We start from the raw sequence: 60,948 nt of genomic DNA, 5'->3' as shown, positions 1-60,948 counted from the left end.
GTGTGTGGATAATTGAATGTATTTGTGTGGGTGCGGATGGATGTGTGTGAGTTTTACAAATCGCCATATGTATGTATGTAAGTATGTATTTATTATGTATTTTGTTTACAAATAAACTTATTGTTACACTTAGCATAGTTAACAAAAGTTTTATACAAATTGCATAACGCGTTTTATAAACTAAAAAACTTTCGCAAAGTTGTGAGGCTACATGTAGGTTCTCGATTTTAATTTTGTATTTTTTGTGTTTCTAAAAATTAATAAATTAATTAACAAATTTACCCGCAGCTTTTTTTTTAAATCTAAATATACACTGTTAAGAGTAGAAATTTAAAATTAACGGCTTAAAAGCAAAATTACGTAAGCTAATTATAGTCGCCTATTGAACAATTCTTTGAATTTGTTTTTGTTTTTTTTTCTTTTCTTTTGTATTTGCACGGTTAAATTAAATTAGAAAAAGTTCTTCTTTGTTCAGCAGTTAAAACAAATTAATTCATTCATTCATTTGCTCTTTTGAATTAGTGTCATAAACAAATGCTTAAAATTGATAATGTTGCTAACAACTAGGTAAGATTTTTTTTTTGTTTTTATTCGTTTTATTTTTTTATATGTATATATATGTGGTCAAGGGTTTGGTCTGCGCAGCGTGTTGAAGTTGAAGGTTTAGACTTAGTCAGTCTGTTAGTCTGTCTGTCGAATGTCAAGACATTGCACGAAAAGCGAGTGAAAATAAAGAAAGTGGCTAGTATTGAGTCGTGTAGCCTAGAAGTAATGCGAAGCAGTCAACAAAAATAGGAAACTTAGAAACTAGAATTCGAGTCTAGAGAAAATAGAATATCAATATTCATTTAAATTAACAACAAAGGCAACTTCAACACTCGCACATAATTAACATGAAAGAATGGTAATTAAGATGTTGATGTTAAAACTTGAAACACAAGGCATTGAAACCGCTTTTCACAAATAGCTTCAGCGTTGCGTGGTTGCAGATGCAGTCGCAGTTGCCACCGTTGCCGCCACCGCGGTCGTCGACGATGCATTTAGATCGTCTCCCTGCAGATCCACGTTGGCGGCACTGGCGTACTGCTAAAACCATGATTGCCTATTGATATCGTACGGCTTCGGCATGCCCAATGCCGACGGTCGATAGGCACTGGGTGGTGGTGGGGGCTGACCATAGCCCGCCGCCGGACCACCGAGCAGACTTTGATTCAGAATCATGCGCGTGTGAAAATCATCGCGACGCAGGTACTGCTGATATAGCTGCGAATTGGCATCGAGCTGTGAGGCTGCAAAGGGATAGGCGGCCCGTGTTGAAGGATGCGCTGCCGCCAAAAACGGATACGAACCAGCCGCAGTGCTCAGCGCATTTTGCGTCTTATCTGCGGCATTGCCAGACACATTCGCTGCCGCGCCACTGTGCGCCGGTGCCGGTGGCATATAATACGGGTTCGGTGCATCACGGAACTGATCGAGATAGCTGCTAGCGGCAGCTGTTTGGTCCCCATAGAGTCCCAGCGCACCGGGTGCTGCGGCAAAGTTGAAGGCGCTGCCCGGCACCATGCCCGTTGAGGTCTTCAGCGATATGGCAGCAGCATCTGCGGCCGCTGTAGAACTATGATTAGCACTGGTTGTGCCCTCCGCGGGCGAGGCTGCCGTGCCGACTAGTCCAGTGCTTGCTGAACCCGCACCCGCGAGTGGCGATGAGACACCGGTAGATTTAAGACCGGCATAAAGCTGGAAGCCCTGATGCAATGCTACGGCATTACTCTGATGGGCACTGGCCATTTGTGGCATATTGTATTGCGTGTGCATGGGCGGTTGTTGTTGCTGTTGTTGTTGCTGCTGCTGCTGTTGCTGCGCTTGTTGTGCGGCTGCTTGTTGCTGCTGTTGTTGTTGCTGCTGCTGTTGCTGCGCTTGTTTGGCAGCCACAGCTGCCGCCTCAGCCGCTATGGTTGATGCCTTCTTTTTGCGTCCACGTTTCGCCGGCGCCTTCACTTCGGCTACTGTAACAGGCGGCGTTGCTGTTGTTGCTGCCACTGTTGCAGCTGCTGCTGCAAGGGGCGCATGATGCGTTGTTTGTTGGGTTTGCGTGTTGCTACCGGCTCCTGATAGTGCTGTAGGCACATAATTGCCCGGCAGCTGAGCTGCTGGATTTCCATAGGCTGCGGCACTGGAGGCACTATACATGTGAGCAGCGGGTGGCATCGCCTTGTCGAAGTAGTTCGCGGGATAGCCGAGCATGCTCTCGGCGAGGGGGTGCATCAGCGGATTATTGTAGGTCTGGGGTGGTGGAGGTGTGGCTTTGTTGTAGGCAGCCAAATGGTGTGTCTGCGAAAGATGGTGTTGATGTGCTGTTGAGGGCATGTGCAACATGTTGCTGCCACTTGCATCGCTAGTTGCGGGGGCATGTGTTGCCACTGCTGGTTTGTCAGCCGCTGCTTGTTGCTGTGTCTGTTGCGTTTGCTGCGGTGCTGGTGCATAGTTGTGATTAAGTTGTGGCTGCTGCTGTTGTTGGTATGTATTGTGGGACTGTTGGTGCTGCTGTTGTTGTTGCTGCTGTTGCAGCGGCAATTTCTGCTGTTGCTGCTGCTGATAGTTTTGATTATGTGGCGTTTGTAGCTGCGTCAAATGCGTCGGGGCTTGTGCCTGTTGCGTCGGTATAGACGATTGTGGCTGCTGTGTCGCTATCGAAGATTGTGGCTGCACCTGATTTGCAGACTGAACTTGGTTTGACTGTTGCTTAGTTGCCGTTGGTGTCTGCTGTTGTTGCTGTTGTTGCAACTGGCAGCTGTTATCCTTGACAAAGTCCTTGGGAAAACCGGTAGCTGCAGCCCTATTGTACATCTCGAAAGCTTTATCCGGACAAATGTTACCGAGCGGCTTTCCAAAGGCCATCGAGCCCAAAAAGCTGTTAAACATTTGCTGTTGCTTGTTTAACAGCGATGCCTGCGCTTGCGCCTGAGATTGTTGCTGCTGTTGTTGAGCTGTCAAATTATCATCCAATTTCTGCAACTTAGTGGCACCACTATAATCCATGCCCAATTCCTCGCCAGGTCTCTTCAGCGGATTAATCAGCGTGTCCGTTTTCAACGTTGATGGCAATTGTTGCATTTGATGTTGCATGAAGCTGGCCATGTCACTCGCATAACTGGGCGGTGTAATCTTTTGCTGTTGCTGCTGTTGTTGCTGATCTGTGCCGTCTGCAACATTGGCAGCCGCTGCCGCACTGGCTGCTGCATTTGTAGACTGATATTGCGCATAAGTGGGGTATTTGGGTTTGGCGGCCTGTGCAAGTGATTGAGATTGGGTCTGAGCCTGTGGTTGTTGTTGGCTACTAATTAGTTGCTGCTGCTGCTGTTGTTGCTGCTGCTGCTGCTGCTGCTGTTGTTGTTGTACCTGCTGTTGCTGTACCTGCTGTTGCTGTACCTGCTGTTGCTGTACCTGCTGTTGTTGTTGTTGCTGCGCTTGTCCGGCAATATTTGTTGGCAGCAGACTACGATTTAAGCTCCACTCGTTATTTGTTGTCTGCTTGGCAACAGCTGTGGGTGCTGTCACAGCTTGCAACGGATTTATAAGCGTTGCTGGGTTATACAAAGATCGTAGCTGGTCTTGTTGTTGCTTATGTTGTTGCTGTTGTTGCTGGTAAGTGTCATGAGTGGGTGCTGATGCATAGCCACTATTAGTTGCCATAGCTGAAAGTATTAAGTGAAATGGTAATTTCTTCATAAATCATTTGCAAAAAAAAAAAAACTAAAGGTTTTGACTCGTCTCTGTATCACATGAATCACATGATTGATATTTTTTTTTTTGAATTCCGAAAAACGATTTTAAAAGCTTACTAAGAACAGCTGCGTATCTAATTTGTATTTATAACATAACGTACCTGTTGTAGGCGCAACCGATCCTGGTTGGGTAACGGCTGCTGGCACCACCACCGGTGGTTGTTGCTGGTAGGGCGACAGCACTGGTTGCTGATACGGCGAATGTTGCTGCTCTGCCGGTGACTGGGCCAGCGGAGTGGGTGGTTGGGTGGCCGCTGAGGAGGCCGGCGAATCTACACTGCTTTGCATGGGGCTGTGCGCCTGTTGATGCGCCGCCGGACTGTGTGACGGTTGCTGTTGTTGTTGCGATGGTTGCTGCTGTTGGTGGTACGGCGAATGTTGTTGCTGATGGTAAGGCGATTGGGCGTGGTAAGGCGACTGATGTGTGGACTGAGGTGTCGTGTATGGCGAACTCTGTGGTTGCTGGTACGGCGAATGCGGATTGGGTGTGCTGGGACTCATCGACGAGTTATAGTCTGATTCCTGTGAGCGCGGTTGCTTGTACTGATCATAGCAAATGGGAAGCGGAGAAGTGGAAGAGTAGCCAGGCGTTTTCGAAGCTTCGGAACCCGAGGGATTGTAGCTATTACCACCGCCATAAGGCGAAGTGCCACTCAGCTCCGGTGTGGAAACATTCGGTGATGAGGCCGAGGAGTAAATGTGCTGCGAGTACTGTGGATACGGTGAGGTAATTTCACGAGGACTGCAGCTCTTGTCCGGGCTGCTCTTCGTAGTAGTGTCCTGATAAAATCCCACCTTAATGGCCCCATTGAGTGGATATGGAGATGTGGGTGGTTTGTTCATGTCATCGTTTGGCTTGGGCGAGACCATGATGGGTGAAGCTCCAATTGGTGAGGCGCCGATTGGGGATGTGTATGCACCAGATGCATACGAACCATAACGCTCATCGATGGCAATGCGCGGCGAATCAGGATCTTGACTGAACGACGATCGCTCCGAAGTAGTGCTGCCTGTGCTCGGCTTTCGCTGTCGCAAAACCGTTGGCAGCGAAAAGTTGTCGCCAGCAGGTGAGTGCGCCGGTGGTGCAACATGACCATCACTGGACTTGCTAGCCGGATCGCCCGATATATCCTGTTGATGCGACTGTTGTTGGTGCAGCTGTTTATCATCCTCGTCCGTTTTCTTGCTGACCTTGGGCCCGCCAAAAGCCTTCAGCCAAGCGCTCAAATTCGGTTTCTCTTTGTTTGCTTCGCTTTTGGACGCCTCGCTCGATTTGCTTGCTTTGCTTAGCTCAAGCAGTGCTTCAAATGGTTTTGGTGGTTCCTTGGTCTTTATCGCCGTTTCACAGTCATCATCGGATTTGCTGCCATTGTCCTCGCCAGCACTACCATCGCCATCCCGCGATTGCTTCTCCACGCCCTTGCCCGCCAGCTCGTCCAGGGTCTTACCCAAGGCAAAGTCCTGCGTTTTAATAACTGTGCCGAGGCTAAGCTTGGGCGCACCATCGCTGGCCTCTGTGATAAGTGCGTTCTTAAGCTCCTTTGTCTTGGAGGCCACGGTGGAAAGCGTCGATGCGGTTGCCCCAAGTGGAGTGGTCTCTGCATCCGGTTTATTCACGTTCTGTATGAGATTTCCCTTAGCCTTTCCCGGTTGCAGGCGATCAATGGTGCGCATTACATTGCCTTTTGCCTTCTGCTGTTGCGCATGTGCCGTCGCCGCAAGCTTTTCCTTGAGGGACTTACGCTTGGCCTCTTTGGCCATTTGCTGCTTGATATGCGGTGGTGGTGGCGGATTCAGCAGTAACTGTGTGGTGCTCGGCTCCTTGGGCTTCGTATGCACGTGCACAGGGGGCGGTACAGCGGGAGGCGTCACCGCAGGCGGCTGAATAACCAACGTGGGCTGATTGGCCGATGTGAGCGAGGAACTCGAAGGTGCGTTCACCGTCGAGTTATTCGATGAGGCTGCCGTGGCCGATGTGCTGCCTATGGAGTTAACCGAATTGGTCGAATGTGGCGGTGTGCCGCAACTGCTGCTAACACTGCTAGCGGTGCCACCGACAGTGGTTGCAGCACCACCAGTTCCACTAACAGACGCTGTTTCTGAATCGCCCTTCTTGGCTTCATCGCTGACGAGCTCGTTGAGCGCTTCAGCTAGTTTGGTTGGCACGAGTTCCACTTTTGGCGCTGCCAGCGCTACCGGACGTCGAAAGTCGGCCGCGTCCAGTTTACTGCCAATGCCTGAGTCAAAATCATCTAGGAGATTGTATCGCGAGGGAGAATTGCTAGCTGAGCTGAACTCGGAGAAGCGTGGAGTGTGCTCCAACCAACGATTGATGTCCTTTAGAGTCTGTTCCGTCTCCACATCCAGCGCTTCGAGATTGGTGTTGCTATTGTTCGTTGTTATTTGACTTTTTTGTGATGCGCCACCTAATTTTCCCGCACCACCAGCTTTCTTTCCAGCTGTCTTTTTCGCTGTTGTTGCTTTCTCTGTGGGCTTATCGGCAGGCTTCGGCGGAGGCGGCATTTGCTTATCGACGCGCTTCTTGGTAGTTGCCTTAGGTGTCTCCTTGGTCTTACCGCTGGCACTGTTGGCCTTGCTGTTGCTATTGTTGCTACTATTGCTAATGTCCTTGGTGGCTTCTGTTTTAGCTACTGGTGCAGGTATAGGTGGCGGATCCGGTGCCTTATCTACGTTTTTTGGAGTCGCTGCCTTGGAGGGTGCGGGGTTATGTTTCTCCTCGATTTTGATAGCCTTGTCTGGCTTCTCTGCGCTGCTCGACTCTTTCGTACGCCTCGCTTCTTTGGATTTGCGCCCGCGCTTTGTTTCTGTTGTGCCCTTTACTGGCGAACCTGGTTGTTCAGGCGTTTTATCACGCTTCTCACGCCCCTTCTTTGATGTCCTCTCGCTATCCTTACTACTTTTTGTACTAGTCGATTTGGCCTCCTCGGGTGGCGTTACCGAATTGTTGGCACTGGAACCACTGCTCGGCTGTTGGGCACGACTCCGCCGATATTTGATGACATCGTATTTATCCATAAATGGCAGCAGCATCTCGAGTTCGGCCTGCTCGGCAGCAGCCGCTGCGGCAGCATCCGTCTCTGTGGAGTTCTTCTTGTGCTTGGCACAACGTGTCTTATTTTTCTCATGACTAAGCTTCTTCTCCTGATCTTTATCCTTCTCCTTTTCCTTTTCCTTCCCCTTTTCCTTCTCCTTTTTGGCGCTTGACTCTGATTTCTTTCCCCGCTTTATTGGTGATGATTTCCGCTCCTTAGAAGAGTGACGACTAGAGGACAAGGATTTAAAATCATCTTCATCATCATCATCGTCGTCATCATCATCTCTATTATCTTCGTGCCTCGCACTCAGCTTAGTTGTCTCGGCATTAGGCACCTTCTTGACCGTTGTCAGCAGCTCAGAAAGATCATCATTAAGTGCACTTTTTGAGTATTTCTTGTGGAGATCAACTTTGAACGGGGACATACTGCGTGACCGCGAATCATCGTCTCTATCATCATCATCCTCCTCGAGTTCAGCAGCAGATTCAGCCAATGCTGCTGCAGCTGTGGGTGGCAACAGCCGCCTATTGTTGACTTCCAAATCGGATAGCTCGCTCTGTTCATCTTCATTTATTGCCTTTACCGCACGTCCGCCTGCCTTGTTGGTCCTTGTCTTTTGCTGTTTTTTTATAGGCGTCGGCTGTTTAACTTTTGACTCCGCTGGCACGGACTTTTTCTTTTGCGCCGCTATTGTTCGTGTCGATGGTTTGGTTATGGTTTTGGTCCTCGCCACGATCACTTGCTCGTCCTCACTTTCGGGACTGTTGGCGTCCAAATCACTCGAGTCCGTATTTATGGGCTCGTCCTGATTTGACTTCTTTCCACTATTTTTGGTCTTTTGCTGTGTTTTGCTCGGTCTCCCCGCTAACGTCGATTTTTCACTTTTAACTTTGCGTCCACGCTTTTGAGCCGCTTGCGTTTCCCTTGGCTCCTTTTCCTTGGACACTTTGCTCGACTTACTCTTTTTGATTGCTGGTGTCGGGGCAGGCGACGGCACTGAATCCAATACCTCTTCATCTGTATCTAACTGCTCGTCATTGTTGTGCGCCTTGCTTTTTATTTTCTTCTTTCGCCGTTTATCCTTCTCCTTGCGCTTGCGTTTCTGTCCGCGTTGAGAGTTTTCCGTTGGCGTATCCTGCTCATCCAGATCGCTCTGCTCTTCTTCGTCACTCGTATTATTACTATCATGACGTTTGCTACTTGAGCCTGCGAGCGTCGCCAGCACGCTCTCCTTCTCCTCTTCCTTCGCCTTTTTGTTGAAGTACTTCTCACGAAATACGTTCATTTTGGAGTCAGCGGCAGGATAGCTTAAATTGGGATCATCGTCTTCGTCATCGGATAGATTATCAAAATATTTTTTGGTTGCCTTTTCGAAAGCATCCTGTAGGTTATTCACCATCTCTGTGTATTCTGAAAAAATAGTTTCATTTAAAATGTGACTGCTTTTTTAAATAAGGATAATTCACTAACCATTATTGTGCCCATTGTACAGTCTACAGTTGTTCACAATCAATCGAAAATCATTCCGAAATTCGCTAAATTTGTGATACTCTCCACTGTCCAGTTTATCCTCCATTTTCAGAAGATCCATGGGTCTGAAAAACATTTATAATACTTATAAACTCCTAGAATGTATTAAAATTATAACACACCTTCTGATAATAGAGTAATATCGAGGCGCTATATCCTCCTCCACGGGATCCATAAAGGGCCAAGCGTCGCGATGATTTTTCACATAAACGAGCACCTTATGCATTCCAATTTGTAGCACTTCCTCCGTTTCAGTGAAGCTAAGAATATTCGCATGATTGGAGTTGTACGTTGAATTGCTTGTTTTTGTTGTTGTATTATGTATGTTGGTGGTTGTTGTTGTTGTTGTTTTTAATGTCGTGTGATGTATTAGGGGATTAAATTGATTTGGGTTATGGTGCAGGAATTTAGATTTGCTTTTGTTACTGTTATGGCTATGATTAGTAGTAGTGTGTGGGTACGTGTGTTGTTGGTGGGCATGTGGTGCATGGGTATGGTGATGATGATGATGGTGGTGTTGCTGATCGTGTGTGGTTCCGTGCGACGCTGTTATTGTTGGCGTTGTTACCGCATCCCTTTTGCCATGCGCATTTGAGTGGTTGTTATTGTGGTGATGCGACGAGTGCTTATGGCTATGGTTGTTGTTGTTAAGGCTGCTGTTGTTGTTGGTGGTGGTTGTGGTGGTGGTGGTGGTGCTACGTTTGCTACTATTTACATGGCTACATATACATTCGATTGATTGGTTTGTTGGTTGGTTGATATGGTTGAAAGGTTGATGAACAGTCAAAATGTTGTTGGTTGTTGGTTGTTTTTTGTTGGTTACAATATACAATAATAACAATAATGAACAAATACGTTATTCATCTGATATTTACAATTCTATGCTTTCTCAAATGGAATATGTAAGAATGTTAGACATGCACTGACAGCTCAAAGCCCAAATAAAAACACAAATAGTGGGGGTTATAGAATTAAATCAACATTTTAGTAGGACAACAACACAGACACAAAAATGAACAATTAATGGGATAAGGAAAAAGTATACACAGACAGGTTGAAGTACTAGTAATTAGGATTATTTAAAATGAAACCAAATGTAAGATATTTAACTTGATTTCATCAAAACATTGAATGTTCAAGTTAATTGTTAGTAAAAGGCTTATATTAATATTTATTTAACATTAAAATATCTTTCAAATTGAGAATGTCCTTTATCGATGGAAAATGTTAAGGCAGACTTGAAACTGCCTTGTCCTATTCTCCTATCTATTCAAAACCATTTATGCTTTGGTTTTAACACAAACATATATTTAAAGTGACCACGAGTAGGTAAGAACTTTAATAAATTTACATTATTTGAAAGATATTTGAATGCTTGTGAAGCTGAATTTTCACTGTCTTTAAAACATATTCGTAAAAAACGCAGTCAAATGATTTATGACAATGTTGATAGTTGCACTATTAAAGAAAATAACAATCTTTATTATCGAGTCTACCATTTGTTTCGAAGACAGTACAAAGTCAACTCAAGTGTTAACATTTGCAAATAAAATATATTTTTTATGTTCTCTTGAAATTCGGCTTTTATTGTCCACTTACTCGTCCGCACTTTTGTCCGAATAGGCGCCACTATTGCGCTCTCGATCCGCTTTACTGGACGATGAGGAAGATGCGCTCGATGATGCATTATTGTTGCCAGCATTTGATGTGGTTGATGATGATTTTTTACTTTTCCCTCCACTGGTGCTGCTCCGATCCGCTTTAACTGTCGACAGAGTTGACTTCTGCTTTTTATTACCTGTCCGTGCTGTCGTCATGTTGCCCGATCCAGCATTGCCAGTATTTGTCTGTTGTTGTTGCTGCTGCTGTTGCTGCTGCGCACCACTCGGTATAAAAATGTTGCCAGTTAGCGAGCTGAGCGAATTGTTTGTTTGCCTGCCGGGCAATTTTACATTGGCCGCCGGCGCCATCTGCTGTTGTTGCTCCACACGCTTGACTGCTGGCTGTGTTGGTTGTTGGTGTGGTTGCGTTCCCTCTGCCTGCTGCTGTTGCACTTCGCTCTCATCAGCCGCTGGAGATGGTAAACTCAAGTCAGCTATGCTCGTGGCAACCGCAATGGCCGCCGAATTGGTATCCAACAGTTGCAGTTGACGACAAAAATTCTCCTTATCCTCGGGACTCAATGAAGTGTCGTGGCGTGTTGCAACCTCGTGTGACTCTGGCTCCTGTTGTTGGTGGCGACTGTGGCGACGCTTGTGGTTGCTGCTCCCGTTGTTGTTGTCGTTATTGCTGCTGGGTGCGTCGTCTGTCTCAGATGCATGCTTGTGGCGCCGCCGATGATGATGGTGATGATGGTGGCTGTGCTCACGATGCTCACGCGAACGTTTCTTTTGCTTCTTACCCGATTTCTTCTTTTTGTGGTGATGATGATGGCTCTTTGTTTTGAATTCTGCAGGCGTTTGCGATATCTCAACAGGTGGCTGAGGCGAACGAAATTTGCTGTCGTTTTCGATTTGAGGAGTTTCCGTTTCTACTTCATATATAGTTGTTTCTGTTGTTGTTGTTGTTGTTGATGCTAATGTTGCTACTACTGCTGGCGAAGCTACGAATTGGTGTGTGGCTTGTTGTTGTGTCACTGCCTGCTCCTCGTCGTTCTCGTGGCTATGATTGTTGTTGTTATCGCCTTCGCCTTCGTCCTCTTCGTCGTCGTCGTCTTCTGGTGACAGACAAAAGGTTTCCCTGTGGCACAGAAATTCGCTCGAATTAGTTGTTGTTGTACGTCTTAGGGAGCTTGCATATGTGGAAATACCGCTTGCTGTCGATGTAGATTGCGAGCTGTGTGAAGAAAAGAATTATATTAACAAGAAGATTAGAATAATCATTCATTCTGCTCACATACATAAATATTAATTTTTCTGTGTAATCTAAATTTGAATGATTTGTGTTTATTCGGATTTAATTAGAGTTGTTAATTACACCAATATTTAAAATTAGAATGGCTTTACTGGACTATCAATAATTCTAATGAAGCTTTTAAATTCTTTTAAAAAACACAATTTCGAGAAGTCACATAATAATTTCCGATATGTCTTAAAATTAGTCTAAATTGCATTTTAAATTCGAAACGAATACTTAATGAGTGGTCAATTGGTATTGTAAAACAATGATGATCAATAATACAGTTATGCTTTTATTTTATTAACCTTTCAATATTGCTGTTAGCAACTCTAGTCAATTTTTGATATTAATTTGTAATGAATGGTTCGTTAATGAGCTACAAAACTCAAGAGTTGTTCAGACAGAAATGATAAGCAATAATAACAAATTTCGAATGGAATTAAAGGTACATACATAGACATACATATAAAAAAGCATGCTTACATAATTGCTCTGATTTGTAAAACGAAATCCAATCAATTTCCACACAAAATTAAATTATGGGCAAAACTGAAATAAAGTGCAACTGCTGCCGAATCGTTGCAATTGGTCGTCGGGTCGTCGATATGCTGGGCTGGGATTTGGGGCTGGTTTGTTGGTTGCTTGGTTTCTGGACTGCTTAACTCCTTGATTAATTGTGGTGCCTGCTCCGCTGCTCCGTAAAGATGAATCTCGATGTGGAAAAGAAAGATGCAACTTGATGGTTTTGTGATTTATGACGCGACCAAGACGACACACGAATTGCAAGCAAATTTTGGCAAGAAATTAATTTGAAAATAATTTCTATAGAAACAAAAGTAGAAAACCAAAAGATGCGCTGCAAGTGCTAGTGTGTGTGTTTGTTTATGTGTATGATAAATTTGTTGTGTTGATTGGTTGAGTTCAGTATGGTAGTTGTGAATGGAGCAAAGAATGAGCGACGATTGGAGCGCGTGGCTGCTTATACTAAGTCACGTGCTAACCGTCTGCGTGAACGTGAGCGGCTCTGTTTCAGTGCCCGATCGCGATGTTGTTTCGACGAGGCTGCCCAGTGCGAATATTGACGCTCGCGATTCAAACTTTGACGCTCGCGTTCTCGTTGCTGACGCTCCTCCTCCTGGCGCGCCTTTTTCAACTCGACAATGTTGCGTATGCGACTGGAGTTGCGCACCTGCAACAATCTGAAAATAATTGAGAACATTTGATATTAGATTTTTACTTAGTTGGGCTTTGGTTTGATTTGATAAATAAGATCCGCGAGTTATGAAATGTTTTTGATAATTATAGTAACTGTGAAAGTTGAAGGCCCTTGCTTCTACCTAATCGGAAAGCTCTTATCCTATTCGAGACACTAAGAGTCATACAGTCGAATGAACAGACAGACTTCATAGCCATAGACACCTACAACGCCTATCTGAACATGGTGCAAGATCTTAAATCAAATAAACAATATACATATATAATTCCCACTTACTTTCTCCTTCTCAGACGCTCACGCTCGCGAAACAATTGAGGCAATTTAGGCAAAAAGTTTTCATCGAGTATTTGATAGAGTTCACGCTCCTTGGCGTTCGTCGATGTCTTGAATTTGGCAGCCAAGTTCTGCCAGTCTTCTTCGGTGAAACAAATTACTTGCCAGATTGTGCCGTTACTGCCAATATATGTAGTACCAGCGGCTGCTGGCGCTGCAGCTCCAGCTCTGCTTCCACCACTACTGCCAGCACCGGCACTTGTATGCGAGCCACTAGCTTTATCCTCGCGATAAAGACGCGTGCCGTAGAAATACCAATAGCCAGAGTTCTTGGCGTCGTATCCGAGTGGTTCGACACGAAGGCTATCGGCCTCTAGATTACTAAGTATGACCTGCACATCGGCAGAGTCCAGACGAAAATGGCACAGATCGTGCAGAATGTGCAGACGCTTGCGCACCGGCAGAGATTGAAAATCAATGTCCGTATCGAAGTGATTTTCGGTTTGGTGTTGGCGACACTGTTGGCGCAGAAAGCGACGCAAGAACATCTGATAGTTGCTGTGTGTGATATCCTTGGCTACAGAGTGTAGCGCATCGCAGCCCTTAAGAAGGCGCACAATTAATTCCGGCACTAAGGCAACCTGATCTTCGTCGCTGGTACCATCGGAAAGCAGCGCCGATTCAAGATCCTGTACAAAAATATATTATTTAGTAAATAATATTATACCTGTGTGATAATTAAAAGTGCTTACCTCGATATCAATGTCGGGCAAATCGAAAGCGGAACTAAACAATGAACAAAAATGCGAAATACACGGTATCTCCCACCATGATTGAATGTCTGAAAGAAAATTGAACGGTTTAATATCTGTAAAAGGGCATACCAAATTCATGATAATATTAATATGTATATTTTACATAATGAGAAAGAAACATTTTCTATATACTGCAGTAAATTCTAGTTATTAAAACATAATTTCTGCAAAAGATAAATGTTTAGTGATCATTATTTTTTAATTAGAAAGATTTTAATGGACAGTTGGTATTATTTTTCGAGAGATCTTCAAAAGATTTTGATTATCTATTCAGTATTTGTATATCATAGCTACCCTACCACTAATTTTTAAAGTTTACAAATTAATTTATTTATAATTTTTATTATCTACTTTGCGAACCTTAAAATAGTTTATTTCATTGGATAATAAATAGTATTACTAACATTTCTCATTTAGAGCATATACATACATATGTAAGCCATTTAGTAGGATCAACTTACCCAATAGGCCAATGAAAGTAGAAACCATTTATATATGCTTGCGTATTGAAAACTTTGCGCTTTACGATTTATTTAACAATTCCTTAGGCGTTGGCGTTCAAGTCGCTCTTTGGTCGCTCTGAACTCAGTATATGTTTATATGCATGTAATTATCGGTTGATCTGTGGCAAAAGGCAAGAGGATGAGTATTTACATATATGAGCAAATTAAGCAGGCAAAACCCACACACTCGCACACGCAAGAGCAAAGACCATAAAAATCAAGTCAGCGTTAAGACTGGACACATTAGGCTCAAATTACAAGGCCAACGACATAAAAAAACAAAAGAGAGTGTTGCGACAGTGAATATCCTGTGCCCAAATGGGAAATGTGGCGACACAAATATGTGCAACATGTGTTATTTCGGTGGAAAAAAAAAGAAACAAAATTAAGGCTGCAAATTACAAGATACACAAACAAGGCTTATCACTTATCAGAAGCGCGCCGAATACCGATACACACAAAAAACGCACCCACACTCACTCACACATTTTCACGCACACACACACACATACTATATCTCACTGAGAAGGCACGGAATCGGGCAAAAGGAAAGTCATGATACACGCGCACCCCTTTCGCGCGCTTATTTTTAAGAAGAGAAAATCAAAACAGACGACCAACAAACACACACAATTGTCGACAGGCTGCTGCTGCTTTTCCCCCGTTCCACAATATAGCGGAGCGCTTCTACCGCACACGTTGCTCATTGTGTTCACTACTTGTGGCAAACACTAGCCGCCCCGCTCACTTTTTCACACAGGCAGTGTTGATTTTTGTTGGTCGATGATTGCGCTTTCTTGTTGGTGTTTCGGTCTCTATTTTGCCACTTCTATGCGCGCACACACACACACATGCTTCTTTTCTTAATTAAAATGTAATTTGTAGCGCCACACGACACATTTGTTTTTAGTTTTGGGAGTATTTTAAACAATTGCAGCGCTGCCAACGTATTTGCGGGCATGCGCGGGGACTAAAAAGCGCCTTTTTATGCTGCCTGCTGCTGCAGTGTGTATTTATTTTTATTAATACATGTATATATATACATATATGTATATTTTTCACAATGCTAACACGGACCCGCGTGCGATTACGTGCGAAAATGTCATTTAACTTTAGCGCTGTTGCCGTTGCCTGACGCCCATTTCCTTATACTCAATTTCTTTTTTCGCTTCCATACACACGAACGCACGCTCACACACACATATAGACGAAGGCGCACAAACGGTTGGAGGAAATTTTTTAATTACCCAAATGGCGCATGAAATGCTAATTATTTTTCACAAATACGCACTCATTCACATAAAAAGCGCGGGGGTGCTGCGGTATCCCGTTGATTCCGTTTATCACTATCGGCAACACAAGAAAATAACAGTTCCTTTATATATCGGGCACAATACTCAAATTCTTCAGAACGATAATAAATTTTCTTTTTTTGCTATTGCGCTTTTCTACTCAATCGTTTTTTTTTTTTTTTGCTGTAACAGGAGCGCAATGAATTCGTGTGCAACTCTATTTTAGGGGTACAAACTATTAGTTACATCTTCGGCTGACACAGTGTGTTGCGCAGTCGGTGTGCTGTGTCGAAAAGGTTGGCTTTAAATTTTTTCGATTTAATTTTTCCTTTTCAGAGCGTTTAAGTACACAACACATACTCCTCAACACAACCGAGTCCGTTAGGCACACGAAATATACTACTTTGGATAGAGATGCGCCATATCTATATACCTGTTCTATTGGAACGAGTATTGCAATCCAACAAGTCACTGTTTGTCTACAATAATGTAAATATATAATGACGAAACTACTAATATAACTAAGACAAAAATACAGAAATAATTAATTCAAAATAATAAATTTGATTCATATAAATATAGCAATGGAATTGCAATTCAATGTATTTTAACAGTCACAGCACCGCCAAAGAAGTTGACACAACAAGCGTTATCGATTAATGTTAATCGCTTTAAAACTCGTTACATTTGTGTACACTCCTTATTTTTTGTAAATAATTTGTTATTTCATAACTAAATTTTTGTATCCCACATAAACTTTAAATTCTTCATTATACCACTCTAAGTATTATTTTTAATATTTATTAAAATTGGCTGTCTTTCAGTAATCAGCTGTTGTAGTGCTGTAAAACGGTAAATGTGTCGGGAAGTGGGGTTTTTGACTATCGCCCATTGCGTCTTATGCACGCCATTCGCTCACGTTTGTAAACATAACCTTACTTGCGAGGCTGCCGCAAACTACATGACGACTGCACCATGTAGAGCTTGTCATGTACACATATTTATGGGCATACATGGCAAGTGTAGTGGGGTGCAGTAGTAGGCAATGTTTTAAATTACGTAAAAGCAATCAAATAACAGTAACCATAACCAGATTTTTGGCAATGAGTTACAACTCTTAGCCATTGGCAATGTAAACTTCACCTCCAAGTTGCAACACAATTTATTGCACAGCCTATGGGCCAACGAAGTCTCACCATGTATATTACATATACATGGTGGTTCTAGCATACATGGCATGCATGCACAAATACAAACTGGTTTAGACATAGGGATGTGGAGCGGGGGGAGAACGCCTGACAAGAACGTGCCTTCTTTTGCCGCGCATTAGAAAAATATAAACAAAAAGCACGCATACAAACTAAATGAATGTAACTTTTGCATTTTCACTGCAATAAAAATGCAACTTACAAACATTATGCAATAATTTAAATTTTAAATTGATCTGATTATACATACATTTATGTTTACATACATCTGTACATATGGATTTTTATTTACATATGTATGTACGAGTATGTACATACTTATGTATGCATGTAGTTCTCTACCCCCACCCTGCAATTAAAAGTGTGGATATGCATCGGAAATGCGAGTGGAGATGGTTAAGTAGAATTTATAAATACTTATACATAAATAAGATCTCCAATAAAAGACACATGTGATAGAAATAAAATTACAATACATTTGTATATATTATATTTGTATAATATTATATACTAGAAATAAAATTACAATACATTTGTATAATATTATATACTAGAAATAAAATTACAATACATTTGTATAATATTATATCCGCTTAGCTACAAGCCAAAATCTACAAAATCTTTAAGATAAGAATACTTATTTAATTGAAGAAATGTAATTTATTTACTTGTAAATATAAATAACCTTAACATCAAGAAATACAGTGACTTGGCATTGCATGAACAAATAAAACGCCTTTATCAGAAAGAGAATCGAATTAACTGGACCTTTCATTCCATTTGAGCTCCAAAAATTCGTAATTTACAGAAACTAAGATACATCAAATATGTATTTACCATGTTTCCATATTTAGTATAATTGAGAAAATTTAAGATTGTCATACATTGTACAACCTAAGTTCATTGACGCAGCCAGTAACTCATTTAAACTTGAAAGGCGGGTTGTTGGATGTTAATTAATTATAAATGAAATATATATTGCGGTTTTATCCGTTTAACACAATATTCTCGACTTCCCACTCTTAATAGGCACAGCATTAAGCAATATTTCATATTAAATCCAACAAAAAATCGCAACAATTCTCAAAACCAACTATAAATATATACAAATAAAAACTAAGTAGTTCCAAATATATCCCTAGAGGATATAAGATTAAATTAAGATCTTATTTGTTTTATACTACACATAAACTAGCGCGGATGTGAACCGATTTTTTTACAATTCTAACTATTAGGAATTTAAAATCATGGCTGAAAACAAACAAGCATAAGAGAAGCATTTTTAAAAGAAATTTACTTTCAGGCAATACTATTAGGCTCTACAAAATGTTATACTCACCTTGATAAGACCCACTATTTCCGACTTAAGCACACCAAAAAAGCCATCGAATATTTTTCAAATCATAACCTTTTCCATACAATGACATTGAAATGTTTTCAGCCTTGCTAACCAAATCGAATGTAAAACCAAAATTGCCATCTTTCGTTAGAAGGAATATAATTCAACACAAGGTTTAGATAAAACAATTTTTACAATAAAGAAACGATCCATCGAGTTTATACTTTAAGTCCACAAATTTAATAAAATATTTTGAAAATTTCATATGCATGTTTATTTTGGAATTATGTTTATCAAAACTTCATATCATAGCTTTAAACTTGCCAAATCAATATGTATGCACATGTATGTATACTCGCATATATATTTATAAATTTCAGCTTATCATTTACCTTAATATTTACACATTTTTTGAAACTGGCGCATGCACCGGTCATCATTATCAGATCCATATCTTAACATTGTCTACTACGGCTCGATTTTACGTATTTTTAAACTGCCTTGGCCGACACTTGGATTCGCGGCTGATAATCGAACAGTGGAGGTCAATCCTGGCGAAGAGCAGACCGTCGGAGACTCTCCATTGCCCGCGCAGATGGCTCCAATGCTGCCATTGCTGCCGCTCGTCGTCACAGCAGTATTAATAGGAACGCGACGTTTTAGGACAATTCTTCGAGTTGAGGACGTCGTTACTGTTGTCGTAAGGCTAGTGGTTGCAGTAGATGATCCAGATGATCCTGTGGTTGCAATTGCTGTTGAGAGATTGCGCACAGCATTTGTCTTGGCCTGTTGCAGCTCCTCGGCAGTGGGATCTACTTCCATGTCGGTGGGAGCGTTATTCTCATCATGCTGTGCAGGAGGAAATATTAATAATCGTACGAATTTGGAGCATTTTAATTACTAACTGCACATACCATATCACTAGTATGATCCTCATCCTCATGGCCCTCTTCCTCTTCGAACTCTGCACTTTCCGCCTCCTCGGGATATTCGACTAGCTGACCATTGAGTGTGGGAAACTCGATGACTGGCAATATAAGACGGCGCTGTGTGTTGTTGTCGTCCATCAACTGTTGGATTAGCAAAGCAATATCCTCACGCTTCTTGGTTACTGTGAGCAAATCAAACCAATTGTTCAGCTGCTTAATGGGCAGCCTGTAATCCCGTATGGGCTCCTTGAAAAACTGTTCCACATATTGTAGCAGATAGAGGCCACAATCGGTGAAATTATTTTGTTGTGGCACTTTCACACAATGACCAGGCATATTGTCCTTGTTGAAGACACGATGCGGTGCATCAGGCTTCTTAACCTTATACTCACAGGTCAGATAGTCCCGTAATGTAGCAACCACACGACTGCGGGACGCCCCTGCCAGTGAATCGAATATTAGAATTAGTGGTTGCTTCACCGCAGGCACATCGCCTCCACCGGCGTTAACACGTGCTGGTGTCGACGTCGCCATTGTCGGCGTCGTCTCCTTAGATGCCGCTGATGGTGTGCTTGTTGATGGAGGAGTTGTAAGGTTGGAGTTCTCACTGTCCTCCGATGCCAAGTCGCTCTCATCCCCCTCAGCCTCATCACGCTCGCTCTCATCGTCGCCTATCCGACAAATTTCAGCAGGCAGCGCTGGCATGCCAGTGGATTCCCGTTTTACCAGCGGTGTTATTGTCGTACTACCAATCTGCATGGCCACCTTTTTGCCACGCGTGCGCTTTAATTGCTGGGGTTCGACGGGCACATTCGTATCAAAGGTCACTGGCCCGGTAAGGCAGGGAAAGCATATGATAGCCAGAAACCAATGGCTTTGCTCATTGATGGGCACTATAATGTAATCCTTCTCGAATAAATCCACGCCCTTTGTCCATTTCTGTACGCGGGCGTGACGTTTTTGTGCCGCTGTCTGCTTCATATCCGTCGGTCTTGTTAGCGTCGTCAATCTCTTATAGAAAAAGGTGCTAAATATATGTGTGCGTTCCCGTTGGGCCTCAGAAATTTGTGTGTTACGCAACCACAGCAGATAAAAATCAATGATGATGTCATTTAAATAAGACTCCTTCGTCAGACACACATAGTCCTCCATACGGATACTCAGTCCACCCGCACCCTTAGGGGGATACATAAGCAGATTTACCTGCTCATCGGGACGTAGCTGACGTGGCGGTAACTGCTTTGATGGCACCTCTGCCGACTTGCGATCCATGTCGCCAATACGTTGGAAAATTTCTGCAGCGTCCGCTGACTGGATTTCATCTAGACAGGAGAACATGGCCTTAATGGTTTCGCGAGCTGCAAATGGTATCGCATCGAAGAGCAGAATAAGCCGGCGATTGTGTTGCGTACTGCCATTGGATTTAAATTCGAATTCTGCAATAGAAGAGCGAAAGCAACCATTTCTATAAATTATACTATATTTACAATACTTGTAGTGAATGCTTTAAAAGCAGTCCAATTTAAGGTTCATTAAATCATGTTTTCTTCAAAATAACGAGACTCAACTTACGGTCGCTTAGTTGCTCCTCGGGCAAGTTCAATGAGCTCTTCACGTACTGTGCACATTTCCTCAGCACATATAAAGTTAACAGTGGCTGTGCCTGATCATTGCTGGCGAAATGAGCGATTACTTTTATCACCTCGTGCTTGTAAATGTTCAACACAAATTTCTCGTCCTTGCCCGGCAGGACCCCAGAAATGCGCACACCCTTCGATGTAAATATTACCTGAATGATGACATTACAAACATATTTAGATCTGAGAAAATGGCTCAAATTTATTCATTTATTGCTTGCTTACCGGCCCCATTTGATCGAATCGATGTGGCAGAACACGCATGCATGTACAAGCCACTGATATGCTAAACGAATCGTCATTGTCGGCGTGCGAAAGATCGGTAACATCCCCACGCACAAAATCTGCAAAAAGTAATCATCAATGATTTTAATTTGAGTATGCATTGTCAACATGAGAAAAAAAAAAAAGAAAAACACCGCAGTCACATTTCTGCATCTTTTACGAATACAGACACAAACATAACCAGTCAAGCACACATGCATACATACCCACGCGTTTTTCTATTTCTAATTACATACCGTCGTCATTCATTTTTTATAAATTACTAATAATAATAGTAGTTATTGTTCAATACATAATAAATGACCACATTAAAATTGCTAACTGTGAAAAATTAAATATAACTAAATTCTGTAAAATGAATTCTTAGCGATGCGTTTCTTCACGCTTGTTTTGTGTTTTCCTCTTTTTTTGACAGCAGCAAAATGGCGTGTCGTAGCAACGCCCTCTGGCGGCTGAACGATGACATGAACTAACTGTATCATTGCCAGCATTAAATTGGAAGGAAATATAACAAAGCATGTTTAATTTGGAAGGAATGGGACAACAAGATTTGCACACTGGTGGTATTCCGGCAACTAACTTAAACGGAACGGCCATCTTAAAAAGTAAACAAAATAAAACAGCCGTTTGAAAGCACAAAAAGTAAAAAGTATTAAATAGAATCTATCTAAAAGGGCGCTGGTCATTCTAATAATAAACTCTGAACCTTTATAAAAAATAGTGTGGCCGTATTTTGTTTGGAGGGTTTGTAAGCAGCTGTTCGACAAAATCAATAACAAATCAACCTTTTTGTCCGCCCAGTGTAAATAACTCACCTTTATATAGCGCTTCCTCGTCAGCGTCCGCCACGGTTGGGTCAAAAGCAAAGGCAGCTGGTATGTTCGGCGCACTGCCATTTGCATTATTAGCATCGTTTCCAGTCGACAGCTAAAGAATGGGAAAGAATACACCAAATTGAAATACGTATGCGATAAATTGGTGATCGACGGCTATACTGACATTGTCGCCTGCGGAGTTGCCGTCATCGACATCTGCCTCATCCTCGCTGCTCAGCAGCACTACAGGCTCGGCTTCGGCCACACGTCGTCCGCTGCGTGTGCGTCCACGTATAGCCATACCGCGTCCACGGGTAGCGGTTGCAAAGCCGCCTACACCGATCTGTTTTCCCATTCGTGCTACTGTTGGCAGAGCGTTGCCTTTCTTATACGGCGTCTCACCCGTTGCCACTGCTGGTACTGTCGCTGTTGCGGTCGCAGGATTTCCACTCTTAGGCACGTAGGATTTGCGTTTTGGCGGCTCATGGAAGACACGCTTGCAACGCTCACACTTGGCATGATCGTCGCCGGTGAAGCCGCAGAGATGGCACACGGCATAGAAACCGGCAATGATTTTCCGGGGCGGCTGCTCCTCCGACGTTGTGCCAGCATCTGCGGCAGCTGCCTGTGCATTACCAGCATTGGCGGTTGTGGCTGCCTCGCGTTTCGCTTGCTCCGCTGCTGCTGTGGCCTGACTATAAGCGGCAGAGGCAGCTGTTGCTGCCGGAGTCTGGGTCTGAGCAGCCGTTGAGCCGCCGCTCTCCTGGGTGCGCGTCATCTGTAGACTTTCCTCGGCCCGTGAGATGAGTTCGCTCGCCGACTCGTTGACTGAAAAACCAACTGTGACCACAAAGTCCACATTCGCGCCTCTATGCTCCACACACTGGATGGTTGTATTGTCATCGAACTGTACACTGACCTGCTCCAGCAGATCCTGTACCGTGCAAGATTCTCGCGGTAATGTGAACGTAATGAGACGTTGCTCGCCGGAGGCAAGTATTACCAGCATTTTAGCACTGTTCCGATCCCGATCCGCAATGGCCAAGCCAGCACGATTGTTGAGCACATGCTGGGAATGAATTTCGTAGTTGTTGTGCGATGTCTGCTGAACTGAGGATAGCTGTGGTTGCGGTGGCGCTGCTGTCGTCGTCGCGGCGTTTGTCGTCTGTGTCAAATGGACTGTGCGCTGAGATTGTGGCTGTTGGACGAGTCGTGTGCCTCCAGGTGCCTGGCCAGCGAGAGCTGCCGCACTAGTCAATGGCATTTTGGCAGCGCAATTGGCAGGACGTGTTGGTATGACCCCACCTCCACCACCACTGCCACCCACTTGGCGCATCACGGTCAGGGTCGATGGAGCAGCATTTGCCGGCTGGCGTTTTTTATACTCGGCCACAGTCATGGTGTTGGCATTTGCGGGACGCATGCCATGCTGCTCCTCTTCGCTGGCACTGGAGCTGCTATAGCTGGTTAGCGTGGTGGTGCCAGTGCCTAACTGCATGGGTATGGTGTTTGTGTTGCCGGTGGCGTTTCCAGCGGCACCAACAACTGCTGGCTTCTGCTGCTCCTTCTTGACCACAGCGCCCGGTATGCGCTCCTCCAGATCAAGACCCATGCTGCTGCTGTTGCTGCTGCTATTGCTGGTTGTTGTTGTGGTGGTGGTGTTGCCCGCGCTATTGTTAACCACCGATGCTGGAGAGCCACTAATGGCGCGATAACGTATGGGTTGTCGCATCATATGCATTTGTTGCTGTTGCTGCTGTTGGTGTTGCTGTTGCGTCAATGACGTCGTGGCTGTCGCAGTCTCATTTACAATTTGAGTTCGATACAGACGCTGTGTTTGTCCAGTCACAGCCTGCTGCCCCAGATTTGTGATTGTCAATTGCTTGGGCTGCATCACGTGCGTCGCCTGGCCAGGGGTGACGATCTGCATGGTCTGGCCATCGCCGACATTGGTCTGCACCAGCAATTGCGCGGTTGTGGGTCGAGTGGCGCGTATGCCAGCGCCCGGACGAATGTTTCGCATTGCAGCACCGCCGATCGCATGCAGGCCACCACGCGGACGCACTTGTCGCACCACTGCACCACCGGCGGGTGTTAAAGTTGGTCGGGTGGCGATCAGGCTGGGCGGGCGACTGCTGTTGGTCATGGTGCCAGCACCACGTGGCACCTTTGGGCGAAAAACTGCACGCACCACTTGCGTGCCGGTGGCACTTGTAGTGACCAGCTGAGTGGTTGTCTGTTGATGTTGCTGCTGCTGCTGTTGTTGTTGTTGCTGTTGTTGATGCAACTGTACCTGCTGCTGCTGTTGTTGTTGCTGCTGCTGTTGCTGTTGTTGAGGGGATTGGGTTAAGGTTGATTTCTGCATCTGCACCTGCTGATAGATGACATTGCCCTGCGGCGGTTGCACCACCCTCGCCTGCACCAGATGTGCCGTTTGCGTGTGCAGTGGCGATGATTGCAGTTGCAATTGCTGTTGTTGCTGCTGCTGCTGTTGTTGAACGTGCTGCGGACTCTGCAGGAGTGTGTGTTGCTGCTGGGCCGAGGTGGTGTAAACCACCCGATTCGCATTGTAGGTGTGTATGTTAATGCCCTGCTGGGGCAGCGTAGCCTGTCGCATGATTAGCTCCTGATGCTGGGGTGTCTGTATCAGTACTTGCTGCCCAGGCGACTGAACAATTACGTGGGTGTTATTTAACATCTGCAAATGGATTGGAAGGACATATTGAAGGATTAAAGATATTAAAAATATTTCACGCATAGCAAGGAGTGGCAAAATAAGACTGGGTGCTGTCTGTCGGAATCGAGAGATTAACGATTAACCTTCAATCTGACCAAAAAGTTAATTCTAGCTTTATATTCAGTTTTCATATACATATGTAGTAGGTATAAGGTAAATGTGTATTTGATACACCTTTTTAATTTTCTATTGATTACAATTTGTTATTGGAATCGTAACAACATATAATCTTGCTGTGATATCTACAATAATAACAAATTGATTGTTACGTCTGCAACGATTGTTCCAACAAAGATAAGTCTGTCAAATTCAATAAGGCAATTAAATATACTTATACCTATGAGATCCAACTATATGTTTTGAAATAGATATAGCAACCACTGCTTTTTTGATTATAAACTCTATTTACGAGTACATTCCCGATGTTGAATAAACTCAGGCAGCCGACTGACTCACAAAATGAATTAATGAACTGACTAAATGGTACTTTAGGTGACAAAAAAAACTATAGAATTTTATATATCCTAATTATAAAATTATATGCCAAAAAGTTAAGAACTTTCAGTTCTAAATTGAAATAAAAGACATAAAGGAATATATATAACGGACATGTTTATATAGTTGCCACTAAACAAAGCATTTTTCATTTAATTACGATATACTTTTGATTTCAATGTTTCTTTCAAGTTAAAAGGTAAGTGAAAATAATTTTAAGTAATTCCAAAAGAGCGCACTATTAAGATGGAAACTACTGGGGCTGTACATACCTAAGCAAATTCCTTCTCAATTGCGAATAATGTATAAAAAGACTCTTTAGTACTTACGCTGATTTGTCGTTGCTGATGTGGCGTTGTGGTCATGCGATACACAATGGGGGATTGCTGCTGACCCGTCGGCGTTTGTAGCTGCAGCGTTTGTTGCTGCGCCTGTGGCGGAGTCTGTTGGAGGAGAGTGTGTTGTTGTGGCTGATGCTGTGGCGACTGTTGTAGTTGGCTGGTCTGGACCAGTTGCGCCGTTTGCTGTTGGTACGTGGTCTGAGCGTGTTGCTGATACTGTTGCTGCTGCTGTTTCTTCTGCTGGAGCTGCTGCTGCATAGATGCGTGCTGTACAATCGTGTTTGGCTGCAACACTTGCTCCGAGGTGTAGTAGATTTGATGTGTGTGCTGAATGGCTGGCGCTTGTTGTTGTTGCTGCACGTATTGTTGTTGCTGCTGCTGATGCTGCTGTTCCAAATGCATTTGTTGTGCATCCTGCTGCTGCTGCTGTTGTTGTTGCTGATAGTGAACCTGCTGCTGGTGATGATGTTGCTCGGCTAGTGTTGGATGCAGGACTACTTGTTGTTGTTGCTGTTGTGCCTGCTGCTGAGCCAATTCGTCGGCCCCAATAATGTAATGGGCCGGTGCGCTGGTCTGCTGCGGCTGCTGATATTGCACTGGCGCAGCGGTCTGGTAGACAACCTGCTGATTATCTTGGAACACCAATTGTTGATCGTCCGGCAGAACAAGCGGCTGTATGAATCGATTTATAGGCGTGTAAAACAAAAAATATATGCGGGCTGTGGAATGGGGTTGTACTTACGCTAACTTCATCTCCCTGCAATTGGACGACTTTCAAGTCCGAATAAACGGCGTCCTCGATAGGTCCTATATATTGCTCCATATTATGTACTGCAATATTACGGATGATAATTGAGTTTTGACTGGACACATGTGTTGGCATGAATGCCAAGGCCGCTGCACAAATACACTTTTATATTCTTTTCTACATATGTATATGTATAGATTTATATACATACGTACATATGATTTATACATACATATGAATTTAGAAATTGAATCGATAAAGGATCAGGCATTATTTGCATTCTTGCTATTAAACTAAATTTCATACTGCAGTGTCCAGGTTCGATTCTAAAATAGCAATACACGCAGGCAGCAGCACCGCTCACACGCTCGCATTATATTCGCATATACACATATAGGAAAGACACCACCATTGAGTCCAACAATTTCCATTATACAATTTCGAGTCGCACACTGGGGTATAACAAACCTTATACTGTTGAGCTGTGGGCAAAAAGTTTCTTATATGCCACTGCAAATGTAACACACACTTGGTATATGTTTTCTCACACCATTTTGTTCCTTTTTATTATTAATTGAATGTCATCAAATAATGGCTGCGTTTTACGAAAAATTGCTTTCTTGCAGCACAGAATTAAATATGGCGACGACACTGAAGACGACGGCACAGCGTTTCTTACAGCTGGCAATGCCAAAATTTCATGAAGGCACCACCTATCGGCGAGATGGGCCGTGTTTATAAACAACACTTTCAGTTACGTTTTGTTGCACACTTTTATCGCGGCCTGCGTTTTGTGCGTTTACGTCTAATGTATAGTGGTACCTCTGTTTGGCATGTAGTGCGTTTCGACATAATTGAGGTACCACTAAATACTTGCAGGTCACTTATCACTGGAGTTTCGTCAATTTTCAGCAATAAGTGCATTAATATAGCACGACACGAATTTGCTTTCATTTGCCACATCTTGCACATGGTGTCTTTAATTATATTATCGCGTAATTAATTAATTAAATTCGTCTTTAATCGCGAGTTTAAGCACAGTTGTGTGGAGCGCGAAAGGAATATTTTGAAGAGGAAGCAGCAGCAGCAGAACAGCAGAGACCCATAGACCTGCCAACTTATCAAAACAATAATTAAATGCGCATTACCACTTTACTAGACCGTTGGGTTGGCCTGCCAACTGCAAACCATTAATCATATTTTTTGTCAAATTAAACAAGTATTTTTAAGTATTAATGGTCGTAATTAAATAAATAATATAGGTTCAAAAAACGCTGGCATAAAACAATCATATGCACGCGTAAATATTTTTGTGTGCTGCAAGTACGTTAGGAAATTCTTTAAACCCGTTGATAGCGTAAAAGCTGGCAACGCTGGGCTTATGACGTCACTACCAATTTGTTTTCCTGATACATGAATCATTACCCGAATGTTGTTTTAGTTTTGTTCATGATAAAAATTAGTCTGTAAAGTACCATTGCTCTGCCAAGATGTTCTCCAGTGGTCCTAACTACAATAAGCTAAAGACAAATCTGCGCTTAGCGCTGAATCGTCTCAAGCTATTGGAAAAAAAGAAATCCGAGCTGGCACAAAAATCTCGCAAAGAAATTGCTGATTACTTGGCCACGGGCAAGACAGAAAGAGCACGCATACGGGTTGAGCACATTATACGGTTTGTATGGCTAGTTAAGCTCCTGAGACGCACTCCTGTTTTACTAACTCAATTGCTTGTTTCCCATAGTGAGGACTATCTGGTCGAGGCTATGGAAATGGTGGAAATGTACTGCGACCTGTTGCTTGCTCGATTCGGCCTTATCACTCAAATGAAGGAGCTAGACGCTGGAGTTGCCGAAGCCGTCTCCAGCCTGGTGTGGGTTTGCCCACGCATGCAGGCCGACATAGCCGAGCTGAGGATCATTGCCGACATCTTTATAGCTAAATATGGACCAGAGTTTGGGGAGCATTCTCGAACAGCTACTGGCGATCATAATGTCTCCGAAAAGCTCATGCATAAGCTAACCCTACAGGCACCACCAAAATTGCTGGTCGAAAACTATTTGATTGCCATAGCTAAAAATTACAATATCGAGTACGAGCCGGATCCACAGGTTATGCAAGAGGAACAAAAACCCGATGGGCAGCAGCATCACCTAATTGATTTGTCGGATCGCAATAATCTCAGCGGTGGCGGGGTTCCTCATCCGCCACAAATGGGCTTTATTGGCTACCCGGCTGTGCCACCGTTGCCACAAATGCCGGAACCACCATCCACAAAGCCATTTAACTATCCACCATTTGGTGGTGGTGGTGCAGCTGGCGGAGGTGCTGGAGGAAATGCTTATGCTGCTGGTGGCCACCAACCACCGCCCTTCGCTTACAATATTCCGCCCTATCAGCCACCACCGCCCACCACGCCACCAAAGAATGGCAGTGATGAGAAAAAGGATTTAAATACGAATTTCATCAACGTAAGTTTAGACCCTAAATGTTTTTCTAGTATGAGCTTTACTTAGCATGTCTTTGCATGATCCGTACACCTGCAGCAGGAAACTAATAATACTGTGACGCCTCCAGATGGTAGTCCGGATGAAAATATTTTGGTAGGTGTGCGTGTTCGCTGTAGAATTTTCCGCCCAACTAACAACACTGTTTTCGCTCTTAACCAACATTTTCATAAATATGTATATATTTGCGATTTCTGGCTTCTGTTTCTCTCTGTGTCGTGACGTCTAATACACCAATACGTTTCCTGTAAGTGGAATTACCAGACACCCAAATGAGTCATAATTTCGTCCATGCTTTGTTTGCATTCCTCTTATCTTAATTGTCTATAATTATTTACTTTATCATTTAATTATGCGGTTTTTATTTTGCCACGCAGCGTCCAAAACTACACAACGATCCGCCGCCCCGCTACTCCTCAATTAATCCTGTAAACTTGCAGGTAGCTCCCAATTTTTTTTTTTTATTAACAGTGCACGTTCGCTATAATGAGCTTTTGATTTTATTTAACCGAAATAGCGTGATTAAATGCCAAAGAATTGATTGCCAAAATCAATGGAAAAAGTGACACTTTTTATTTCTTACAATATCCCGAATAATTATGAAACAAATACGATAAATAATTACGGTTGTATAACTTTATGGTGTTTCAATCAAAACTGATTAAGAATGAAAGTTTGATTTTGAGATCGTCTTCTTTCTTCTTTTCTTGCAGAAAAATATGAAATATCCTATAGCCTAATAATAGTCTAAAAAAATTTCGGCATATATTCAAGTCACAATTATTATAAATTCAACTTATAATTATTTGAACATGCATTCTAAAAGTCGAAGATACTTTTAATTTGTTCCTCTTCATAGAATGCTCACTATATTGAACGTGCACTTGATTTGTTCTTACTATTTTTTTGCATGACTCATGCTAGCTCACCCACAATTGTTTTAATTTACTGATCTGTTTACAATTTATTCTTCCACTACAGAATGCGAACAAACCGAAACCCCAACCACGATCAAAGTTGCCTCCCGGTGGTCCCTCAATGCCAAGTGCACCACCACCTGCGGAATTGCCTTCGCTGCCTAATGTACCGCTCGATTTGCCCGATGTACCCGGTGATGAGAAAAAAGACGATGATGAAATCGATTTTGATGACCTTTCACGTCGTTTTGAGAATCTGAAGAAGCGCAAATGAGGCGACCCCAGCCGCACCTCGCATCTTAGTTTTGCTCCGTTAATAAGCTTACAGTGTAACCGTTATGTATTCAAAATTATGTCAACTTATAAACAAACATATTATCACTTAAAACACTTCATCGCTTTCAACGACCTCCTTAAGTTCCAGCAGCTCCAGCAGGCCCTTGCCTTTTGTTTCGTTGCGAACCAACTCGTCGATAACACGATACTGGCCGGGATCTATGAGTAATGTTAAGTGGAGCGTTGCTTCATCCCATTCCTCGTGCTCCACTGCATTAGCCAGCTTCACCACAGACTCCTTAAGCTTGTGACCACCCTCTTTGCCGGCAAAGGAGACGCGTAGCTTCATGCGCGATCGTTCGATAGGCATGTGCTCGCGTAGAAGCTTGATGGCCTCCAGTGTCTGTTGTTTGGTGTTTTTGTTCATCTTCACCGAGAAGTGGGCGTCCTTGAGCGATTTCTCTATGATGGTGGCCGGGTAAGGACGACGCGTTTCGGGATTAACGCACAATGCCGCCACACTATTAACTATGCTACTCAGTTGGGAGTCGAGGACGCTATGGCGTTCCTTCTCCGAAACCTGCAGTTCACCTTTGCTGAGTATTTCTTTGCATATTTCCGTCTCGTCCGTTTTTCCAAAAGCCTTTTGTAGCTCATCCTTTTTGGCAGCTTGACCTTTGGACACGTTTGTAAACACAGTGTGTGTCTGCAGGACTTCATCAATATCTTTCTCACTATTTGAAGAAAAAAATTGTCAAATCAGCCGGTGATGCACGTGCGAACCTTCGCGTGAACATTTCACCTGTTGTTTCGCCACGAGAGCACTTTGTTTTTGTAGCAGGCGATCTCAAAGCGCTTTCCACCCTTCTTTAGACGCACAATTGCTACATTTGTAAGGCGGATCTGGTTTGTGGGCGTGAAAATCTTAGACATATTGCGTTGTTTTGTTCCGTTTTTTTAGAGATGTACTGAAAGGTGCCTACAAAAAAATGATAACTTTAAACGTAACAGTGATGCCTGTAAATCTATCGATAGTGTCGATAGTTTCGTGCCGTTTTTCGAATTTCAAAAACTCAGGTTACTTTTTGCTTTCAAACATAAGGAATAAAGATTTAAAAAAAAAACATCGACGATAATCAAACAATAGAGCTTAAAGAAATGTATCATAAATATATATAATAATATTTAAAAGAGTGTAGATATTTAGATCATTTTATTTTGTGTGTTTATGTCGTGTGCTGCGCATTTGAATTTTAGTAAATTAGTTGAGAAGGTGTAAGTCAGTATTGTTATTTGATATCCAATACAGTTTTCTAGTTCTGTGGCTTTATGGCATTCCCTCTATAATAAAGCCAACGGTCACGATAAAGTCCACATAGTTGCCGAAATGCTCTATGCATCCTATAACAGTGTTATTGTCAAATTGAATTCCAGCCATACGCAAAAGATCGTGAACCGAACAAGATTCTGCTGGTAGAGTAAATGTAATCAGATATTGCAGTCCAGACGGAAGCATCACAAGCATATTAGCCCTGCTGCGATTGAGATCTGGAATGGCGGAAATCGCGCGATTGTCAATAAAAGATTGACTATAAATAACGTAATTATTGTTCGACGTTTGCTGGAAGGAAGGCGGTAACTCGTCCAAAATGAGTGGTACATCAACCATCTCCGATTCTGACTGATCAGTACTTTCACACATCTTCATAATCTAAAACAAATGTTTTTCTTTTAACCAGCTGTCAATGAAAACTTTGTTACTGTCAAACATACGGTTGTAATTTTGTTTGTACTGTAGCTTTCCAGCGTCTGGCAATTTCTGTAAAAAAATTTCACTTTCTTAGGTTAAGCACTCAATTTACTTAATTTTTGTTAAGAATTTGCACAACCACGCACACTCAGGATCAATATTAAACTGAAGACTTAAGTAAAATTTGAGAATTGGCTTATGTTGCAATGTCAAATTTCATTTTCCAAAGCCTACTAAGATCAGATTAAAACAATAACACTAATTCGAATTCTAAAAGAGTGTTATACATTACAATAAAATTATGACATGCGTTTTGTTTTATTACGATTGCAATCGATGATATTGACGTAAAAGCTTTTTAAAGGCCCTTAGCTTTGGTATGTATACTCGCAAATGAACTCAACTTCGTCATCAAGAAGCTCTATAGAGACCATATCATCAATTTTGCAAAATAACTCTTTTGGTGCCTTTGTAGCTCTCAAGATTGTTAACGTTTTCTAGATGCATCGGCTTGGAAATATTGCTTAGATGGATAAGTGTGACTTGGGTGTGCTGGTTGATTCATCCTAGACGTTTCCACTACTGCAGAAGATTCTCGATGGGTCATACAACTCTGAACACTCTGGGAAAGATGTTGTGGGGATGGTGCTCTGATGTGAGGCATGTGATTCATTTGGGGAACAGTTTGGAAGGGCATCTGTTGTTCAGCGTGTAGAACAAAGTCATCACTAATCCGTTCAAGAAAAAGTTCAGATTAAGTAGAAACCGCCTCAAGGGTTTTGTACTTACACTGATCTGCTGCTGTGACACCGAAATCATGCCATTTCGAATGGAAGAAATTAATTGCGCTTGTATGGAAGTTTGCCGTAAAAAAGCAATCTGAGGCTGCTGTTGTCCTGATGGAGGCAAAGTGATCACGTGCAGGGTTGACTGGGTCATGGAGGTCAGCACAAACGCAGCCCGTGGAATGACTATTGTAGATTGCTGCATTTCCACCAAAGGCTCGTTAACGTTATAAACCATCTGTAAGGGGAAGTGTATAATACACGGAAGGAACTAAAATTGTAAAAACCTTCAGATTTGAACAATTGACAGTTCTATATATTAAAACCTCTTTGAACTTTACTTATACTTGAATTACTTGTAGTTTAAAAAGGAACTGGAAGCTAGCTTTTAAGGGTACTTTAAACAACAAAAAAATGATTTGCAGTGCTACCAGTTTCATATTAATTTGAATTTATTTGCAAATGGTGAGAAAATAAAGTAAGTTAGGAAAATGCTCATCAGTAAATGGAGCTGCCTGCCCGTTTAATATTTTGCACAGTTACCATTAAAAGAAAAGAAAATCACATTATAATGAAGGCCTACTCGTAACATATGTATATAATGTTATCTGAAACATTTTACACAACCACAACCGTTTGAGAAACTGTCCCATCACTAAAGTGAGCTGCCAGATTGCCAAAAATGGCTGTGATCGGTGCCACACGCAAGCAATAAAACGGCGGCAGTGGATCGTATGTTCGCGCAATTTTTGGTTTATTCATTGAATTTTCGGTAACACAAAAACCATTAACAATATTTAGTTACATTTGTTTGCGAAAATTGCATCAATTTCGAGTTGTGCCTATGGATCTGCAATATTTTTGTGTATAGCGCCGACATCGACAGCGGTGCGTTGCCACACACAACAATGCTGCACGCGCTCCATTTTGTAAGCTTTTGTTGTATTATATCTATGTATGTAAGTATTTGGATGGCTCAAACGCAAATGTATTTGGAACTAAACTATGTAAATCATATTATTTATGTATGTTCATAGCGTGGGTGGCGCAGGCGGCGGCTCTGGACATTCCTCTAAATCGGTTTCCGTTTCACATGGACAGGCCTCCATCTCGTCAATCGCACAACCCTCTTCTTCACAGATGTCGACATCCATGGGCGCCTCGGACTCTTGTTCCTTATAGCCGATGTAGATTTCAGCGCGCTGTTTGATAATCTCCTGTATTATGGCAGTGAGTATCTCGCGCGAGTCCACAATATGGCCCACTTCTTCGGCCACTTCGGCAGACAGCCAAGGACAGATGTTCTTCATAAGCTGCTCCTTCTTTAGAGCATCGCTGGCCGGCTCAATATTCTCCAGCACTTCGGGGATGAGGCTGGCAATGTGGCCTTGTAACAATTTCGCTGCCGTCACACTCTTCTGCATTTCCTGGTCCAGCTCCTTGGCAATGGTGTCTTGTCGCAGACGACGCTCCTTTTCAGCCTGCAAGCGCAGCTCCTCGGCTTCCAGACGTCGCAACTCGGCCAACTCGGCTTCGCGTCTTGCCAGGAATCTGTAAAAATGTATTGTGCGGTAAGTGGTAAAATATTTTACGCATAAAATATCCTGTTCTTACTCTTCCTGCTTCTTGCGCAAAGCATCAAGTTCCATTTCATGCGCCACTTCCAGCATGCTCTGCTCAATGCAAGCATCGACCAGCACATCAATAATGGGCTGAGCCTCGGCATCGAAGTGGAATAGCTCGCCATCTCCAATCTCCGTACCCACATCAATGCCTACCTTCGCGGGTATGAAGAGTGGAGTGGGCGGCTTCTCCAAATAGAGGTCTGTTTGTGTGTCCACTGAAAGCTCGGGCGGCCTTTGCACCAACTTTTCCAAGTATTTCTCTGTCTGTATGGTCTCATGTTTCCTCCCCTTGACCGGCGGCGGCGTCCCCAGCACATTGCGCTGATTGCGACACTGTTGGGTACGCTTGCGCAGCATATTCCTTCGCCTTAGCTCAGCGGCCTTGTCAAACGGATCCACCTCCGACTTTATAAGTATAAGTCATTAGTTATATATACGTAGGTAGTGTTTAAACGGTACTTACGATAAACGAGGTGGCACCAAAATTACTGCCCTTTATGACACGTTTGTCGTACATCACGTTCTTGTACGGCTCCGGCGGCGGCACAACCGGTCTGCAGAGAAATAAGCAACATTGCCAATTAGTAAACCTCGACCCAATTGGAAAACAAAGCAAAAATAACAACAAAACCACCCACGGACGAGCAGTTCAAAGTGCGGCCCAAATCTGTTGCACTTTCAAGGCGATAACAATCAAATTTGTGTATGTTGCCACACCCACGTCTGTCAAGTCTTCTCCGATTCAAATCAATTTCCGTAAAGTTCACTACACTTTTGCGTTAACGGCCTGACTATACTATACTCTCTTTAGTGTAAGAATAGAGTCCGCCTTAAAGTACGTCTTGCTTTAAGTCTCTGTTTAGGTCTCTCTCTCTCTCTCTCTCTCTCTCTCTCTCTCTCTCTCTCTCTCTCTCTGGTCAGTTATTTATGTATTTGGTTGTGTATAGTATATAAGTAGGTGGCCAGACATTGCACTCCTTTGTCGTTACATAGAACCTGAACTCGTGACCTATGCAAATTTTTCAGTACTCCGCTGTACAAAACTGGTGCACAAACAGGAAGTTACATTGAAGTTCTCGCCAACAGCCAAGAGCCACAACCAAATGGCAAATGTCTGTGCTGTCTGTGCCGCTTTGGGTCGATTGGGTCCGACAAGGGGGTGTTCTGGGTGAAATACAAAGTAATCATCAACTGAAACAATGAGAACGTGCTCTGTTTTTGCTGTTTAAAAAAAGCTCGTCATTTAATATTTAAACGGTTTTTAGCATAATTCGTCAAGTCTACGAGACTCAATTATGTAATTATCAATTATCTTCTCCCATTCCCTAAAAGTACCAAGTAGTGTTTCCTGATGGGATAGATATTTCATAGAAAAAATATATAAGCAAAAAAAAAGTAAGAGGAGTAAATGGTTCTAGAATTATCCTTTTTACTTTCTTTTCTTAAAAATTTGGTAATTTATAAGATACAAATTTTCTAGTAAATCAATTATTTTTGTACAAATAGGCAAAATTGTTTATGATCTAAGTACTTATAATATCTGATCTCTGAATATCTAATATTGTTGATTGCAATTTCGGAAAACGAAACTCTATCAGGCTAAAATGTTTTGTCTTGAAGCTCGTATTCCGATAATGTTCCACCAGTTTCTTTTTTACGGAAATGCTGACTATATTTGAAGACAGTATGACTCTTAGTCCCTCGAGTTTCGAATTAACGAGGGTCGACTGTAATACCTTCAGAGATATTTATATTTTTTCCCCAAAATATGACCGAAGCTTAAGTGTAATAATGAAAACTTGGACGTTTACAAATTTCCTACTGTACGTTAGTCTGCTGCCTCAAATTGTCGTTATGACATTTAAAAGTTTATTTCTACAACAGTTTTTTTTCCTGCTGAAACCATATAAGTAAATCAGGACTTCAATTATTGAAGATGGTGCATAGAAAAGAGCGTTGGGGGGAACTAAAAGCCAAGGCATGACGTGTCAGTTCGCATGTCCTTTAAACGACACCCTTTACCGGACAGGTACGGCGAAGCTATATAAATTAATCAAATGGTTTTAAAATTTCCTGCCAATCGAAATGAACACAGTCTAATTGAATTGTTGGACTCATTCAATCGATATATCTACATATGTATGTATTATAAATATAGACCGCATCGAAGTACACTGTCGTCCTTTTTGGCTTTACATATAGTAAGTATGTATTGCATGTGTATGGGCTGAGCCACAAGAAGGCCAAGTGTTAGAAGTTGTAAAAGTTAACCTAAAAACAATTCATAAATTTTAATTTATGGTAATAATTTTGCGTTGCACGACGATGTTTGCAGTGCCACAATTAACTTCAGGGGTTGGTCACTACCAGTAGCCGACTTTGACCATTGGTCCCACTTCTAAGTTATATGTTCAATGAAATTAAGGGTTTTTGTATACAATCGTTTCTAATTCAAAGTATAATTATACGAGTTGCATCGAATGTAGATTCAGTATCAGAAGAACTGTTACTAAGAAATATGGTTATAGGAAAAATAGGGAAACAGAAGAATTGTTATATGCGGAACAAAAAGGAACTAAAAGAAGTTTGTGATTTGTTTTTCAAGTTCATGCTAAGAATATGTTTGTAAAGAAATGAATAACAGAATGGAGGATAATTTTTTAAGAAGAAATGGTAACAGAAAAAAATAAGCTTGGTATTATCGATGTTCATGAATAAGTTTTTTAAAATAAATTTTTAATTGGCAAACTTTAAATACTCTCTCTGCGCAAGATACGAAGGCAGCTTTAAACGCACTTCCGACGAAGAATCCTCATAGGAAAAGAAGAACATTAAGTAGCTCGAAAAATTATTGAAATAGATTTTAAAGATCTTTTTTGGGAAGCTATGCAAAACTTCTTTAATGCATTTTTTTTCAATTCGTAATAGAGAATTGGAAACATAAATTGACTCGATTATATCTAACTTCATTTTCTTTGGAAGTTATTAAGGGAGTTGTAACAAGAGACTCTACCTTTAAAAATGTGCGTAATTTAAGAATTTCTATAGAAAAATCGTATCGTAATGTGTGATAAACATTTTTTAAATATCAGACTCTATAAAGATAGCTTTTGGAAGAGTCGCTTTCACCAGAATTCTATAACATAATGGAAATGTAATGGAGATATAGAAAATCTACATATGTCCATTTCTTTGGAATTTATAAATAGAGTAAGTCCTTTATACCTCTTGTCGTTGGCGCGACGCTGTTGCAGCTGCTGCTGAAACTGCGCTTTGGTGATGTGAAGACCACCGTCCAAGTTGTCGGCCGTACCCCGTCCCTGCAACATCGACTTGGTGCTGGTGGTGGTGCTGGGAGTGGGTGCGGTTTTTGCTACCGCTGGTTTTTCACGCATGCTACCCAAACGCGTTGCCGTCACTTTTATTTCTTTACCCTCATTATCCATCATAGCGTTGTCCTTGTTGCTGTTGTTGCCATTATAGTTGCTGCTGCTATTGTTGTTGTTGTTGTTGTTGGGGGCATTATAGTAGCTTTGCAACACAGTTGGATATGAGGAGTAGGCGTATACATGACGTCGCAACATGGAGGCCGGGAGGAACTGCAGCTCATGGGGCGGTGGTAGGAAAATGCCAGACGGCACTGTTGTTTCGAAACGCGGGCGCTGGGAGAGCGCTACATCGGAACCACCACGGGAACGCATCCAGGTAGCACTGCCGTAGTTCTCCTCGGGTGCTAGGAACCTTAATTTCTGGCTAAGCTCATCGGCGAAGCTGCGTGGCTCGTGCACGCTACGTGAGTAGAAGGCGCGTGAGTTCAAAGGCCCAGATATGTTGCTGGTGCCGGCAGCGGCTCGTTCTGCTGCTTCTCCGTCGCCTCCCACACCCACTCCAACTCCCACACCCAATCCCCCTCCACCTCCGGCTGCATTTTGCAGCTCCAGTAGCTGCGGTGCAGCGTCAAGCTCGGTACGTCGTATGGGACGCACAATGGCGTTCGGTTTGGGCTGAAAGCTAATGTGGTTCTCGACTATTGTTTCGGGTCGTATCACCGAAAAGGCGTTGGTCACAATGTGCTGGAAATTGTAAGGACTCTGATAGCGTTGAACGTGATATTGGTTGTTGTCCAGATGGTTGCGCCCGGGCGCGTAGTGATAGTTGCTGGAAAAGGAGAAGTTTTGTGCTCGTGCTTCAGATTGCTGCTCCGGTTTCGGTTCTGTCTTCTTCACTATCTCCGTCTCCGGCACTGGCTGCTCGTGCTCCTGGTGATTTGGTCTATTGTTTGGGAAGTCGTCTGGATTTATGTGCTGCTCATGATTGCTATTCGTCTCTGGCATGGCGTTTTGCGTCGTTCTTATCCACGGCCGGCTTTCATTGCTTTGGTCACTCGCTTTATAAATAGCCACAACACTCCGTTCTCGACACACACACGCACATACACTCGTAATAAGTTAATCAATATTTTCTTTATCCAAGCCCAGCTATGGGGCGGACTCACAGGAGCGAGTACGCGTGGCGCACGGTTCGAGTGGCGAAAGCCAAATGACCGCCGAGTTCGTTTGTGTTGGCACTTTTTGGGCGGTCGCCGCCACTTCTTCGTCCATCTTGCCCATTGCATGCCGTTGGTCAGTCAATCAGTCAGTCAGTTAGTCACTTAGTCAGCGGCTTATTTGTTGTGTATTGTATTTTCAGACCAACAGCTGTTGTTTGGTTTTCCTATTGTTGTTCTGCTGCGGTGTTGCGCCATAAGAAATAATAATGTGTCCATTAACTGCCAACCTCGCAGTCGTCTCCATCATCCTCTTTAACTGTTCTCTCTCCCCTTTATTCAAATCAAAGCTACTGGCATTAAAAAAAATTCGCTGGGGCTCGATGGCAAGTCAGCGGATTTGATGGATAGATGAGCGGGTGAATGGGTGGGTGTGTGGTTGTTTAGCAATTATAAGTCTTTCCTGTTAAACGCCTGCACGTCCTTGAAATTGCCAATACCCAGGCCGTTTTGTTAAAGGCGACATTTCCAGGTAGATGACTCCTTGAACATACGACTTGACATTGAAAATGCCACATGCCTGGTTATTGTGGCCGTTGCTACTACTTCGAATGGTCGAAATGCTTGTAAAAAGGTCAAATGTCAGACACATGACTAGTGTCACTGATAAGGATTTGATCAAAGATTCCACACATGTATTCGAAAAGTATATTAATTAGCAAAGAGGTAGATAAAAAAGACATGGAATGTACATGTTGAATGAGCCTTCAAGGTCACATTACGCCTAATACTTTTGGTAAGGCTTTACTTTTCAGAATGAAACTGAAAAGGATTGCTGGATATAGACATGATCTGTTTTGGGCGTGTTTTAAATAACTCTAAATAACAACACCAACTCAATGTATTTATTTATTAATATTAATAAGACCAAAACAATACAAATGTTTAATTGCAACATAAATGCCGAACAAATTGCTTAATCTATAAACAGTTCTGCATCTTTTGAGCGAAAGAGGGATAGAATACAGCTTTCAAATAACTAAGAAATTAAGGCTGTAATAATTTTGAGGACAGAAACACTACCAATAGTTGTTTTACAGTTAGCTAACGACGCAGGAAACAAATGAACATAATTAAAATCATAATTTAGGGGCTTACGAACTTTCAATTTTAATTTAAATATTCTTACGCGATGCAGCAAATGTTTTTCTATCTTCCAAAAGCAGATTGTTCCCATTTTCTGTTGTAGAGAAATCTATTATTTTTATACCCTGTACCCGTAGGGTAAAAAGGGTATATTAGGTTTGTGCAAAGTATGTAACATGCAGAAGGAAGCATCTCCGACCCCATAAAGTATATATATTCTGAATCAGCATGACGAGAGAAATCGATCTAGACATGTCCGTCCGTCTGTCCGTCTGGATGAACGCGAGGATCTCAGAAACTATAAAAGCTAGAATAACCAAAGTTGGCATCCAGATTCTCCCAGATCCGAGTAAGGACGAGTTTATTTTTTTTTTTAATTTTCCCCCCCTTCCCCCGCTACAGAATTTCGTCAATAGCGTCCACATTTCAAATGCTACCTCAACCAAACTTTGCACACATAATTTATATATAATTGTCTACTGTTGTTCAAAATATCCAATTCGGTCAATTCTGAGAAAAGTTATTAGCGAAACAAATTTTCTACAGTACAACCCCCACAAACTGCAGCAACAAGTTCGCTCTTCTTCTTCCTCTTTTTGCTGCTGCTATGGGCGCATATAACTCAGTGACGGAAGTTTACCTGGGTACAGGGTATTACACTGTCGGGCTTGCTCGACTGTAGCGTTCTCTCTTGTTTTTAAATGCTATATTTACGAGTATCTCCCTTTCGAAATTTACTTGAACCTGAAGGGTGAAGGGCAGAAGCAAGCAGCCCATCTATTCCCGTGTTCGCCTGTCTGGATGAACGCTTCAATTGCGAAAACTATATATATCTATGTAACTTATTTAATTATTTATTATCTCAAAATAAGCTGTAGAGAAGCTAATTGAAACGCAGCGTTTGTTTAGCCGCATTCGTCCGCTTAGCCCGTCCGAGTGTCTGTCTGCGGATCTGAATTTCGGCACGGCTGGACCCAAAGCGATCAAACAAAATGTTGCTCACATTATCCAAAGATGGTTTTCTATTACCTTATAGTAAAATATATTTGATATTCGAACTAATAACTACTAACTAAGATACTCTGAAAAAGCGACACTAATTATAATGCCCTCATAATTTTTTCGCACTTATTTTTCGGCTTCTGTAATAACTGGTGCTCGGAAGAGGCGCTTAGCACGACCTTAAGGAGAATTCCGTCGAGCAATTAAAACGCCAACCTTCAATTTGATGACCCCCTGGCCTGCTGCCATTTGTATCGCTCTATTTTATGAGTACAAAATGCGTCAATATAAGTTTTTAGGAGCTGCACGCGTCCATATTCACTTTTTTTAATGGCATTCCACTGTTCATTGTTCGATGCACGACAACGTTAATTTACATGTGTTCTGCCTACAAGTATTCTATATATATAAAAAATAAAAAGCACTATAGTCCCAATTGTCAGCATAAGCTTGCGTGCTTAGTTATAGACTGGGGGTGCCCCGCAATAGTGCTAATAATTTATTTACGCAATTTATGAATTGTTTTCAACTTTCGTTTTCTTAGCGCGTTTACTCAACTGGCCACGCAATTCATTGACCCCTGTTCTGTACGTCTGTTTGTGTATCGTCTGTTTGGGATGTTCGATACGGTCAACAATTATGGGGTGTTAACAACTTACTTGGGACAGCCCTTGATTTTGACGGGTTTCGGCTGTGAAGCCCACCAGAAGGCCTGTTTGCAAGGCGGTGCTGGACATGTCTGATCCTGCCATTTGATCTGCATCTCAGTAACCTCGGTCCGTGTAACGCTGGTGCTGAGGAAGTCCATGCCGGAATTTCTGCCCCCCGAGGGTCTTATATCCCGTTTCGGTATTGTTGGCATCGCGGCTCACAACTTGGTTGACGCTTTTGTAAATTTATAAAATGATGGCGTTTATTTTTGTCTGGTTTAATGTATGAATATAGAAAATATTTCAAAACTGTCACTTGCTCATATTGATTTTGTGATCAGCCGCTAACATGTCATTATTTGACAATTATGGCTGGCCCACACACAAACAGTTAATACGCAATTTTTTTGGCTTTTTCTCGAATTATTCTTGTTTTGTGCGGTTTTTGCAAAATAAACAACAACGGCGGAATTTTCTGGTTGCCAAGGCAATTGTCGGCGGTCTTTCATTATTATGGTGCTGTTGCATTGTTGCGTTGCAAAGGGAATGGGGGAGGGGCGACTCGACCTTAACACAATTTGTATGCAACTTCTAGATATTGGTGGTTTCTGATATATATTCTATATATGTATATATTTTAATAGCTAAATCATTAGTATTTAAATGAACTTTACATTTTACTTAGTTGCTGCTGCATTGAACTGGTTCGTTTTCTTGGTTTGAGCTTGGAGTCGTTACAGCTTAAAAGCTACAGGGTTGATGTCCATGCTAAAAGCTCATGTGCTTCCACAATAAATGTAATCCATTTGGCTTACCCTTTTGAAAAATTTAGAACATGGCTATATGGTTGCTTTACTTGTAGAATTAAATAAATGTTATGTTTGATGGCAACGAGAAGTTGGACGCTCTGGCAAAAGAAGACAAGCACAAAGACCTCCTAGCGCCGCTAAGAGCGCTCCAAGAACAACAAAATCGTCCGAACCATCTGTAAGATAGGGATTACAAACTCAAGTAATTCCTTCTGAAACAGGCCTACTCACAGGTCACTGCTTGGTGTCTGCTCATGCCAAGAAGCTGGGCGTCCCAACAGAGGACAGATTTTAGAAATGTGAGGATTGGAAATGGAAGCGATCGAACACTCCCCCAACGCTGCCGTTTAAAAAAAAAACATAGCAACGGATTATTAAATCGCTCTCAATATTGATCTGCAATATAAACAATCTTACCTAACTTTTGTTTCCTATGCATTAATCCATTGATTAATGCCCTTTTTCTCAGTATTATTTATAAACTCTCGGTGGGATGTAGCTATAGAACTGTGGACATAAATATAATATTATGCTATTTGTGTATAAATCAACTATAGATTTTAGGATGATAGGTTAGATACTCTGCTTGTTAAAATAAAATTTTCATCTCTACTGCTAACTTCGAGTAAAACAACTCCGTTCTAAGGTATTTTTAATTTTTTTCGGATTAGTTGTTTATTCTTTGAGACTTGCAAAGTAATGCTTTGATGTCGAGCAGGAGAAATTCCTAATGTTTATTTTTTACGATCTTAAATATGCCAACAACGGCAAACATAGACAAGCTTTCTTAAAGAAATATTATTCCAAGTTCCTTCAGCATTATCTTTTTTCATACTATTAGGTCCTTCTCTAATTACTTTATACAATGAATTAAGTCATGCGCTATGGTATGGAAATTTAATTTCAGAAGCGAATTATGTACTTCCAATATATTCCAGTGTATGTCCTATTTGCATTTGATATTTATTTTATTATTTAGCGATGTGCTTGTTGTAATAACCATCTGAAAACAAAATAAATCTTTATTTTAAATACGTTCTTAAATTATTGAAAATGTGGAAGAAACTTCAATTCAGAAATTGTTGTACTCTGTGTCTATCTATGTGTGGAGTTATTATAAAAATTTAAAAAAAAGTTGAAATAAATACTAACAAAATTGTAATACTAATATATATATATTTTTTGATTATATATACTTGGATATTGGAACTCAAAGCATGTGTGCAGTACAGAGTTGAGCGAAAGCAGCAACAACAATTCTTTTAAAATTGACCTATAAAAATGTGACATACGGACATAAGCACCAACTGGAAGAATTTGCCAAATTTGATTGAGAAATCAAAGAATTACGGGTGCTATGGAAAATAGCTAATAGCGAGTGAGTAGGAAGGGGGAGATGTTCCTAGATGTGACTCGTTACTTATATAGTAGTATTCATTATGCAATTACCCCACAACCGCTGGAAAGGTCACTAATACCTTTTGATAATATAGGATATCCCCCAGGCCAGCCACTGCACTCGCCCCAGTTTCATTTCAAATCATGAAGCCTGAAGTGTGTCATTTAATTGCTTTTGATATCAATATCTGGCATTTTTGTAATGCCTGTCACTTAGCTACCTACAATCCATTGACTTTGATACGATCACATGCAACAAAGTTATGTTAAAATTACATGGCATCCTTTATTTTCTTGGGCTTATTCATTAGGGGACCATCCGCCCGTCCGCTGGTCATTGAGGAATGACACGGCATGTTGTGTTGCTCGTCAGCGATGACGTTTTGCTTTACGCCGATGATGGGGGTGATAATTTGTGAGCACGGGTTTGTGTGTGTGTGTGTGTGTGTGTGTGTGTGTGTGTGAGTGTGAGTGTCCTTTTCAATACCCCTTTTGTACGCGCATAGGCTTACTTAATAAGATCACACAAGAATATACAACGTAGATAGAGGCAACAAAACGGCGAGCAAACATCAATAAGTGCCATGACGTTTGACATTTGTATAGGTCTTGTTGTGTTCCGTTGATATTATTATTGTTGTTGTTGTTGTTGCTATTGCTGGCATTTAAAAGGTTAATGATGCCCACTCGAAGGGCCACACAGGCGCGGGTCTAGCGCCGTTCTGTTCGATCCCTGTCTGCAATTTCCAAAACGTTCGTGGACTGTCACCGAAGTTTCGGGGCTCGATCATTTGCACAGATATCTAGTTGGTCGACTTGGCTGCTTTTCGCAGGAAGGCATCGAAGAGTGGTATCCCACTGTGTCTGTGTCTCTGTGTGTGTGTGTGCTTGGGCTTGTGTGAGTTTGTTGTCAAACAAATCATTTACAGATCTTGCGCGTAGGTGTGAGATGAAATTTTCCCAAGAAAAAGACGTAAAAAACTGAAGTCGTGCGCTTGTTTTGATTAATTTATTGCCCTACTGTGTGTGACGTGTCTGGGTAAGGGAAAGTGAAAAAGTTTCTTGGGTTATGGGACTAACGGTAGAGCAGGATCATAAAATTGTGAAATTCTGCTGGTCGAGTGTATTGCATTGTTTCTCTTTATGGCGCCACATAATGAAATATTACCAACCAGATATAAATGATATTGCAACCTTCTACACCAAAGCCGTTCGATATCACAACTACTGAATCGAATATAACAAAGGAACCATTAACGACGGCGTGAATCCTAAAGCGGTTCATTTTTAGAAAACTGTAAAGAAATGTGTTCACTGGAAATGCAAACAAAAAGCATGAATGAATGTTCACTTGTTTGAAATATTTCTGAAATAAATGCCCTATGTTTCCAAAGCATGATAATTCAAAAGAAAATCATATTTTATGAGATTGATTATTTCCATTTTTATGTAGGATGTTCTAATTAGTTCGGGCAATAAATTTGTTAGAGTTCATACATTTTTTTGGTAGCTTAAAATATCAAAATATTATTTTTGTAGTAAGTAAAAGAAAATGAATGAATTTAAAAAACATGTCAAAATTTAATGTAATGTAATGGATTTGATTTCTTCATGTTTTTTGGAAGATATGCATTTTCAATATCTAAACAAATGACGTTTATTTTGTATTTTATATTTAATTTTATTTAATGTTGTAATCATTTGGCATTCTTTCGTAGCTTTGATAAAGCAATAATGAATAAATGAATTCTTACAACTCCACCAAAAACACTTCTTACTCCATGACTAAATATAATTCAAATAAAACTGATCTTAAGAAGGGAATTTATTTTAATAAGCAACAGACGGAAATTCGATTCTGATTTAATGATTGACTAATTGGAACATAATTTAGTTTTAAGAATCTTAAATTCTCCTAACGAAAGCATTCCGGTCAAGTATATATTTTTTTCACATATTTTTTGTTTTTGTAATGCTTTATTATGTATATCGCCCATGTCATACGCTTTTAATACATCTTCGAATACTCCGAAAATTAAGATCGGATCTGCAGCTTCATAAAGAGCACGATCACTGAACTCCATTCAAATAAAATATGCCAGGAACAGTGTACATACAGTTATTTTTCCTTATCGATTCTGGAGCTAAAATCCGCAGTCTCGGCTTGTATTATTTTCAAATCTTCTTTTAGGAATCAGTAAAATTGTGAAGATTATAATGTACCATATTCTTGTTTAGCCTTTTTTGTGTTCAAAATTGTTTTTAAAAATATGAATTGAATAGAGAGCAAGAGCTGGCGATACAATATCGTAATTAAGGGGACGTTCCCCATTGGTTGGCCAATTCTGCTTTTGGTGTTGTTCATGCTTCGATCAAATATGTAAGTTTTCTCAAACATAACAGTTTTGCAAGCATGAAGGTTTTTTAATTGCAATCCGGCAACATCTTCAAAACAGTCTAGATTGGAAACTTGTGGCTTAATCGGCAATTGCATTTTGCGAGTATTTCAATTCATACGAAAAATCTCAGTTTAGTAAATGAACTTTGCTATTGCTGTTGCATTTGTCAAATTTTGTCCGGACTATTTCCCCTCCTTTTTTTTTGATGCTACTCGGTTTTTGGGCAACCCACTCAATTATGAGAAAGCGTTCTAAGCCAGGCGTTTGCAGCTCGATGCTTGGCGCTCTCTTGCAGTGCCAAGGACCGCAAACATTCGCATCAATTATGCATACGCCGACGCACTGACACACACACATACAAGTACATCTATACATACACAGACATACAATGCCTTGCAGCGGGGCTCTCGTAGTCGTCTCGTCCTTGTGCCAGGCTGGTTTGCATCCTTTTTGCGGCATGACCACCGCATGGCAAATTCGACGAATTTCCTGCGGTTTCCAGCATTCTGGTTGTACTCTGGGCCAGTACTTGCAACTTTGATTGCCATGGCAGGGTGGGGAGGTAAGAGGTAAGGAAAGGGATGGCCTGGGCTTGGCTTGGCTGGGGAGCTTCTTGCACTGTTCGACCACAACAGCATTGGTCGAATTCAATTTATTGTAAATGGTAAAGGATTTGTTGTGGGTCAGGATTTGCGTAAAATGCTTGCAACTGTACCTCTTCATTCTCTCACACATACGCTTAAATATACATACATACATTTGCGAATGTGTGTGTGCGTTAACATGGCACATCCGCATGTCAAAAATGTCGCACAAAACTCAAAATCACTGACAACAACAGCAACAAAAACCAGGAGGAACGCGGCGCTTGAGCCCCCCGGCCCAGAAACCGTGTCTTCACAAAAAAAGGCAGAAAAAAAAACAGAAAATGTGAACAAAAAAAAAACCAAAGCAACTTAAAAGCAAATTAGCAATTCCAATGCGGCCATTTATATTGTTCGTTCTGATTGTAGTTGTTATTGTTGCTGTTACTGTTCTTTTTGTTATAGCTGTGCGATCAGACGATCGCGTTTTTATTTGTATTTTATTTCTATTTTCTGTTTGTGCGCAACGCTTCAAAAACACTGTATTTCTTTTTATATACCCTTCACATAAAGGGTATAAAGCGCTTGTTTTGAATGTTCGAAACGCACAGGGGGGCAGTATTAAATACACCACATTATATGTGTATATATATGTAGATATATATACTTAAGCTACCTAAGCTTTGAGATGCAAATAACCACCGAAAATATATCTTTATTTACACATGAGATAGATTGAAATACTCTGCTATCATAAATTTGTAAAAGCAACAATAAGTTGTAAGCTATCGCATTTAAATTATATTTGCTGTCCAATATCGTTTCCGATATCTTCGCCCAAGTCAACATCTTTTTGGTGTTCGCCAAAAATAAAAAAATAGATGCGAAGAATCTAACACGACTAACTGAAGATAGTTTTCGATTCGATAACAATTAAATTGTTTTTCTGGACACCAAGCAGGCGATGCAATGCATTGTAGAAATAGCTTAACATGATTGTAATGATGATGATTCATATTAGATCGGACTACTATGTTTGAAAGCTGCTGTGTTTTTGAAAGGAAATTAGAAGGAAAAGGTGTTCTTCATTATTACAATATATTTAAAAAAAATTGATATTACATGATTGCGCTTCGAATTTCGATATGCTATAAAGTTTTTGTTAAATAAATTCCAATAGTACCTAAATTCAGATTACATCGGAACTGTTCAATAAATAGCTGTTATTTCTTGTGGGAAGAAAAAACCCTTGATGAATATTGCTAAACTTAATCATAACATTGATCAAAAGAGTAACTATTTATCTCGTTCCAAGTCGGTGAGAGCAAATAACTTTATGGAGTTCGACTTTGTTGGGAATAATGTTTGAGAATACTTCTGGAACTGTCATTGAAAATATACATTTGTAACTTTCTCGCCTTATTTTCTTAACTTTGTTTCGTTAGTAAATAACTCTGCTTTAGAAGAGATTAGTTGGTATTCGAATAGTTTCATATATAAATATTCTTTGTACCTAGGAAAAATTGAAGAACAAGCGATTTAAACACAAATATGCAAGGAAACTGTGTCTTTTTGCAAAAATCTTCTTATTCAGGGAGTTTTGTATAATATCGCAAAATTAGGGCACTTTAATAATAGGTGCCACAAAGGAAGTTTAGGACTATTAAGGGTATTATACCAGCGACGCTTGGAAAACAATATGTTTTTAATTTTCTATTTTGACATTCGTTTCCGTAGTTTGGAGCGACCGTTCGACAAAGTCGATCCGCCCGACGATTTGCTGTTATCAACAAAGGCTGGTTGGGTGGCCAGACAAGTCGACAGCTTGGACTCGACTCGACCTCCCATGCAAATGAGCACCACACAAAAGTCGAGAGTCAAAAAGTACGCGCTTGCAAGTTACACTTCGATCCGCTTTGGGGGTCGCTAGCCCATTACAATGTCTAATGTCTAATGACTAAGCGCTGTCGCAGCACATTTGGCTTAACCAGCGCATTTGTCAACAAAAGTTAAAGAGACATTAATATTACGACCGGCAGTCTGCTCACAATATACGTATATGTTCAATAACTACAAATATTTCAGACATGCGAACCACAAAAAATAAAACTCAGCCAACCAACCAACCACACAAACTCACAAAATTGTGCGCTTTGCTTGCGTGTTTTGCATTTATTATATATTGTTGTCATTAAGTGGTAGAAATTGTTATATTTATTTTAATTTGGCACGCTTGTTTATTGTGTATTTGTTCAAAGTATCGAGTCGTTTGTAAAACCGAAAAGACAGTCCCAATGGCACACATACACACCCATAAATAGTAGAGTTCGGGAAAAAGGGAAAAGTTAGACGTCACCGTTAGGCGCCACCTGTACAGGAGTCCTTAAGTCAGGGATAACGATCTTGTAGACACGAAAAGGAGAAGCCAACACTTTCACTCTCTGCTCAGACATTTTTCATCTGAATTTTCACCCAACAGGATAATTCCTGGTTAGTCCTTCTGCTGCTTACCTGCTGCACGTGCAATTCGTCGCTGTGTTTTTTTTTTTCGTTTCTATGGAACAATTGTAAATAATATTGTTGACTTGCCTGCTGATCCTAATCGATCTTTCAACCTGTGCGTGTGGATTGTGTTTGTGTTTTGGCTCATAACTCAATTAGCCTGAAAATTGGCTATGGCCTACGTGGTGGTGTTAAAAAATTGAAATCTTTATTAGGTGTTTGTTTCGACCACCATCAGGCCACAACAATGACAGTACTTCCGTTTTCTCTGGAAGCCTTTTGAAATCCGTGTAAGGTGTTGTTCCTGTTTTAAATTTGTAGTCAAAATGTGCTAAAGGTATGGTCAAAGATGCGCGGAGGATTCAACAAGCAAGCAGCGTGCTTAGGATTTCAAATGAGAGAATAGGCAATAACTTAAAGCATCAGAGAATGATGAAAAAGTTAAAAAAAAAAAACGTTATTTCAACTATAAGAAACAGTTTCTATAACGAAAATATATAGTTTTTATTGTTTGACTAGAAACTGAAGAGTCAAGGCGAATTCGACATTGCAGACAATCAATTTAAATTTAATTTAGAAATTCAACTTAGAATAAAGCAGATTCTGCTTTTACTTTATTTTTATCTTGGAGAATTATTATTCAAATGTGGTTACACGGCCATCTCATTAGTAAATTATTTTATGAACCATCCGCTTTCTGTTGATCCCATCAGCATGTTCAATAATAGAAATTCCCACCCATACCACCAAAATCCGAAAACTTTGAGTAATTTCATGCCCAATCAATAGCTGAGCGCACCTTACATGTTGCTCAAGATGTTTACGATGTCTACAAATTGGTATTTTATGTGCATCTCATATCTAATATATACGATTCTACGATCTCACTTCATCAAAATTTCAACAACTGCCATAATGCGTACAATCTTTGGTTTATTGTCATATATTCCTAAACATTTTGTGGCCCATAAAAACGCAACTATGAAAACAAAGAATGAAAACGAATTAACCAGTCGAACAATCAATGGGTTTGGATTGGGTTTGGGTGGCTTTGGGGACTCTGTGTGGGAGGTGAATGTTTATAATTTTAACTGCATACTACTCTTCTACTTGGGTTTATGTGCACCGTCATAACTTCTAGGTTTATTGATTGGATTTTGTCAAAACAAGCGAGGGCTCGAAAAGGAATAGGCCAACTCGCACAATGGGCCAGCAAACTAAATAGCCTTTTAATTATAGAAAATGCTTTTTATGGCTAACTCGACGCGTTTTTATGCGACCAATGATAGTTAGTAGCATGGCGCATGGTGGTAAAAATAGAAATAAACATCGCATAGATTTATTATGAATGGGTGGCGCCGATGTCTGCAATTTCCCTTTACTGTTAGCACTGCAGACGACTTCATTGCGAAGCAACTCCCCCCCTCCCTGTACCTAGAAACGAATTTATTACTCTCGCCGCCAGCAAACAAAAGTCACAGGAAGTTGGCTAAAAAACAGCAAAACATATATCATCAATACTCTACAGGGTCATTGGCAATAGCGTGCCGTGTGCGCAGGATGCGCTTAAAAAGAAATCCCTTCCGCTGGCGCACGGCGCAAATGAGCTAAACATCCGCTACAGCGCGTGGCCATTCGTCGCCGCTGCTGCCGTTGCCGTCGCAACCACTGCCACGCCCATTCCAAATGCAGTTGTCAGCAAATGGTCAGCTGGCTGGTGATATATATATTAAGTTGGAATGCCAGTCGAGCTATGTACATTTAATCGGCTTGTTTATTAAGGAAACACAAATATTTTAGAATAAACCATTTTTTTTTTTTTTGTAAATCTTGAATCTTTATTTAAGATCTGTTGGATCACTTTTTAAATTTTAAAATAAATTTGACATTTTTTAATCATTCGGTGTAATTCGAACCGAGTGCTTATTCAAGGAACGAACTCTCATTGTGAAATTTTTGCTGGCTCGTCGAGCTATGCCACGCCCCCAAACTGCTTATTTAAATTTCAAGTATATACAGTTGAATGGAGTTTTAGAAACTGATTAAAATTATATCCTTTTGAAACGCTTGTACATGCTCCACTTATTGGAATGAAAAGTGTAAAAATAAAACATCGCAAACAATCGAACATATTTTGTGCACAAAGAAATCACTTGTATAATACATTCTCACTTTCATAATTGTAGCAACCAAAATTATTATTGCCCTATACGAGCATGTATATGTTTTCATGAATGCTCTGTGTTGAATTTTTAATTCTAATAATAATGGAGTAATGTACATCCTCCAAAGAAGCACTAACATCTCTTATTTTTATTTATTTCATCGACACACACAACTGTCAATGTAAAAAAGAAATAAAATCAATACAATAGATAACTTGAACAAAAACTAATGAATAAACAAGAAAGGAATGCTAAAGTCGAGCAGGCTCAACTCTTAAATACCCTGTACCACCCCACAAAAAAGTAATTTAATTAATTAATTAATTTAATTTAATTAATTAACTAAATTAATTTAATTAATTAACTAAATATTAACTAATTAAATATAAAATATTCCATGCATGCATACATACATTTACATTTACATCAGAATCGTGCCTTATGCGTGTTTGTGTACTTGTACATATGTATGTATGTGTGCATTGGGCCTTGTTATATGGCTATAACTTTCTTTTTGATCATTCTATCATAATGAAACTTGGTATACGGATATATAATTACTAACCTAATGTGACTACCAAATTTAAGTTTAAAATTCCAAGAATTATGGGAGTTATAGAAAATTGGTAATAGGGGGGGAGTGGGGGGTTGGATCAGAAAAAATGAACAAACTTGTCCTTTCTCGGTCTCAGGAGAATCTGTATACCAGGTTTGGTTATTCTAGCTCTTATACTTTCGGAGATCCTTGCGTTCATACAGACAGACAGACGGACAGACAGACGGACAGACAGACGGACAGACGGTCAGACGGACAGACGGACAGACGGACATGGCTATATCGACTCGGCTTGTCATGCTGATCAAGAATATATATACTTTGTGGGGTCTACCAAGCCTCCTTCTGTGTGTTCCATGTGCACTCGCACAAAACTAATATACCCTTGTACCCTTTGGGTACAGGGTATAAAAATGATGAATAAAAAAGCCTAGAGGAATTACAAAAGTGTTTAATTTTATTCGCCAAACGGCCAGCTATGCCCCGATTCGCAGCAGAGAGAAGTCAGAGGCGTTATTAGACCTAATTATTGATTGATTCCCTACACATGCTACTTGTATTTGTTTTCAAGTCATTTAATGCGTTTACATAGAAAATGTTTTTGTTTAATCACCGAAGACGCCACATCTGCAATCGTTCAGTTTTTTTTTTGTTGCTGAAATTTAATATAAACATTAATGAAGCTAATTTTTTGACAACTTCGTATTAATGATTAGCTCCAAATATTTCCGAATGAATCTTTCATTTGTTTCCCATAACTCAAAGACTTAATAAAGTTTGTGGATGAGTAGTAATTCGAGATTTAGAGGCTTGACTGTTTATAACATGTACCTATATTTGTGTGTGTTGTGTGTTGGTGACTGTGCCTTTGCAAAAACTATGCTAATCGATTCTGCGCCAACATGGCCAGAGCAACTGACAACGACGCCATTTTCAGTTTCACACTTTTTTGCCACGGACCCGGTCGAACGAACCATTTTTTATGGTCAAGCGTGCCAAATTTGTAAATGCGCTGGACAAGTGTAAAGCGTTTGTAAGTAAGTTATTGCTGTTGTGGTTGTTGTTGTTACTGTTGTTGTTGCTGTTGTTGTTGTAAGTGCTGCTCTTATTGTTACCTTGCATAATGCCCAACAGCCTAACAGCCCGAACTGGCTGGAGATTCAAAGCCCCGGCGGCATCCCAGACCAGACATCAAATTTAGAAACTTTCAATAATTTGTGCAATAAATCATATGAATTTCACTCAAAACAATCAAATTTCAAGGCAGCCAATTTATAAGAGCCCAGAAAACAATTATTAACAAATGCCAGCGAGCGCCAACAACGGCATAGAGACGACACACAGCAACATATCAATAAAGATAATATACAAGTATATAAAAAATATATAAGCCTGACTCTTTCAGTTGAATTGTCTTGTCTATATCTAATGTCTTGACTTTGGTCTTCATCATCATCGAATTGGCCGAAGTTGTCGTTTTGCGTGTCTGTGGCACGCAAACAAGCGATTGACACGCAAAAACACATTTAAAATTGATTAGCCTGCTTTTGGGGCCAACAAGCGAGCGAGCAGGCAGGCCGGCAGGCAGGCAGGCAGGCAGGCAAGCAACCAAGCAAGAAGATGGCCCATAGAAGACGTCTAGACGGGGCGCGCACACGGCCCTCAAAAATGTGATACTGGAGTGTGACATTTGCCCTCAGGTCGAAAGGCATTAATGTCGCGTGCTATAACACAGCAATACAACTATAAAACAATTTTTGGCTAACAATCTCTCAGAGCGTTGTTGTTGATGCTGCCATTAGTTTTAAAATAACATGGCAAGAAAAACTGACTGATCAGTCGGACGACTGATAAGCCTCTCAAAATTTCGTTGCCCGTTGCCGCCCTCGGCTATACTCATATACTATAAAAGTCTTCAAAATGTGCGCGCGTGTTATGTTATACTCCGAGTACATTATTGATGTTATTGGTGTTGTTGTGACTGCATATCGAACATATTTTCGGTTTCACTCTCAGTTTCGAGCAGCATAATTATTGGGTCAGTATCCAACGAAAACTAATTTAAAGCGCTCGCAAACCCTTTTGCACACTCTCGAGGCAATTTCGAGTAAAAGTTCGTTTCGTGCCTTCTCTCCGCAAGCTCTTTACTTAAAATATATTTTGGCATTTTATGATTTATGAGCATTGATCAATTTGATGGACTTTATTCCTATCTCTGGTGTTTTTTTTTTTTTTAAGTCTGTTGTTTATCGCTGGGACTCGAGGGCTTTCCGAAAACTGTTTTAATTTTTATGAAAAACACAGGAGGAAGCAAGCAAAAAAAAAAAACAAAAAAAGGAAAAAGAAAAGAACACACCAAAACCTTTACAGAAATTGTGATCTGCGCTTAATTAAAGGCCAGGCAAATTCCAAATTCTGTTGTGCCGCTTCAACTTTTTTTGTTGTTTCTTGAGCAACTGCAAAATCTGGCCGGGCTTCAATGGTGGTCGTCGCCCCAGAGACACGATAAACGCGTACAATTGTTTGCACTTAAGATTTTTACACATGATTCAGTGGCCCTGACCGTGCCACAGTCACAGTCAGTCAGTTGGTGTAGTAACAGTGGCATTGCCATTGCCTCCATGCGCTTTGGTGTCCCAGTCATGTCTGCATATGTTCCACTCGCACCCTGTCCAGTCCAGTCCAGTTCAGCTCAGCCCAGCCCAGCCCAGTCAAATCACAGCCAGTGGTGTAGCCTTCTGCCTCTTGTTGTTCTATCAGATGCAATATTTGCTAACGAATAAATTGGCATTTCACAAGTTTTCAGCAAGGCAGGCCAGGCAGGCAGCTCAGGCAGGAAGGCTAAGCTTTTGACAGACTGCTAGCTGGCCAAACTGGTTGCTCCATCCATCCTGCCTGCCTGCCTGCCTGCCTGCCTGGCAGTCGCCCGGTCTGCAGTCAACATGCATTGCAATCATTTTTGTTGAATCTAAAATTGACGCATCGCGGCTATGACTTCGTCATTCCTCTACTACCGTGTTACGCGGTCCAGCCAGCTCGGCTGCCAGCCAGCCAGCGAGCCAGCCAGCTAGCCAGCCAGGGGAGCCACTCAGCTTGGGCTAAAATGGATAGCAACACTCGCATAAAAAGTTGACAGACAGCCAGTCAGCGAGAAAATGGATTGAATAAGCAGCTCATTGAATAATACATATGATTATTTTCTTCAAATTTTGAATACTCGGTATATGTGAATACTATATGACCCATTCATTCATTTCTAAATTGAAATCTATTTGTGCTTTTCTTGAATTTAAATTAGAGTAAATTTGATTCATTCTACAAAAATGTAAGCGACACTCGGATGAGGACTATTTTCTTCTTTGTTTGTTTTACAAAATATGTGCCCTTTTTTTGCCCTCTATTTCTAATTTAAGTAACGAATAGCAATTATTATTATTTTTTTTTATATATATATCAGGGCTAATATTTACAAAATAAGTGAAACAATCGAAACAACGTCGAATATTTTTGAGTGCGAAAAAGGTAAGAAAATCTCTGCTTTTAATTGCTGCTGCTTTTTACAAATCTCATTCATAACAAAGTGGGCAAGTCCATTTGAAAATTAATTAATTAAATTAATTAATTAATTTCCTAAATTATTATTGCAATAAAAATTCAAAATAGTTTTACAAGAGATATATTGTGTATTTGTTGTATTTTTTCGATGAAATTCTTCTTTTTAGATTGTTAAAATGTTATAATAATGTAACAAGTTAATTTCTTAACATTTACAACTTATATATACATATTTGTTTTTTTGAGTGCAGAGTGTTGCATCTCGTCGCGCATTTTTCGTCGACATCTGAATCTGATTAGACAAGCAGCGGTAGCACAACTCGTTGCCATCTTCTTCCTCTTGTACGTTGCAAGCTGCCTCAGTGCTCCTGTCAGCATTGACGTGCAGCCTCAACAAAATCAGCCACAACTAAAACAACAGCAGCAACAGTAAGAGCAACAGCAACAACTACAAGTCAAATTCAAGGAAGAACAGTGCAGGCTCCAACAGTAGCAGTAGCAGTAGCAGCAGCAGCAGCAGTATCAGTAGCAGCTTGTGGGGGCAGCCTGAATCTGTAGTCTTTACTCGGAACTCGTCTGTCTGCTCATTCGATATGCCTTAAACAATATTTTGTGTTATTTTTTGGTTTTCAGTGGCTGCACATAAATTTCATGTCATTGTCATATGTTTGTCTGCCTACCTTGGCCCTGAATTGAATTTTGACAAAAATGTTGTTTGTTAAAAACAAGAAAACAACAATAATGCGCTCATAGCTTTTGTTTGCATTGAACTCTCTGCACGCTTTCTGCACTTTGCATAAATTGGTGGGGCCACAGCCCCAAAAAATTATTTTTCTACACTCGCGCCGCGTCTGGAATCGTGTCCTTGTACAACAAAAGCAATTGCTACTGTTTGCCGCATCATCATGTGGCATATATCATGTCGTCGAGGCGTAGCTAAAAGCAATTCCCCCGCTCCATCTCACTCTCACTGTCTCTCTCCTTCTCGCTCTCGTTCTGTTGCTGGTTGACTTGTCTGTCTGTTGCGCCTGCGCACTCGACTCGCGCGCAAATTTGCATAAAATTATGCAAAATCATGCGATGCTCTTAGTGTTTGTTGTCTGCCTTTTGTGCGCATTTTATGAATGGAATCGCTGCAATTGCATGCGACGGATACTGCGAGGATACAGGCACTCCAGCTAGCGAGCCTGGCGCGCCATGCCTCTCAACATGAAACTATGCAACTTGTTGCCGGCACGGTGTTGTACATTAATGAAATTTGTTAGTATCACGACTTTATGGCAGTTGCTTTTGTTTAGCAGTTGATTGTTTCTCGCTCTCTGCATTAAATTAAAATATTTCCACACGCTTATGAAATATATATTTGTGTTTGTGTTGTCTATACAGTTTTGAAACAATTTTACCTTAACGTGAAATAGTATATAATTAGAGTCATACAATCATATATTTATTGGTACACCAATTCAATAATGCAAATTTGTTTAACGCTTTATTGTGACAAATTTAATTAAATAAGATTTAAGTGATCATGTACTAGAGCAAAGAATTTATGAAGCATACAAATTTGACAGGTTTACACAGCACTGTAGCGTAATGTGCGCTTGCTTAAAACTGCCTTCGCTTTATCTTATTTTTAGATCCTTTATATCCTTTCCCCTGTGTATTAAAAAGTGAATTCAGATGATATTTTAATCCATTTGATTTACTTTTTTAAAATTAGTTCATGTAAATAATGCCTGTCTTAGGTGCTTCATACGTGAAGTTCAATTTTGGGTAACTGTTTTGGGCAGACTATATAGCTGGTATTTTTTAATGTTGTCTTCCCGAAACCGTCAAATGCGTTCGTCAGATGATGTTGGTATTTGGAACAAAAAGCTCTTTATAGAAATGGTGCACTTATAAAACGCTTAAAGTAAGTCAAACTGATTAACTATTATTATACCAAAAAAAAAAAAATATTTAAAAACAATTATCAAAATTATTTGACTTGAAAGGATTTTCCAAAAAGGAAGCATTAAAACTAGGAAAACCAGTCATAAGCTTTTATTTTTAATCAAGTAGCAGCTTATTTATGATAGAGATGTTCGGTTCTTGGTTAAATTAATTTGCAATTGAATTTAAACCTTTTTGCTTTGAAAGATTGATGAGAAACGAGTGTTCGGATTTAGAGGCATTGAAGTTTTTCATTTACTGATTAAACAATATTATTATAATAAAAGATCAATTGCAGCTGTTTCGGTTAATTGTAGCTGTTAGGGTCTACGCTTTAAGACCTTTTGCTGTAACCCCCTCCTCTTCACAACCAAAAAAAAAATAAAAAAGAAGAACTATATACATACACCTTTACTGTACGCCTTCATTCGTTTATAGTCGTACTTTCGTTTATTTTTATGTATTCCAATTCTGTGCAATCGGATCCAATGCTGCCAGCAACAACAAAAGGCATGTCAATCAAAGTTTGTCACAACTCGCGGTTGCTGCCTCAGCTCAACGCATTTAATCGCAATTTTTAACATATCGATCTGCAGAGACCTTCTCAGCGACAAAAACGGGGCAGAGAATGTGGGGCTGACAGCACAGTCGACAATAATTCAAAATCTTGAAGAGAAACCCAAACTCGGTAGCGTTTAGCCAAACGACGATGCGTATCTGACGCTTTGGGATGCGCCTTTGGGGTGTAGCATCAGTAGCAGCAGCAGCAGCAGCAGCAACAACAGCAGTAGCAGCAACTGCTTTTGGTTTAAATGCCGCTGACTTTTGGGTTTATCGGTTTACAAACGACAACAACAACAGCAGTGACAACAACAACTGCGCATATCTGAGGCTGCGATCATACCCACACAATGCGTTACAATTTCCACAGTTGTGCCAAAGGGGCAGGGGCAGGGGCAGTGTCTGGGGCAGGGGCTGCGCTCATGTAATTTATGACAATTTATTCAGCGTTAATGTCGCTCGTCGCTTGTCTACGAGCCAACAGCTAACAGTCGGAGCAGCATTGATCGATGCCTGTCAAGTTGCTGCGGATGCTGCCCAACTGCGTTCGTTTATATAAGTGCGCGCCCCGATTGTTATCAGACTCCGCCAACCAACCACCACCACCAACAACAACAACAACACAACCACTTACCACCAATCGATCGATCGATCGATCGGTCGAATTGTCGGTCGAATGTTTGGTCAGTCAGCGACATATTTGGCACCGCCGCGTCCGCAATCACCGCCAAGTTGGCTTCGTCCATTGATTAGCGCACGGCTGCTGTATTTTAATTGATTTTGATTTGGATTTTGATTTCGTTGCGCGCATTTGCATGATCTAGAGCGCTGCATAAAGAGGCCAGAGCGCATGTTTTATTGATGTAAAGCAATTGTTACATATTCTAAATAGCTGGACCCGGCCAATTGCGCAAGCAACAGCGAAAACAGACACTCCGCCCTGCTGCCACAGCTTCAATACACGGCTCAAAATATTCCATACAAAATTCATTTTCCGATCAACCGACCTTCGTTGAAAAAAGATTTTATATAATCTTTTAATGTAAATATATAAATTGCATGTTTAATAGTATGATGTAGCGGATGCTATGAATAACTTCCTAGTGAAACGCCGAGCTCCATTAGATTCGAAGCAAATAAAAGTAGTAGTAGTATATACGTTCAAGGTTCGCTATAGATCCAGCTCAGGTCCTTAATCTATGTCTGTTATTTGGTCCACTGAACGCTTGCTCTAGGTCTGCTATTGGTCCACAAAGTCCACTGTACAATTGCTATACATTCGATATAGTTCTGCTATAAGTGCTTCAAATGACAACGAACAATGGGTAGATTTTTGTGCTTACCTTGAAGCTGTCCCACTTCTTCGCTCTGTGTACACAAATAAAAAGAGTCATCCAGGCCAAAATAAAAACTAAAAAATGCGAAGCAAAACTCAACCAAAGCTTGCAAAAAATGGTGCCATATAATTTATGCACTTGCCGTTTTGGCTGCGCCTCAAATAAGGGCATGTCTCTCCGGTCGCCGTTGCTGACCATCAGCTGCCGTTGGCTGTCAGCGCGCGCTGGCAGCAGCACCAGCAGCAGCGGCAGCGGCAACAGGACATGCTTGCCATGCATGCAGCAATGCGGCAGCTTGGCCTTCAATTAAACACAAGAGCAACAACAATAACAACAACAACAACAGCAGCAGCAGCAGACACGTAAAATACAATAAATAACTGGCCGGTTGTGCTGCAAATGAAGAGATATACTTCGATTCCCCAACCCTATACCCTGCCCTCCCTACACGGCACTGCACTCTGCAGAGGCCGTACACAAAAATTAAAAGCGGCCAGTAAACGCCCTAAAACGTACGACGATCGGTTGCGTTTTCGCACGCATTGCCAAATGCTGTGCATGGCCAGCAACTGGCGGCCAAATCGGCGGCCCAATCCTCGGCAGCCCACGAGCGCAAGCGCTGGTGAAAAATTCCGTTTGTGACAATGATAAAATAGTTTAACCTCGACAAAAATCGCGTTTTGAATTTGAAATGCTTTTTGGCGTTTCGCTTCAAAAATTTATTTGTTGACGTTAACGCTACTGACGCTGCTGACATTGTCGACGATGGGCCGGACTTCTGTTGGACCGGGTAGTAGCTACTCGTACTACATATAATGGATTGTTGTTTGTTGCTGGTTGCTGGGATTGTGCTGGAGGTGGCGGCTGTTGTGCTGTTGGTATTATTATTTGGTGACAGTTGTGCGACGTTGTTGTCATCGTCGTCGTAGTTTTCATTTCATTGTTGTTGATGTTGTTGTTGTCGTCTCTTGATGACGTCTGTGGAGGCGTCAGTGCAATGGGCCTGCGGTAGTGCTGGGTTAGGTTCAAACAGAGAAGTAATACCCTATAATATGGGAAAAACAAATTCATTAATTCGTTCATTCATTAAGAACACATTTACCCAGCGCTTTCACTTTGTAAATATACAAAAGTTACCTAAATATAATATTTTATGTGATTCAATGAATAATAAGCTAATATTATTTCATTAATAACACTCTCTTGTCCTAAAGACAGACATTAAATTTTTATTTGCATCTTAAGCTTTGCTGTTATTATACACATTTTTAACTGCTATATTATAATATTTTCAAAAGTTAATACATCTCTTTAAATCTTAAAGATCTTACATCTAATCAATTTCCATTTTTTTTACGGTCGACTCGTGTTTAATAAACTGGAACTAATGGCACCCATTATTGACCGAACTACTAGTTTCGTGTTTTGTGACGATTGACAAAAATCGTTAAATTCGATTTGTTTTAAAATGTAAAATGTCAATAGTTTGTAATTTATTTTTAAATTTTTAAATCAAGTTAATTTAAAGTAGCTCTTACTTTAATTTTTTACGTTCCTAAATCAAGTTGATTTAAAGTGTATAATATATCTTACTTTAATCTTTTCCTGAGGCTACTCATTGCAGTAAATTAAAGCGCTTTTACATTTTAAGTGGCTTTGGGTTTATTTGATAAGTGTCAAATCGTTCTACTTTTATTAAATTGACTTTTCATCCATTTACTTATAATTCTGTTATACGAGAATATTTTTAATAAAATTGTGTCATTTTCTCAATCTCTGTTAAATGCTACAAGTAGTTTAGGTTTCCTTAATTTTTTCTAAAGATTGTAACTTCATGGCTTGATAAAAAAAAATATTTTGTTAAAATCATGATATTTAAATTTTTGAAAATATATTTTTCGGTTTACAATCTTTTGTCTTCCTTTAAACTGTTGGTAGTGCTTACAGATTTCGTTGCCACCCACTTGAAGGTTTAAGGCCAGATCCAGCTATGTACATTACGTGCCGTTTCGCAGTGTCTGTCCATCTGTATATCATTTTGGCAGTGGCGCGTCGTTGTTGCTGTCATTGTTGTTGGTGCTGATGTTCCTGTCTCGGTTGTTGTTTT

General features: G+C 41.1%; 5 protein-coding genes across 18 annotated transcripts; 1 reads left to right on the top strand and 4 right to left on the bottom strand.

Annotated features, from left to right (window-relative positions):
- Positions 1-504: 504 nt before the first annotated feature.
- On the bottom strand, positions 505-15,745 carry LOC115623155 (AF4/FMR2 family member 4). Of its 5 annotated transcripts, none has more exons than XM_030517365.1 (10): positions 15,615-15,745; positions 14,035-14,195; positions 13,511-13,599; positions 12,762-13,447; positions 12,271-12,468; positions 9,971-11,206; positions 8,494-9,090; positions 8,312-8,436; positions 3,887-8,251; positions 505-3,695 (listed from the first exon to the last, which is right to left on the bottom strand). In XM_030517365.1, the coding sequence occupies exons 2-10, from the start codon at positions 14,060-14,062 to the stop codon at positions 1,087-1,089; spliced, it is 9,933 nt and encodes a 3,310-aa protein (XP_030373225.1). In that variant the 5' UTR covers positions 14,063-14,195; positions 15,615-15,745; the 3' UTR covers positions 505-1,086. The 5 variants fall into 5 exon arrangements, with proteins under 5 accessions (XP_030373225.1, XP_030373224.1, XP_030373227.1 ...); XM_030517364.1 differs by having other exon boundaries at positions 15,324-15,741; XM_030517367.1 differs by having other exon boundaries at positions 8,494-8,631; positions 15,324-15,741.
- Positions 15,746-18,261: 2,516 nt separating this feature from the next.
- Positions 18,262-26,836, bottom strand: LOC115622167. 3 transcript variants are annotated; one of them, XM_030516040.1, is made up of 9 exons: positions 26,371-26,836; positions 25,897-25,985; positions 25,143-25,826; positions 21,766-24,279; positions 21,582-21,693; positions 20,707-20,825; positions 20,417-20,633; positions 18,830-20,280; positions 18,262-18,764 (listed from the first exon to the last, which is right to left on the bottom strand). In XM_030516040.1, exons 2-9 carry the CDS (start codon positions 25,975-25,977, stop codon positions 18,384-18,386), a joined length of 5,559 nt encoding a protein of 1,852 aa, XP_030371900.1. In that variant the 5' UTR covers positions 25,978-25,985; positions 26,371-26,836; the 3' UTR covers positions 18,262-18,383. The 3 variants fall into 3 exon arrangements, with proteins under 3 accessions (XP_030371900.1, XP_030371899.1, XP_030371902.1); XM_030516039.1 differs by having other exon boundaries at positions 25,897-26,836; XM_030516042.1 differs by lacking the exons at positions 21,582-21,693; positions 21,766-24,279; positions 25,143-25,826; positions 25,897-25,985; positions 26,371-26,836 and adding an exon at positions 21,003-21,130.
- Positions 26,837-27,315: 479 nt separating this feature from the next.
- LOC115622176 (IST1 homolog) lies at positions 27,316-29,711 on the top strand. 8 transcript variants are annotated; one of them, XM_030516057.1, is made up of 5 exons: positions 27,316-27,574; positions 27,644-28,370; positions 28,449-28,502; positions 28,784-28,846; positions 29,388-29,711. In XM_030516057.1, the coding sequence occupies exons 1-5, from the start codon at positions 27,393-27,395 to the stop codon at positions 29,595-29,597; spliced, it is 1,236 nt and encodes a 411-aa protein (XP_030371917.1). In that variant the 5' UTR covers positions 27,316-27,392; the 3' UTR covers positions 29,598-29,711. The 8 variants fall into 8 exon arrangements, with proteins under 8 accessions (XP_030371917.1, XP_030371916.1, XP_030371918.1 ...); XM_030516056.1 differs by having other exon boundaries at positions 28,446-28,502; XM_030516058.1 differs by lacking the exon at positions 28,449-28,502.
- On the bottom strand, positions 29,641-30,563 carry LOC115622177 (ribosome maturation protein SBDS). Its single transcript, XM_030516064.1, has 2 exons — positions 30,402-30,563; positions 29,641-30,333 (listed from the first exon to the last, which is right to left on the bottom strand). Exons 1-2 carry the CDS (start codon positions 30,530-30,532, stop codon positions 29,706-29,708), a joined length of 759 nt encoding a protein of 252 aa, XP_030371924.1. The 5' UTR covers positions 30,533-30,563; the 3' UTR covers positions 29,641-29,705.
- A 2,304-nt stretch (positions 30,564-32,867) lies between these two features.
- On the bottom strand, positions 32,868-41,343 carry LOC115622941 (radial spoke head protein 3 homolog B). Its single transcript, XM_030517071.1, has 4 exons — positions 41,053-41,343; positions 34,223-34,313; positions 33,749-34,164; positions 32,868-33,685 (listed from the first exon to the last, which is right to left on the bottom strand). The coding sequence occupies exons 1-4, from the start codon at positions 41,253-41,255 to the stop codon at positions 33,166-33,168; spliced, it is 1,230 nt and encodes a 409-aa protein (XP_030372931.1). The 5' UTR covers positions 41,256-41,343; the 3' UTR covers positions 32,868-33,165.
- Between the last annotated feature and the right edge of the window lie 19,605 nt (positions 41,344-60,948).

Source organism: Scaptodrosophila lebanonensis, unplaced genomic scaffold (genome assembly GCF_003285725.1).
Source record: "Scaptodrosophila lebanonensis strain 11010-0011.00,11010-0021.00 unplaced genomic scaffold, SlebRS2 tig00000043-arrow-pilon, whole genome shotgun sequence".
In the NCBI taxonomy this organism is placed as follows: domain Eukaryota; kingdom Metazoa; phylum Arthropoda; class Insecta; order Diptera; family Drosophilidae; genus Scaptodrosophila; species Scaptodrosophila lebanonensis.
This window is presented reverse-complemented; position numbering and strand designations above follow the sequence as displayed.

Coding starts and splice junctions, on each gene's coding strand:
- LOC115622941 (XM_030517071.1), bottom strand. CDS start 41,255: ATGCCAACAATACCGAAACGGGATATAAGACCCTCGGGGGGCAGAAAT. Junction 34,165..34,222: donor TTGGTGCCACCTCGTTTATC/GTAAGTACCGTT, acceptor ATACTTATAAAG/TCGGAGGTGGATCCGTTTGA. Junction 33,686..33,748: donor TTGCGCAAGAAGCAGGAAGA/GTAAGAACAGGA, acceptor ACATTTTTACAG/ATTCCTGGCAAGACGCGAAG.
- LOC115623155 (XM_030517365.1), bottom strand. CDS start 14,062: ATGGTTTCTACTTTCATTGGCCTATTGG. Junction 12,469..12,761: donor GAGCGTCTGAGAAGGAGAAA/GTAAGTGGGAAT, acceptor AATTATTTTCAG/ATTGTTGCAGGTGCGCAACT. Junction 8,252..8,311: donor GTACAATGGGCACAATAATG/GTTAGTGAATTA, acceptor CTATTTTTTCAG/AATACACAGAGATGGTGAAT.
- LOC115622176 (XM_030516056.1), top strand. CDS start 27,393: ATGTTCTCCAGTGGTCCTAACTACAATAAGCTAAAGACAAATCTGCGC. Junction 27,575..27,643: donor CGGGTTGAGCACATTATACG/GTTTGTATGGCT, acceptor TGTTTCCCATAG/TGAGGACTATCTGGTCGAGG. Junction 28,503..28,783: donor GTCCGGATGAAAATATTTTG/GTAGGTGTGCGT, acceptor TTTGCCACGCAG/CGTCCAAAACTACACAACGA.
- LOC115622177 (XM_030516064.1), bottom strand. CDS start 30,532: ATGTCTAAGATTTTCACGCCCACAAACCAGATCCGCCTTACAAATGTA. Junction 30,334..30,401: donor CTCTCGTGGCGAAACAACAG/GTGAAATGTTCA, acceptor TTCTTCAAATAG/TGAGAAAGATATTGATGAAG.
- LOC115622167 (XM_030516039.1), bottom strand. CDS start 26,037: ATGCCAACACATGTGTCCAGTCAAAACTCAATTATCATCCGTAATATT. Junction 24,280..25,142: donor ATCAGCAACGACAAATCAGC/GTAAGTACTAAA, acceptor ATCCATTTGCAG/ATGTTAAATAACACCCACGT. Junction 20,826..21,581: donor CGAGGAAGCGCTATATAAAG/GTGAGTTATTTA, acceptor TACTTTTTGCAG/ATTTTGTGCGTGGGGATGTT.